The 72,089-nt window shown below is 44.7% G+C and overlaps 3 protein-coding genes across 4 annotated transcripts in view; all 3 read left to right on the top strand.

Annotated features, from left to right (window-relative positions):
• Positions 1-21,988: 21,988 nt before the first annotated feature.
• LOC129386953 (uncharacterized) lies at positions 21,989-32,623 on the top strand. Its single transcript, XM_055075483.2, has 4 exons — positions 21,989-23,152; positions 30,051-30,262; positions 30,771-30,882; positions 32,487-32,623. Exons 1-4 carry the CDS (start codon positions 22,855-22,857, stop codon positions 32,573-32,575), a joined length of 711 nt encoding a protein of 236 aa, XP_054931458.1. The 5' UTR covers positions 21,989-22,854; the 3' UTR covers positions 32,576-32,623.
• Positions 32,624-34,342: 1,719 nt separating this feature from the next.
• LOC126541446 (nose resistant to fluoxetine protein 6-like) lies at positions 34,343-57,310 on the top strand. The gene is made up of 11 exons (XM_055076233.2): positions 34,343-34,596; positions 36,098-36,277; positions 39,774-39,867; positions 41,037-41,123; positions 43,440-43,605; positions 45,348-45,430; positions 47,312-47,434; positions 50,378-50,498; positions 52,607-52,796; positions 55,161-55,303; positions 56,810-57,310. Exons 1-11 carry the CDS (start codon positions 34,506-34,508, stop codon positions 57,023-57,025), a joined length of 1,494 nt encoding a protein of 497 aa, XP_054932208.1. The 5' UTR covers positions 34,343-34,505; the 3' UTR covers positions 57,026-57,310.
• Positions 57,311-72,068: 14,758 nt separating this feature from the next.
• LOC140216753 (putative nuclease HARBI1) overlaps positions 72,069-72,089 on the top strand; it is a 3,598-nt gene continuing 3,577 nt past the window's right edge. Inside the window, exon 1 of one of the 2 annotated variants that reach the window (XM_072287266.1) lies at positions 72,069-72,089. This exon is cut by the window's right edge and continues 809 nt beyond it. The gene's annotated coding sequence lies outside the window, so the exon portion shown is untranslated. The other variant, XM_072287267.1, reaches the window with a different exon arrangement.

Genomic DNA, 72,089 nt, shown 5'->3' with positions numbered 1-72,089 from the left:
AAAAGTAGAACACAAGCAAAATAAAAAAGAATAAAAATGTGACCATGAGTGAAACTAAAGAAAATAAATGATGTGATTCTCGCGGCACCAAGCCGGAACTAAACGGAACTGCAACAGCAAAAGGAATAACAGGTATGGCAGAAATATTTTTTTACACAGAAGGCATACAAAAACACTGGTGTTACAGTAAAGTTTCACGCAGGTGCGAAAGCATGAAATGCTGGGAAATGCAGTGTGCAAGGAAATGAACTAAGTAGGAAGTGCAAAAAAAGCCGTCTGGATTAATAATGGTAGAACAAAGGATAACATCCCTTTGCGTTATATACAAATTGACATCTGCGACGTTGCAGTAAATTCGAGTACCCTCTGACCATAAATATTGCTACTAAAAGGAAGATTAAAGTTACCAAATACGACATTTTTAGTGGGGCGGGCTGATGCGCGAAGCAGAGCAACCGGAAAGGGATGGCTAAACATTACGACGTTATAGACACCCTCTGCAATCCGTAAGTCACGTAGCTGGTCAGACGGTAAAATTCCAAGCTGAGCAAACAAGAGGTTTGCTTGAAGCGGTGTAAGTAGACTGTAATTATTCTAACTGCGCGCTTTTATAATATTCTTGAGGGATCAATATACGTTTCTTAAGTGCGTCCACAAGTTTCAATACAGTATAGTAAGTGACTGTCAATTAACGTAGGATACACGGTGTGAGACATATTGTTTTCAAACGAGTTCTGTGTTCGTACCAAGACATAGCATACAGATGTTATTTTGCAGCAAACAGCATTGCTGCGTTCGTGCCAGTGCATATTCTCGTAACGCCGGCACACCAGACACGTTTGTCGTTTGCGCGACACTAAATCCTTAACACTTGTTCCCATCCTAAGTCTCTCCTACCCAAGTGCCACGCACGTTGTTCTGCCGAGATTCGACTAGCAGCCAGAATCAAATGTAACGTAATGTTTACATTATTATCAAAAACTACTGCAAGGTATCTATATGAATTATTTTGTTCCATAAAGTCATTATTAATCGATAATTGTACTTTGGCAGTACAGATATCTTTTTTTGTGGGGAATGGAAAACAACATGCTTTGTTTGTTAGCGAAACTTGTTAGCGAAAAACCTTGTTAGCAAAAAACTTGTTAGAAAAAAGCTTGTTAGCGAAAAACCATCCGGCGATTCTGTCGAGCTCAGCGTTAGCCTCTGGCTCCAATTCTGTAAGATTTTCGGCTGTTAGAACAATGCATGTATCGTCGGCGTACGTGATTTCTGCATAACGTAAGTTTAATGGTAGGTGATTTACTCTTAATGAGAAAAATAGAGGCCCTAACACGAATCCTTGCGGAACTCCTGTTACTAATGTCTTTTTTGAATACTTGAACAAATCCATTATCACTGTTCGTTCGCGTGCCTCCATGTAGCTTGAATATAGCTCAAAACCCGTACCACGAAAGCCATAGGTCTTTAATTTGCTCATTAGTATTGGACAATCCAACTTATCGAATGCCTTTCTTAGGTCTAAGAAAATTACAGCTAGAAGGTTATTCTTCTCCAATGCATGGTTAATTACCAGGGAAAGTGATAAAACTGCCTGGGATGTGGAATATTTTGTTGAAATCCATATTGTTGGAGACGTAACAAGTCATGTCTTTGAAGAAAACTTCGATAACCTTTAGTAATTATTTTCTGAAATTTATAACAATTGCACTTAGTATTGAGACAGGTAGGTAGTTAAGTGGATCCGAAGGATCTGAGTCTTTAAATACCGGAACTAGTTAGGCTGTTTTCAATTCAGCCGGATATAAGGAATTTAAGGAATGGTTAAAGAGTGCATAAAATTGGCCCCAGTACATGAAAATTCTTCTTGATCCGTCTCATTGTAATTCCCTCAAGTCCAGGAGATTTATTAACTGGAACTCTGGAAACCAGGGAGTGTAGCGAACTAATTCCAATGCCGTACAATACACACATATTGACAACTGAGACAGATAAACAAGGTCCACTGTCCGTATCTGGAAGCTGGGCTGCTAAGGATGGTCCTACGCTACTAAAGTACTACGCTACTGCGCTATTACGCTACGCTACGCTACTAAAGTCTTCTTCAATATTTTTCGGAAGGACATCTTATTTACGAGATCTACCAGTTACTTCACTCACAGTACTCTGCGTCATTTTTGTATCGCTGGCTGTTCAATTTTACACGAGTAAACTTTTTGGGGGCTTTCATCACTTAAACTGATTGGTTACGCAATTTGTTCACTGTAACAAGAATTTGTTTTCTTTATTTTGCCTAAATTTTTGATAGCAATAATCTTAATTTTTTTTTAAAGATTTATTTCGTCATCCAAGGGCAAACCGACCCGTCGTACAATCGAGGACATATCTTTTAGTGCTAACACTCGTTGCATTTTTGAGCAATGAAATCAGTTTACAAAACTGTTTCGATATTGTCGTCATATACAGCATCAAAATTTGTTAATAGAATGTTGTTGCGCAGCGTATTGCAGTCAATTTTTATTGCGATTTTGACAGTAGGACGAATGACACTGCAATTGTCATCAATGAAAAAGAAAATCAAGAAATGGTCAGAGATCGGCTGCGTCTGTGCGCCAGCCTGAATTCCTTCAGTGATGTTATTAAGCGCATGATCAAGAAGTGTAGCCGAAGAGCTAGTAACTTGTATAGGCTTGGAAAAGAAAGTTCGGAAGCTGTAAGTCTCCAGAAGATACTGGTAATCTCTGTGAATCGTGCTATAAATGTCAATGTTAATATCAGCTACAATAGCTACTAGGAGGCTGTGCATTTTCTTGGTAAATCGCAATGAAAACGCGCCAAGTGTCTCAATGTGCTCGCTTGCCCACGCGGTGTTGATAACTCAAAATACGCTCAGCAGCGTTCAATTTCAAGTTCGCCCACCCCAAAATTTCAAGTTGCCCCAGACTACAATTTCAAGTTTTCCATCCACAGATTTGGATTGTGCCAATGCCAAATTTCAAGTAGGCACACCTCCAAATTGAAATTGGCCCATCCTCACATATAAGTTCGCCCAATCCCAAATTTCAGTTGGGCCATCGCCGAGCCCCAAACATCACGTTGACCCACCCCTAAATTTCACTTCACGAACATGCAAATTTCAAGTTGGCGCACCCTCATATTTAGATTGGCGCACTGCCAAATTTAAGTTAGGCCACCCTCTAATTTCCAATTGGCCCACATCCTCAATTTAGGTTGGCCCATCCCTAAATTTCAACTTGGCCCATCCACAAATTTAAGTTGGCCGACATCCAAAATTAAAGTTGTCTCACACCCAAATTTCAGTTCACCAGGCCCAAATTTAAGTTGGCCCAGCCCGAAAGTTAGGTTGGGCCATCCTCAAATTTCCATTTGCCCACCCTCAAATTTCAAGTTGACCGAACTTCTACTACAAGCTTCCCCATGCATTTTCTTAGAATGCCGATGTATTTTAATGGGTATTCTCTATATATTTTATTTTTTTGCTTGAGCTGTTGCTTATCGTCTAAAAGCTTCAAATCAGCTACATTTACACTGTCATAAAAAATTCACCGTCTTAGCTTTGCAAATTGCGTATTTTTGTTCAGGTACAAGGGAATACACTTTCCGCGTGACGGGACTCGGGAGCTCGCCAAATAATGCCTTACGCATTAATGTTCACTAAGATTATTTCCATTAAAACCAGAACAACGCTTGACTTCCATCAACCAAGAGAACACGCAAGCTTCAGGAAGGTATATTCTATAATAATTCTCATCCATGTCCTCAATCAGCTAATTGAGAAATCTACGGAGTAGAATCAGAATCTTTATATGGCTTTCATAGACTTTGAAAATGCATTTGATTGAGCAGAGGTAGCAACAGTCATGGAGGCATTGCATAATCGAGGCGTACACGAGACATGTGAATATTTACAGCTACGTTGGTTCTTGCCAAGAAAAGGAGAAAATTAGGTTAGGTTCTTGGCCCTCCGCAACAAAATCACGGCGAACAGATGTCCTATTCTGTCGTCTCACAATAACACACACATTTGGCACCCATAATTTTATACTTACTGGAAATGAACATCCAATCTATGGTAGATGTGGTGAGAGGTTGACCGTGCTTCATGTCCTCGTGGAGTGTCGAGAGGCCAAAGCTGAGAGAAAGAAATATTTTCCTATGGCACACCGTTATTACATCCCTCTTCACCCGGTAATGTATATTTGCCAAGAACCGCTATTTAACACCAAAGCAGTCCTCGGTTTCTTAAATAATGTTACCCTACATGTTACGAGTCCATTAAACTCGTAGAGCATCCTCGTGCTGGAGGATGCCACTGCGATAACTGTTTTGCATAGCACGTGCCTCCAGGCTCTTATGTTTCAAGGGCTCTAAGGAGGCACTTTGCCCTACGTGAGATTTGCGTGCAGTTCGTCATGTCATGATACCAAGTGTTCATCGCCTTTCTATCTCTTGTTTGGTCGCCATCCCACTCGGCCTTCTGACACCTTGCTACCTTCGGTGTCGCGACATACCACGGAATATGCCCGTGACGCTGTTGAGCGGGCTCGTATGGCTGGCCAGATTGCCTGTGGTCAACTTACAGTGGCTCAGGCGTCACAAAAGTCTCGCTACGACAGTCGCCACCAGGACATTCAGTTCCCTCCCGGAAATCTTGTTCTGCTGTGGGCTCCAAGTCACAATGTCGGTGTAAATCACCCCTGATGAAGACACGCAGTCGTCATCCCAGCTACGAACTGACATCGTCCACTTAGCCCACTTAAAGCCACACTGTTCATATAGTTTGCTATTATTGTAAAGAGCGCCGGGATGGCGCTCCAGCTCCGGAGGTTATGTTCCGGTGCATTTGGACAGGACAGTGCGCGCAAGAGAAAGACGAAGAGGAAGTGGTAGACTGCCTCCTGGAGCTGGGACCTTTGTACCAGCCTGTGTGATTACCACTAACTTTTTCCCACGTAAGCAGTTGTAAATACATTGATGCATCGGGCTTCCTCTTCCTAACAATACACAGAAACAGATGAATTCGCGAGCATACAGCATTAGACAAACGCACAAGTAGAAAGAGACACGCCTTACGTAAGCGGTAAAATAACATGATAGTATCGAGAGCAGGGCTGGGCAAAGATACCTTGCAATTGTATCATGATTCGATGCAAGATACTCGGGCAGCAATTATTTTAGATACAGATACAAGCTACTATGGCAATTGACGTATTCGATACTATATTTTCCATTTCTATCGTAACATACTTCGATACATTCGCAAATTTCTCATTATAGATCTATATATTGTAGCAGCAAGCGCGTATGCACAAAAATGTTTGCTTGGATATTTCTTAACTCTGAGCAACCTCATTTCATTTGAATGAATTGACTGCTAGTATCAAAAATTTCGTCTTTGTTGCTCGAAGTATAATATTTTCATTCCCAAGCAATTTAGTTGGCTTGCTCTAGTTTCTTAACTTGAAAGCTCTCTATAGGCTACGCTGTCAGCGGTTTTTTGCTTATCGCTTTTCTAAGTGATTGGAGTCGCTGCTCCGCTTGCCGACGAGGTAGTGGGTCGCCATCTAAATTACAAGAACGCAGATAAGAAGCTTCTGCACGATGGCGCAAATACCACTGTGGGTTTTCCCCTTGTCCGTAAAAGTATATTACCATTCACGTATCTAAGCTAGTCCAAAAAATTGCTTTCGGTGCTTGCGGGCAACAATCACGCACACAAAATAGCCGTCATATGTCGAAGTTTCCTGGAAGCGGTGCCATCCACGCTTTGGTTCGCAACAGTCAAACTTACATCCACGAGATCCTTCAGATCACTGATGTGTGAAAGCCACTAGACGCAAGGCAACCCAATTCTTACATTTTTCAGACTTTGTAACAAAACACTACGCAAGAGAAACTTAGATAACGCTTCTAGAGTGGCATCACAATTTGCGCGAAAGACGTCGCACGCATTGGCGTAGGCAGCACAGTATGGAGGCTATGAGCAAGTGTCATGGCCCCGACGTGTCAGGCGTATCATGATACAGGCACAAAATACCAAAAGAGTATCTAAGACAGTATCATGGGTATTCGATACTGCCCAGCACTGACCGAGAGTTGTAATAGTGCAATCGCAAACGCGGTAAGGTGTGAAGGGCGGTTTATTGCGTAATGTATTTTTCCTTACGCGGAAACAATGCTCGTCTTTCGGGAGCAAAATTGAACTTTTTCTGCTTTTCTTCTTTGTTTACTAAGGTGCAATAAGAGCCAGCTCTTTGCACGTGTCACTTCCGCTGGGAACAGAATGCCTTGGACCAAGCAACGCATATGTTCACGCATGCTCGAAGTCACAACTTAGGCCCTATAATGAGAGGGCCCGGCCCGCTCTGTGACTTCAAGTTCGAGCCTAGCCCGAGCCCGCCGGCAAACGCTTGAGACGGCTCGGCCTGGGCCCGTGCAGTGCCCTACTCCTAATGCCCATGGCGCGTCTTCCTCGGACACGCACTATTTTGTAACGCTGGACGGAAAGCTACAAAGGCCGAGTATCTGACGTTCTAACAGCAGTTGTAACGCGGATTGCTTCTACCACGTTTTTCTTTCACCCAAGAGAGCTATGACCACAGTGGGCAGCCTTATCGATAGCTGCTCTACCACACAAAATCTAACACTCGTCGAGATGATGGTGCAGTTCTTGCTGTTGAGGAGAACATATTTGAGTGTTTGAGATAATATTTACTGCCAAGGCTAACTTTCCCTTAGTCCAGTGCCAGAAAGATAGCTCTAAAAGAGTAAATGTCTCTTGGCTATAGTAGGTGCTGCGTTATGCTACCACAAATCCTCCATTTCTTACAACCCAATGCGAACTTATTGCGCAACAGAGTATGCAGCTCAGGCTAGCTTTCCCTCATCATAAAATTTGTCGATAAAGTTCGTCGACCGACTTCGTTTTTGACGCTCCTTTCGCGTCATGAAGCCTGTACAGCTGTTGAAAACGGAACAAAACTGGGACAGCAAACGTATAACTACCGTCGAGAGCGAGATGCAAGAAGCGTCGTCGAAGCACTGTCTACCTGAAATACAACCAAGTTTTCTGGCTATATAGGCACTTTGTTGCACGGACCTTGGGCGCTCGATGATGCTACTTAGAGTTATTATTAGCAACGCTTTCGTTTTTTTTTAGTTCGCTACATGCGACGATTGTGCCCTATTCTAGAAACTATAGATGCAGACTAATTCTATAGGGAGCGATAGTAAGAAAGCGTACAGAGAGTAGTATTATGCAGAGTATAGACTATTGGTATCTCGCACCACCTTTCGATTCTGGCCGCGTTCCAAGTCGAACAAGGAAAGCCTTCAAGGGCTTGGCCCGAGGCACTGCTCTTTGGCAAGTCCCGTCCTCTGTCCACTATGCCCTTCACCCCGGCCCGTTCTCTACACCGTCCAACTGTCGTTACTTCCGAATCAAATCCCATACCCTCAATCAGATGACCTTGACTGACGAGGGTGGCACACACCGCGTGCCGCGTACGTAATCTGCGTTGTAAAGGACACTTTACGCGGTCGTTTAAATATAGACGTTGTATAATGAACTATACATACTCGCGGACAACTAACTGTGCCAATGAAGAGACTGCAACGGAGGCCAAGCACGCTCCTGAAGAGAAAGGTGCCGCATTCTCATCAGCATTGCTGTTAGCTGGAGAAGAATATGTGAAAACATTTCATTTATAACAAAACGACAAAATAGGTCACTGACTGGTAACTTTTATGACTGGTAACTAATATCTCCGCTTTCCTCTTTCTCATCGTTTGGGCAAATGCGCAACCGTCCCATGTGGAAGCTACGTTTATTCGCAGTCTGTTCTAAGAAACGAAAGCGTCTGTCGAACGAGGCCACAATACTTGACACAGTAAGGCAGGGGCAAAAGGTCTGATCCAGCTCTTAGCCTTCCTTTCATTGCCTTAGCAAATTGTACACTATCCTAGCTTAAACGCCGACCTGTTGCGCACCGTGGTCGCAGGCGACTAATTGTTGATCGCCTAACAGCTACGTAAACGCTGGCTTTTGTTTGAATCAATAAACATTATGAAGTGAAACAGCGGTTGTGTAAGACCTCTTCGTTTAAATCCTGCACACATTGTTGGGCCGTTGGATCTGTGAAAGAAACCGACGTTTGCTATGTGTTCGTCACTTGGTAGTGAACTCTCTAATTTCCACCTTACACAAACGTTTAATGTTGACTGCCTTGACTTCAGGTACGAAGTCCGTCGCAATTAGTCTCTGCTCGTAGTCGAGCCTTTCTTTTCAACTGCGCATTAACATTCCGGTTACCACTTTGGGAAACGGCGCAACTTATAGCAATGAAATCTGTTAATTTGGTGCATCTACTGTAAGCAGAATGAACTTTGTGTTACAGTGGATAATTATTTGCTTTATGACACCACTTCACTCGATGATGGACGGTAAATATGAGAATGTTTCACCAATCCGCAAGACATACAGCAAATTGACATTGCTGCGGCGCGCAAAATACAAGGTATCCTTCCTCTACACGTACAGTATAAAAAGGTGTCTTTTTTTATTAGCTGAAGCATTTGGATCAAGAAGTGAGCTCAATGTTGCGATTGTCACAAAAGTAATTTAAATATGTGCGGTGGTTCATCTCTTCAGTGATGTTGTTATTATACATTATAATTGCACAATTTTTTATATTAGAAATTAGAACTTTTTGGTGTACATCTTCCCTGCGATTTCAGATGAATGCGTTCACCCTGTTACATTTCCTGGGTTTATACGAAGTTCAAGGCAACTAGTACGCATACGCATATGCATGTTTATGTTTGTTATCTTCTTGATTTTCTCCGCGATAAAATGGTCTTATTCATTTTGTATGACTGTTTCTTTAGTGTATTCAGCCTTTTATTGGACCCTTAATTAAGCAACACACGCAAAATCCACGTCATCGCATAATTTCACTACAGACAGCTCGTCAGAAATGTCACATAAATTACACCGAAATAGTAAATACAATAACAAACGAGGGGCGCTAAATAAATATTTCTCCTGGCTCACTTCCTCTTGGCTGAGGAGCACGAAAGTTGGCGCATCCTTTTTTCCTTTTTCTGCGCAGCTTCGACCGAGTGCCACACGCTTGTGTAGTTTTTTTACATAGGTGCGGATAGTAATATTGAAGAAGTCCTCTCGTTGGCCTTGGATCCATTACTTGACTGCGGCGATGAGTATGCACCCATCAGGAAACTACCCGATTTTTCAAAAGTAAGATCATAGATGGAAAGAGGTAGCCGTCTGAGGTCCCAAAATTTGTGGAGTACGGGGTACGGTGAGTAAATTCATATCCACTGAAGCTTGCTTCCATTTGTGCAACGTGCTAATAGCTAACCGGAGAATAAATCTTGCAAGAGCAGGACGCCTTTCTACAGCACGGCTGCTGATAGAGATGGCTTCCACTAATTTCGACAGAAAGTTAGCATAATATGTCCCAGTTACATTGTTACCTTTCCGCAGGCAATCTCTTACCAACACCCCTTGCCAACCCCAAAAACTGCCGGCGTCACCTTGCTAGCTGAGGTTTCGACGCTTCTGATTTAGGGTGATGGTGATTTGCAGTGTCCTCGTTGTCTAAAAGCAGATTGTTTCTTAGCCAGAATATTAAGCTCAGGTTTTGTCCTGTGCAATCCATCCAGCAAAAAAAAAGGTTATTTTTGTCTTTAAGGCACGTGCTCAGATGTTGACGGCTGCAGTGTCTGCTCTCCTTGCGAAAACAGAAGGCAAACGAGGAAGCCAACGTGCTGACACTTTTTGCATGGGGGATTTTTCCGAATAATATTTCACCAACCACCTACACTGATATTAATATTTTTCAGCTAGTTCTCGCATTGTTATGCTGCAATGTTCTGATACTGCAGCCTCCATTTCTGTTGCTGTTCCCCGAATGAAGTCGACCGGGAATCGTGGCTTCTTCAATCGAGTTCCGTTCACATTTGAACTGCTGACACCATTACTTAATGACGTCATACAATGTAGAATATGTCCCACACACCATCGTTATTTAGTACAAAATTTGTTCAGGTGCGTTGTATTCGAGAACGAGAAGCTTGATATCAGCCTTATGCTCCTTTGGACCCACGCTCCCACCGTCCTCACACTTCAGACCTGTAAAAGTAGAATGTCTTATAAGAAAGAGCTGAATGTTTTTTTTGTCTATCGGGATACACGTATACCGCTGCTTGAAATATCTCCTATGAATGCCTATGCATAGTGGGTCAGGGAAATATTTATTCAACGACCTTCGTATGTACAGTGATGACGGGTCACAAGAGAGTACAGGAATTAAGTTCATGGAAGTACATGAATAAGTACATCATGGCAGCTAAAGTAAGGTACGAAGTGGATGTTACTGGCAAAAAAAAAGAAAAAACGGAGCCCCTCGGTTCTCTTGGTTCTTCTGGTTATAACCGGTTACTTAATATTGCTCGCATGAACACAAATCGATATTCAATTTAAGTCTGTATACAGCATGCGTGATTTTATGGGTCGGATGAATAATCACGTATTCACATATGCTTAAAGCGTACGTTCTTACATCTATGCGAAATAAAGTACACCACCAATTCATCTGTTTATCTTTAGATAGAAACAAGCTTGAAATGTGGCAGAATGCACCGGATAATCTAAAAGCTCATGATATCAGCTAATGGTGCTCTATTTTTTGTTATTCTTGCTTGCTTGCACATTGAATAAAGAAATAATAGAAGGCTTTCTTGCGATGAATATTAAATTACTGTGAAACGTCGGGGTGAACAACGTAGGCTGCGGAGATAAAGCTGGCAGCTCTCCATTAACCTATAAAGCATTCATAACACTTACTCAAGATATGCATTTGTATGGTCACAATTATTCCATATCATGTACTTCTGCTGTTCCTATATCTGTTCCATTTCCCCCTTCCCTCCCTGTGAAGATGAAACTCAAAAGTGTGCGCATAAGGCAGGCCTCTCCATCCTGCCTGCATATATAAAATCTATCCCTCTCTTACTGTGAAAACAGTCTAGATCGAGCCATCAGGCGCTAATATTGTTGTCGCAAATTACGAAAAGGCTCTAATAAACATGGATACAATGAAAAACAATGAAATGGTGAATGGCTCGTGTCACGTAAAGGCTGAGAAAATTTAGCATAAATAATGTTTAGCGGCATGAATAATAAACACTAAGAAAAAAATTCAAAAAGAAAGTTCAAACGCTGTACATAGCCGACGGGTACCCACTGGAGCTTCGACTAAGTACCCGCGGTTTGTTTTTAGAGCACACACGTGCGCTAAGTGCTCTCAGCTCCACCGTACTTGCAAATGACAGGCCGTGAGCACTGAGAATTTTCCCCAGATCATTTGTTTCACGAATGGCCAGAAATTCGGACACGACATTTTACGGCGCCTCAAGTTGGCCTCCTGGACGCACGTGTCGGTAATATTCCTTCAGGGACATTATTAGGTAAAGCGTGCGCGAGAAAGAAAAAAAAAACGGAAAGACCAATAGAACGCGGCCGGTATACAACGGAATCCTTAGCAGGCGCGGATTGCGTGCTAGGTCACGTAACCGAGGAGGTGCAGCATGCTTAGACCGCTTGGTAACGAGGCGCTTGCGTGCAATTGTGGTTTCTGTGTTTTTAGAGATGGTTCCAGCGTGCACTGGCTCCACGCGATCTCCGCATCGTCCTTCGAGTCTTGTGACCTCAAGCAGTGAGGGGCTGGCCGATGTCATTTGAAACCCATTACGTTTGCCCAAGTCGTGGTGCCTTTTTTTTCTTCAAGACCAAGAGAATGCCCCACACTCGAGACTATGTGCGGGCAGACCGAACACACATCTATAGCGTACACATATTTATACGGGGGCATAATTTTGCAGTTTACTGAATTTTTCAAGATTGCCTGTTGCAGATAACCTAGTTCTAGTCCTTCAGCTGGACTGATCAGAGAGGCGGACATTACTCGTAAGTGAAATATAAACAAACATTCACTAATTATCAAGAATTTACTAATTAGGTTCTGAAATTAATATTTTTACGGCACATATTAGTACGGCGCAATTGGGAATTGTAGCCGGTGAGGTTGAAAGTGGTATCCACTTAGAATGAATTTGCATAATGACACCAAGCAAATGACGCCATCAAATTCGCTGTAGAAATGCTCCGTTTTACCCACTTACTTTCTAAACACAAGGCTATTTTGTGCATTGAAGCATGGAAGTTACTGGAACGCCCATGTATTTCGTCCTACCTTGAGCCCTACGCTGTTTAAGGACAAGCTGATTGATATACTTGATCACCTTCCAAGCACAGTTAAGTTATCATTTTACGCGGACCACATATGTGTCTGTGCGCCTGGAGTGACACGCCTGCTACTGCGTGCAAGGCTCCAAAAAGCGGCCACTCAGACTCCTCTCTACCTCCGCAATCGAGGCCTGTCAATTTCTTCCGATAAATGTGCAATTATGGCAAATACGCGGAAGTTCATGACGCACTACAGTGTAGTTCTCAATCGGCATATGACACCATATGTCCGGTCATACATATTCTTGGTCATCGTAATTGACAAAGACATATTATGGAGGCCCCATGTATTGCAATGACATGAAAAGGTGGTTGACAGGCAACTGCCACCTTTTGGAGTTCTTTGCTGGAAAGACCTGCGAAATGTCCACAAGGGAGAGAGAACTTATTTGAAAGAAGGCAGAGAGGTCGGCTTGAACTAATGCGCTCCAGCCGGCTACTCTGCACATGGAGCGGGGCAACAGGGAAAATAAAGGTGAGATGAGGGATGATGAATTACATAGGAATAGAGATGCGCAGCAGTGAAAGTAAGTTGAAGATTCTTATGATAAATATTCAGAAATCTCATCCATGAAGCCACTACCGGGTTCCGTATATTGGCTGTAGTCACTAGTTCACGCGAACCTAGAGATAAAGGCGCTAAGACGAAATAGATGTGTGGGCCTCCCCTGCTTGAGCAGCACAAGTCCCAATCAAAACCTTTACAGCATGTAAACATTTGCGATAAGCGGCTCTAGTATCAACATCTTCAGGGCACTTTTAGCCGTCTGATTCAGGAGACCACCGCGAATCTCGCGCATTGACACTACTAGGTGCTTCAGCATTTTCTCAACGCTTTCCTTCCCATTGTGTCACCGGTTTTAGTGGCCCTGTCATTGTTGGCTTCATGGTGCAGAGGGCGACTATGGCACGCTGTCATGGACCTGGGTCTAGAGGGCAGCAAAGGCCATTCTGTGCCTATATCAGCCGATGGTGGCGAATATTTGCCGCGTGCTCTCACCGACCTCGGATTGGCAGTAGGCGCGGTTACCGTCCTCGATGCACGCACAGGCAGAGGTGGTCGTCGCGCCGGCAGACAGCTATGTAGTTCTTCTGAAATGGCTTTGAGGCGCTGTCATGAGCTTTGGTCACTTTGGCGAACAGGGGCGCCATCGGAGATATCTTGTTCGATACGCGTTCTGTTCGGTCGCTGCAACGTCACAATGTGGCAGTATGCAAAGTTTGTGACAACGGAGCGGAGAGATCAGCCACTCAGGAAGCGGTGACCTCCCCGGAAGTTTACTTCCGTCGTTTGTCGTCTGCTTGCGGACAGTACACTACAAAATGAAATGTTTCTCGTCTTCCAAATGAATGAAATCTTTATCTAAAAAAATGTATTTTTTCTTCTCAAGCCCAACCACGTTTTCCAAATAGTAGTACGTGTGACTACTGCAATTTATAACTATTAGTTTCTTTGCGTCGTCCCTAGGTGGTGTCGCGCACAGCGAGAAGAAAAAAGAAAAAGAAACGACGCGAAGAGTGGCGCACTGTTGAAGAGGCTGCGACAACATTCCAGTGGCTCGCTGGCACCGATGATGGGATCGATTTCGCTGTACAAACAACGAATTATTGGTTTCGAGAATCGAAAACGACTCCGGAATTCACTTTCTGCGATTCCTTCAAACGCGTTTCGTACCGCCACCCGCTCTCCTCTTTCCTCTAGAAACGCCAGTGCAACAACGCAAGCTCCCAACGGAAGCGCCATTTTCTCGAATTAAACTATGGATTGGATCCAAACGTGCCATGCCGCAGCCGCCGGTTGGATCCAATCCAATCCACCAGACGCGCCATAAGAAGCCGTATGATCGCTCCGAACTTCCCTGCTCCCGTCGGGTTCGGCGCCTAGCAGACGAAATGCTCGGTGAGAGGATGATTGACAGGAGCCTGTCATCATTTTGACGTCACCAAAAACGTGGCCGCGCCCCGCGGCTGGTGACGTCAGCGCGGAGTAGGCCAATCGCGCGCGCCGGTAACCGAATGAACTCGCCGAACAACCATCTCTGATCGCACCCCAGGGGCGCTATAATGTAAAGTTATTGCAAACTTTTCTATTCCATGTCTGCTATCAAACCTCCGCGATTGATCAAAAATTTTTTGGACCGCCCCCCCTTCACCTGTCTGTCACGCGTCTTCACAAAAACCGCGATACCTCCACATCTGATATAATGCCTACACGCTGATCATGCATGATTTCACCGAAAAAAGAAAAACACTTATTTCTGATTCGACGCCTTTTCACCATTAGCCCCTGGCTATTGGTCAAAAGTTTTCGGGCTGCACCCACTTCACCTGCCTGCCACGCGACGTCACAAAACCACGAAAGCTCACCGCGTCAAAGTGACGTGTACGAATTGAAGGTGCATTAATATGCCGAACAAAACTGAAATTTCTCCTGAATAGCCGCAGGCTCCCCGTTCTGAAAGGAATAAAAGAGGGCTGCCGCCGATCGCTTAGGCGCTGGCTACTCGCACCTGCCGGAGAACATGGGTTTATTTGTGTATAATAATCTTCTTGCGTGGCCGTGCAACGTACACTTTCAGCACTTTCAGCATATCTACGACCTCATTCTACCAACTCTTCTTTGCTGAGTATATGTTTTAGCGTTATTATTGAGGTTCCGTTACATGCCACCACGATTTTCGACCAGCCACCGCAAGCTAAGCAAAGGAAAGCGGACCAATCGCAGACACCAGAACCACCCTTTTCATCCATTTATCGATTTTCAGTGCACTGGCTCTGCCCCATCGAATCCCTCTCCACTTGAGCGTTCTCCTCGCCTCTCTCTTGTCAGCCAATTAGCTACGACAAGCCGCTCAGTGTAGGAAGTGTTATTCGTCTTTCAAGCAAACAAAAGTGACCTCCTATGAACGAGGAGAGCGTTTGATTGGTCTGTTCAGACAACTGTGCGGGTGACCGCCCGGTGCTTGCGTCGGCGATTACGCAAGTTTGACGTCAGGAGATTGGAATAAAAACATATTGGAATAGTTTTACGTTATATGGCCCCAGATTGAACAGCATTTTTACGTGAAAATTGGTGTCTTGTCATTTTTTCGAAAAATGCGACCTTCTTGTTTCAACTGCGGGCATTCCTTCGAAGTCGCTTCGAGGATGTCCAGAAGCGGCATGCTGCAACTATATAGGGTACTTTTTCTCAGCTTCTTGCGGTACAACTTGCCAGCATTAACCAACTCAAGTAAAACAAGCCTACGTACTATACAAAGTGTTCAGGCCGAAGCGCTCCGCATTTGTCTAGGGCTTCATCGAAGCGGTTCAATGGCAGAAACTATTTCAAACGCCACAGACCACCTCATCGAGAGTGACATCACAGTTGGAGTATTAAGACACCTTACCCACCTTCTTGCCACCATGTAGCCTCTAGCTACAGGGAGGTCCCGTGCCTCGTTCTGCCGAAGGCTATTCGCACTTGGTGAGGATATACCACCTTGCGATCCGGCTTAACACCTACCGCGAGGACTTCGACTCCTCCGTTGTGCCTCATTCAGCCAAAGATCGACCTGACAATACCTCGCGGTAAAAAAAAAAGACAGATGTGTTATCGCCGGCTCTTAAACCGCTTACCTCACTCCTATTACATATGACATATAGGGGAACCACCCACCACTATCAAGTTGCAAACGTCTCACTTAACAACGTCGACGGCATTAGAACTAGCAACACTTCGAGTCGCACTATACTTTAATAATGACGAACTAACGCACAAATAGTTCATTTTCCGCGACTCGAAGAAAGTACTACACTGTTTACTGTTAGCCTTACGGAGCGGTCCGCATGAACAGTTGGTGTTAGAAATTCCAGAGGCCATATACCACCTGACTGAGAAAGGACACGAAATAATTTTTCAGTGGCTATCAAATCACTGTGGTATTACCGGTAATGAACGTGCTGATCAAGCTGCTCGTTTAGCTCACGCAGAAGACAGCCGCCTAGCAATCTCACTGTCTAGGACAGATGCTGCAAGATGTTCTCCTGGATGTTCAGTCAAAGTGGATTCAGCCAGGAAACTCACGGGTTACAGCTCGCAAATTGCGATATGGCCCGCAAATAATTAATTGAGAAGTTAAAATGTGAATTTCTGCAAATAGTTATATGTGTGTTTCAATTTATCCTGTTAGTATTATCCACCTCTTCGAATATTCCAGCAGCACAGGGAAGTTTTAAAAATTCCGCAATACTTGGAAATTATCACTGCGTTCAAAGTGCACGTGGCGCCGAATCGTAAAAAATGCAGAACGTGTTGTTTTGTTCCTGCTTATCTCCTGCTTTTTTAATGTTTCTTTAGATTCAGCTGATTATACAGGCACGTTGTCACTCCTTAATTATTTAGGAATTTATTGTTTACAGAGAAGCCGTTATAACTAAATAGCTAACTATGTGTTCTGTTGCTCCCAAATCAATTAGGCAAACACTTTTCCGGCAGCCTCTTCTCCTGTGTTAAATGTAAAATCTGAGAAGTTCGGCCTCAGAAAGTGCCGGCTACAAAAATATTTGTTAGTAAACTAAAGTATGAAATTACAAAACTCTGACAAAAGTATTGGAACGAAACATCAAGTTACTTAAAGAGAAAGCCTGTGGTTTAATGCGGAAAAAGAAAGAGATAAAGAAAAGAGACGATAAGACTGCAAGAACAACACGAGCATGAGCAGGTTACAGAAACGGAGACCAAATTAAACATGTAGATAAACTACTATTCACAAGAAAATTATGAAGTCGCTGATCGCGACAAAATACGTAGATCAATAATAGCTAATCTGTATTTGCGGGGACACGGCCATGCTTCAAGCACTTTTTTTGCGCACAGAAAAGGATGCCTGTTAAGGTGAAAGATTTGTTTATCTTATTAGCATGCAATTCAGGCCGACACAAGGACCCGTACGGCGTTCCTCTAAGCGAATCCCCCTTCCCGCTTCCTTCTCTAACCTCTCCGGCTTTCCGACATTAAAGCTCTTTGTCTCTCTTTGCCTCCTCTCCCCATTTTGCGGGTGCGGGCTGCTGATGTCTTGCCCAGTACACAACAACTCAGACCACTCAGTACGTGTCACTGGATTCCTGGCCATGCCACGCCGGGCCTGTTTTGCGTAGGGACAACGCACCATGATATAAGTGCTCAGTACTTAACCGCGTAACATTTGCGGCAAGATATACGTCAAACTAATGATGACAATAACGATGCAGCGTGACAACACACATTGGTACACTCGCCATGGAATATGTTCTACCAGAATAAGGTTTCTATCTGGTAAAAAAAAAAACAAAAAAAAAGTCTGCCGCGAGACATAAATCCCAGTCTTTGAGGCTAAGCAAACTGAGAATCACCTGCACATCTAGTGGAGATTACAGAACAAAACTATATCGCTGAACACCCGCCCTGGTGGCTCGGTGGCAATGACGACCTGCTGCCCAGCACGAGGTCGCGGGTTCCATTCACGGCTGCGGCACGACCGCCATTTTCATGGTGGCGGAATAAAAAATAAAATAAGAATGCGCAGGCGCACTTAGATTCGGGCGCGCGTCGAAGAATGCCAGGGTGTCAAAATTATTTCGCACCCTTCCACAACAGCGCACCTAATAGCGTCGGTGTCGCTTTGGGAGGTGAACGACAACGAATCAATCAATCAAGCAAGCATCGCTGAAAACTGTCCTTAAAAGCTCAACAAGGGGATTTCGCACAGGGCTACATGGCCTCGTGACCGAGTACCCTACTTTCAACTGGCTTTCATGCATACGCCCTCGTCTGCCACAAGCTAGGCAGCTGTTACCTTCTGTGTGCACGCAACATTGTGCCTTCGGCAGTGTTCTGTGCTTATCATTTACTATTCCACAACCTCTGATGCGATTACGAGAGGTCGCGATCGTAAACTCAGCGGTGGCATTGGCGTCGGCTGGTGCTATCGAATGCCATCGCTTTTCGGAACCGCCCACCACTCCGCGAGGCAAGACCAAGGGGAAACCGAATCACGCTAATGAGAAGAATGTCCAGAAACTTCCCGGCGCACGTGTAGCCTTGAGTGAGCGTAAATAAAACAGGTCGTGGCGCAATGTCTGCGTGTCTAATATGGGGCTTGCAGACTTGCTTATGACGACGGCTTGAAGGTCGTAAACGCAACAAGCCGCTCTGTCTTGTGCAAACAAGGAAGAAAGCGCGCGGTTTTCTTTGATCAGAACCCATTCGTGAACACTTGGCTGATTATGCGTCCCGGATGCCCTTTCGGGAATATACTCAGATATCGGCACCGAACAAAAATAACTGAAAGAAAATGGCCTTGCAATTTCTAGGAGCTAATCGCGAAAGTCGACAAAATTTCGCTGTACACTTGGAAAAGAACTGTCGTTGAACTGACGACGGAGGATAGGACTGCGCTGGCGTCGCGGTGAGACATCGAGGAATTGGGGCTTCGGGGCTGAATTGCACGATGGAATGCATGGCCGCCCGCGCTCATACTTAACGGGCTCCTAGTTAGTGAACAAATGTGCATTATGACGACACTGTCGACCGCGGCACCGACCTTTGACACGACCTCCCGTAACACTGAATTATACAGGAGGTCCGTGGGTTGTACCGAAATATACAAGGCACTTTATCGCAAGCCGTTTATGTCAAACAATTTAAGCTCCCCCGGGGAAGTCAACCGATAATGCAGTCTCCAATAAAATAACGTATTTTTTTTTGCACACACAAAAACACATGCCAGTGCTTTCTTTTTTTTTTATGTCAAAGAGCGAAAAGTGGGGCAACAGCACTTTAGCCTATGAGCATTCCATCTACGTTTTGATACTTCCGTCCGGCTTTATGAGCTTTTACGGCGTGCATAAACACCGCTCTTTCGTCTTTTTACCTAAGGCGCCGTTTTATGCAGAGCGCTCTATACAACATACGGCATTCCTCGGTCATGGTCGGCTGTGGTAGCTTAGTGGTTGCGGTGTTCGGCTGCTACGCTCGTTCTCGAGGATTTCATCCCTGTCATATCGGCCGCATTTAAACGGAATCCAAATGAAGCGAACCAAAAAAAAAAAAAAAAAAAACACGTTCATGCGCTGATTGGATATCATGTGGCACGCGCAGTAGTTTCCGGGTGAGTTTTGACGAACTGCGACTCTTTAACGCGCACCTAATACACTATATTCAGATGCGCACTTAGGAATCGCAGGTCACACTTAGAAATCCGGAGAGCAGAGCGCGACGCTAGATACGCGTGCCGCAAGATACCCAATCTGCACACGTCCTTAAGCAAACTGCTCGATTGCAGACGAAGAAAGAGAGACCCATACTAGGCATAGAAGTTTGCAGGGACGACATGGCCACAATTTGTACATGACCGGGGTAGTTGGAGAAGTATGGGAGAGGCCTGTGCCCCTGCAGTGGGCGTAACCAGGCTGGATGATGACGATGACGATGATAATGATGATGATGATGATGATACTAGGCCCAGTTGAATCGAGGCCTCCCACCAGGAGTTCACTCTTAAATTTTGAGGCCAGTAACACGCAGCTACACGGAAAGAAAGAGGCGTCTCCAGTTATGTCCACTATCTCTGGCTGAGGGAGATTCTCGGCTGCGATAAAAACCCTATCCTAGCCATCAGAAGGTATAGAGGTGAATATTAGCCTAGGCACAACACCGGCGTCATTACGCGGCTTCCGCCATAGTTAAAACTACATATAGCCGCCATTCTCATAGGCAGTGGTGTACGTACTGTATATAGGCGAGACATTTTCGCAAGTAAACACATGCAGGCGTTGAAACGGATCGTTGATGGATGAACCCGCAAGGGAAACAACGCCTATGATGTAGGTTATAGTGGAGGCCTCCGGATTAAGTTTAACGACCTACAGGGCTCCTTAACGCACACCCAGCGCGCAAAACACGTGATAAAGGCATTGCACGCAATGCACGATCGTTATTCCATCCTGTCCACATCGCCATCCGCCCAATCGGACTCGCAACCTTCTGCTTGACCAGCAGCAGAACCCCATCCCCGTTATTAGATAATTAGTGTTACTAATTAAACAACTTCTCAAATTTTAAAAGCAAGAAAGGGGCTGACAGATGGAATGCCAGCCTTTCTGAGGCACTTTATCCCTGTTTACAAACTTTTTCTCAAATTTTATAGTTAGATGAAATGCGTCAATGAGAAAAATGCATAGGTATATGAAAAACTCCCGATACCGCTTTCCGTTGCTAAATACGTGCTACGTAAAAGTGTTTTACTGAGCGTGAAGGAAGCCCGCAAATACACGCACACTGCCATGCTACTGGCCGCTCGAGGCACGTTGGAGTTAGCGGAGCTCATCTTTCGGGTATCTCTATAAGCAAGACGGAAACGTAGAACCGCTGGCTCCCTGTAGTGTCTGCAACTTGTCCCAACTTACTGATGTCGTAAACATTGATATAGCTCAAGAAATGTCTACTAATCACAAAGAAGTTCTTGAGGATTTCAGCATTCGAGAGCCTTGCGTCAAGCGCTAAGCTTCTGGCAACTTTTCGTTTTCCTGAAGCCGCACATCAGAGTCCATTACAAACCACCACACAAAAAAATTGTCTTTTCCTTTACAAATACTCTTCCTAACTTCATTGACGCATGCACGAAATTTGTGCACAGGCTACGCTCGAGATTCTCGCAACCATTCGATGACACGGATTGGGCTTTCCGAGTGCTGCTGAGATCACCGTTACGAAGCTGGTCGCAGTACTCTGCTGGCATATATGTGCATCTACGAACTGCACATAGCTAGCGACGCGTCTTAGCAGTTCTTCCCTGCCGTCATTATTGCAGAATCGCGCGTCGAAATATACGTCACGTCTCTTGACATCTGCGTCACATCTTAAAGAGGAAAAAAAAAACATACTGGGGTTTGCTGAGCAAGAATCACGACTTAATTATGAAGCATGCCGTAGTAATTTGACCACTAGGCGTTGTTTAATGCTCACCTAAATTTAATAGACGAGCGTTTTTTTTTTAGTTTTGCACGCACCGAAATGTGGCGGCCGTGCACTGCCGGATTCGAACCCGCTACCTCGGGCGCAGCAGCACGGCGCCATATCCACTAAAACACCGCGACGTGTCATATACGATACATCTAACACAATTTTTGTTATCAGGAACACAGACACCGGGGAGTTATATGATTCTGCTGTTTTGTATATATAGTTGATAGGTGTGCTATTGCGTAAAAATGATAATTGACGTGATCGTGAAGCAAAAAAAAAAATGAAATGTCAGGAAATGAAGCAACAATATTATCTTGCATTATGGATCCGGCATGAACCGTTCTTATTTATGCATGTAGCGTTCGTGCAAGTGCAGTTTGATATTTGTATGCCGAATCGCTCTTTACTTACTTCGCCTAAGTGTAGTATGCATGACGTTGAAACAAGCACATATCAAAAGGAAGATTAAAGGCATACAACGAGGATAGTACAAGTTTTATTCTTTGCGACTTTTCCTTCTCGAAGAACTACAGGTGCAAAGAAAAGTGGAGTCGAAGATTCGACGTAGGCTGAGTGGGCGGAGAGGAGGTACATCCGACCGGTCAGGCAGCCAGCCATTTGCGCAAGCGGTTGGAAGGGCAGCATGAGGAAAGAAGCCCGGCACGATATATTGAATAACCATACACTTCAACGTGCACTTGCGTCGAAATATGAGCGGGAGGAGAATGCAGACATGCGGAGAGCATCGAAGATGGAGGCGAAGGGGCGGGGGGGTTAACAGAAAGTGTGGAAGGCTATCCTCCGTGTTTATATGCAGCATGTTTACTCTCTCCATCGCTCTCTCGAATATCTGCCTGTTGTGTGTGTATCGCGTATCGAGGTCTGCCGCTGCCAGTCGACCATGACGCATTGAAACCTCTCGTACTGCCGATCGGTCTGAGCGCTAGCCGACCCCGAATTGCTCCGGATTGGGTTGACAAGCGGTTCATTTTTCTTTACCGTGTGTCGCCAGGAGCTATCCCAATACCTTGTTTCTGCCGACGGACTTTTCTACTTTGTGAGAGAGAACAAAATAGTGTCGGCCTTCATCGTATTTGCTCCACGACTTTTAAGCTTCCGTTAACTCCTAGAAGAATTGGCCCGTTTCCATTGCGCATTTTTCCGTCGACGTTTGGTGAACTCTCAGAAAAAGCCTCGCTGCGGCCCTTTCTACGCTTCGTTGGCTGCGCGCGTTGCCAGTGTTGGTTCTTCTTCCCTCAGCGAAAGCGAAGCCCTTCAATGAGCCCCGAAAAGGCGCGACAGCGATTGATTGACGCGCCCGAGTTTCCTTCAAGACACGAGATGCTGAAGCAGAAACAACGACTGCTAATCGTATAGTGAGTCTCCTCAGTAGATACGAAGGCCGACGCGTCGTGAGTGACCCCGATCGCCTTAGTGAAATTGTAATAAGGCCATCGCCTATTCGTTATCTTCGCAATATACGCTATAGGCGAGAATTGATAGCAGAGTTCTTTTGAATATGAAGCTCACGCTCGCGGTCGTCTGCGTGCTACTACGCATCGCGCTTCAACGCGCGCGAGCGCAGGAAAAGGTGACAGATGCCTCCGGCGAAGACGACGGTCCTGCGGCAATCGAGAGCGCGAATGAGGAATTGGACTACATGCGACTGTTCCGAAACACCGTGGCCGGTGGCTTCGCCAACATGCCGGTGGCCCTGCGGAGGAGGCTCCTGAGCGCTGACGTCACGCCCGAGTGCAACGTGGGTCTGCTGCGTTTCATGCGAGCCATGCAGAATCTCGAGCCATGGGCCCTGAGACGTAAGTAGAGAAGGCAGTACTCTATGCTTCAGTGAATGGCACGTTGTAAAGCGTGCAAAAAAGTGGAGTTAACCAAAACGGCGTGACACAAATATAATGGCCATGTAGAGGGCAATGTAACGGGAAATGAGAGGAATGACGTTAAGGAGGTTGGAAGAAAGCGTTGAGGATTGGACGGCGAAGGGGGTGGCCGATATTTTTGTTAAGATTAGGAGAAAGAAATGTAGTTGGTTGGGTCAGATAATTGACAATGCCGATAACCAATGGTCCACTAAAACAAGGAAGCGCTGTCCAGGATGGCAGACAACTAGGTGGTTTGATGAAGCTAGAAATTTTTCTGGCATTAGAAGGCGTCAGTTGGCGCATGACAGGAATCATTTGGATATCAATTGGAGCAGCCCTCGTCCTGCTGAGAAATAAGATAGGGCAATGATGACGACTTCCTTTACACTCTAAATGCAGTAGTACTAAGGCGCATATTTTCGAACGTCATCAGCGCTATTTACCTTAAATAGTAATAACAGCCTCGCGAAACATGGATTAACAGGCTTTTGTTTTTACAATTCTGAGGGTATACGACTCATGTTATTATTTAAAGGGACATTATACGTCGTATACTCAACTTCTGCTCCTGCTGCTATTTTGTACATGCTATAACATAAAACCCTTTTTATTGTGGTTGACCTTTAAATGATGAGACTTTGTTTTGAAAATTCAAAGAAATGTGAAATCTAGTCCTTTGAATAGTGAAGCCTAAAGAAGCAGGAGCAGAATAAAAAATGAGAAGACGCTTAAGCTTCGCCTTCAAGAGTGGAACGCGATAGTGTTATCGCACCCCGTTTGCACCGCCCACTCAAAACGATCTACGCGAGCCAAACGTCGTGATCAGCACGGACCGCCGGGCCGCGACGCACCATGAAGGCGGACGGGATCATGAGGCGAGTGGCGCGCCACATGTCGGGGCAGCACCGTACATTGCGAAGAGGGGTCTTCTTTGTTTGCCGCAAAATGGCTCTGCGTGTGCGCAGAGCGCAGAAGAAATGTAGCGGAAACGTACATCGCTACTCGTGTAACTGCGACTTCTGTAATTTACATGCTCATAATTGCCGAAATACAACGCAGTACAACTTTCTATGGCACGTTTCTAAGGCAACACCGCATTCACTAGAGGCGCTTTTGTCCCGCTTTGAACTATCGAACTCACGGCTGAGTGGCAGTGTCTCCGTCTTTCTTGGTGAACTTCGGGCCCAGCGATGCGCACACCCAGAGCATATGAGGCAAAGTAGCGACCTCACCACAGGCCACGCAAGAACAATTCGGATAAATCTCGGGAGATATATTGTTAAGGGACGCCGGATAAACGAGAGTCTACGCAACTTCAGAAGTGACGCGCGAACGCAGGGCTCATTCGCATAATTTCGCGTCGACCAAGCGGCATTGCAGCAGAATACAAGTTTTTCGTTGTGCTCATAACTCGACACTTGGTGTTGCACACATAAAACTTTTTCGTTTTTGACAAGAACATTTTTTTTTTGTTATTTCAGTGCGAAGAAGTTGATCTCGAAGATCAATTGCACCAAGCACTATCATGTTTTGTAATTGTTGAGCAGGCTTTACAATATTTTCTTGGAAATAAATTTCTTTACCTGGTTGTAATGCAAAAACTTTCTTTGTTTAGGTTAGCATAAGTGTACTTCTGTCCAACGCACTTTCATACGACCGGAAACCACACGAAAAACATCACTTTATCAGACGTAGTAATAATAAAAAAATTATGTTAGCAATCAAGGCGAAAGGCCTGTGAACATCTTGTTCCGCCTAAGTTCGCCTCCCTCTCCCGACCCCTCACTTCTGCGTGTTTAACACCCCAGCTACTTATTCGGCAAGCACGCGGAAACCTCAGCTTCCCAACTTTCTTTGTTGTAGTTTTGCATACGTGTGACGAAATTACAGAACAACATATCTTGGAAACTTGGATCTAAGCAAAAGTTCTTTATTTTTGTTAAGCAATAGCACTGTGGTGACTAATGTACCTGTCCGCAACACACCTAATACCGGCCAGTGGAGCAGCAGCCAGATAGTCGCATCGGACGACCCGACGGAATTTCGATAACCATCCCTAGACAGCCAAACATTAAAAAAAAACATACTGAAACAAAGGTGCTTCGGCACAGGACGTCTAGGGGAGAAATAGGCGAAAGAGGGAAACACCGCACCGCGGCCGGGTGTCGGATGACCGCGGGTCTGGGAACGGCAGTTGTAGTAGGGACGTGTTAAGCTTCGAATAGGGAGTGCGCTAAAGCGGAGACCCCACATACGCTTGCGGACACGTGCAAGCTCGCGTCCGCAGGCCTAGCGCCTGCCGCGCCAGCCGCACCTCGCGAGCAATGGCGGTTTGCACCGCAAAAACGCGTGACAGCGCGCGCTCCCTGAGCTCTCTCACAGGCGCCTTGGCAGACGCCGCTTCGTGCTTTGTTATCGATAGTGTTTGAAAATGCTTCGATATCTATAAACGTAATTGTTATATGTTTATAGCTGTTCGATCAGCGCAAAAAGGAAAGAAGAACCACTTTCTTGCATCATATAAATCTGCTTCACTGAGAGTTGAACGTTACGCGCTGCAGCTGCGTAGTTAGGTGCGCCGACGCGCGGCAACTCAAGCGCGCGACAACAGAGAGGAGCTGTTCCCCGAGATCCCGCCGCGTTTCGACGCGTACGAGCCGTGCCCCACTGTCTGCGCATGCGTGAGTGCGTGGACGTGAGCTTGCGCGCGTCCGCAAGCGTACGTGGGGTCTGGGCTTAAGAGGTCCGCAGGAACGAAGACGGCTTGTAAGTTTGTGCGAGGCCCCGCGCCGTCATCGCCAAATCCACCGGCCGCTGCCGCCGCCAACCGAGCGCAGTGTATAACGGCTGCGGTCACGGTAACAACGCGAATGCAGCCTGAAGATCGATCACAATGTCATTGGCGCAGGCAGAAATTTATTTCAGAGGAAGGGACATGCACTTGAGCGGCAACGGAGTGGGTGAGAGGGTGAGAGGGGACACTGGGCAGCAGGCTGAATGCTAACTCCAGTTTGGGGGTGTTCGTGGTGCCAGTGGCCTTTGCGCCAACCCCCTAGCTACGACACTGAAATATATTCCGTCTATTGGGTAAGACCTGTAGTTCGAGATCCGTAATACACTGCTTTCTTTGTAACCCATATATTATAGAATCTGTGCATGGATTGCCCTCCATTGCTTATCCTCAAATGTCCATTAAGAGGAGGTGCGCTGAATATTAGCATGTTATGAATGACTGCATGTCCTAGGAATTGTGAAGTTTATTGCTGGTCCATTGGGCTTTTCATGTTTTGCACACAGTTGGTTCTAAATTGCGCTTCTTGCTTAAGCTACAAGGTGCCCAAAAGCTTTTTAAAAAATTTTTCGACTACCTACATGGTAGGGTAGAATCGAAATAAATGTGCCCCCTTCAAGGGTCCAAGGATGCCAGGCGAACAGGTGCGAGCGCTGCAGTCCGAGGAAAGAACAGCAGTCCCAGAAGGGATTTCCACGGTAGGATGAAGGCACAAGACATTTTGCTGTCTGTTAGGTTAGCCACAACTATAAGGGGTGTCATATAATTTATTTTACATTGGCTGGCTTCCTAATTGGACTGCAACAGTAGCCGACGCACAGGTAAGCCGAAGTCTATAGGGAAATGTTTCATTGGCGGCGAGGCGCGTCCTTGCACTCTGCTCGGATAAGCGCCAGACAAGGCTAGTAACCATGGCCACCTTTCTTGTACGCTCCTGCAGCGTAAAGTGACCTTTCAATACCTCATCGCGTAATCGCCCATAGGACCCGCCCTCCGTCGACGTACGACAGATTTAATTTACCCCACGCCCGACCATTCCTACTAGAACGAGTTTCTGTTACGCTACTCGAAGTGTCGACACTGCTCGAAGCCGGTCTGCAGAGTATCAAGTAGGCCAGAGGCCGGTTCTGGCCATTTACTATCGCTGTGTAGTAAATTGCGTGAAACGTTTCATAAGAGGAAGTTGTACCTCAGGAGCTCTTTCTTAAATACATGGGAACACAGCAGTTATATTGTTTAACATGCATTGCACCAACTTTGATGAGGCTTGCTGCATTGAAAAAAAAGATATGTTGTGAGGGAATATTTACTGAAAGTGGAGTAGTGAGCAGATTTCCGAATTGTGCTATGAATAATTAAAAAAGAATCGCTAAATTTAGCAGCACACCAATTTCTGTAACCAAGCGTCAACGTACGATTTATCCATTACGTAATCGGTACATATTCAGAAATTTGAAGCGTTCAAATTCATGTATGCCTCTTCGTACTGTCTACTAATTCATGAGTAGCACGTGTGTGAAAACGCTCGTAGGTACTACAACTACTTCACGTAAGCTGAAAACTGACATATAATATTTGTCCGCTAAAAATTATCTTAGAGATGAACTTTACAGACTGCGATAACTATTTTGGGTACAGGCCTTCGGTGTGTATCTGATTACTCCTTCAAATCTGTTTGTACTAATATACGGTTATTGTCGCAAAAATTTTCAAGCACTAAATCAAAATTTTCCTTTTTAAAAAGCTTTCTCCCTTAGTTATAACAAATTTCATTCAAATCAATTTAGTCGTTATCTAAGTAAGGTATTTTTGCCCAGGCGTTGCTCCCCCATAAGTCGAGACACGTATGCGAGAGTCACATCGCAGTGGACGCACTTCAGACGTCAGTGCTTGCGCGTGGAACGAGTGTTGAATACATAATTTTGTACTAGTTCCTGGATCCTCCTATTCAAGTCAACGCATAACAGTGATTCACCCGCGTGCAGTTCAGGGTTGTGAAGGCCTGCTTCGAGGAGTCGGTGAATGTTTGTCGGCTCGTATCTAGGCTACCCTCATTGCATGTCACTTGGAGTACTTGAGCTGTGACATGCTGTACATACTCATTCTTCGCACAGTTTTCTCTCGTTGCAAGGAAAATTCAGAAGTCTCGGTGGAGTCGGCCATTTGATGAAGCACTTCAAGCCTTTTGTGATCTTAAGGCTCAGTAACTAAATGAAGAATAAAAAAGATGGTGACATTTCAAACGCAGATAATTGTCGAATGTGCACAAATGTTCGCCTTGCTTCAAGAGAGAGCGAGAGAAAGAAATTCGCAGATCGAGCGCACATGTTGGAGTATATGTGAATCGAAGTTTTTGTGAAGCGGTTAATTAGACGTCATGCAACAACATACAGCGCTTACACTTGCGTTTATGTTCGTGAGATGGAAAGTGCAATGGCACGTAATATATATATATACATATATATATATATATATATATATATATATATATATATATATATATATATATATATATATATATATATATATATATATATATATATATATATATGCATTACGAAGTTTACTAGCTATACAGATAAAAAACCAATTCAGGAAGAGGTCTCATGTGGAACGTTCACGCAGAGATGTAACGAAATGAATACGGTGTGTGATGTACATAAATCATGACTGTTTCCATTGAGAAATACGACAGATGTCTAAAAACATTTAACGTTTTTTTATGCACCTTATGTCTTGTGTCCTTATGTTATAGTGCCATATAACTATTCTGGAGTATCGGCGAAAAATGTGCGCGTACCCAGTGGTACAAACTCTGTGGCACATAGCCGACTGCTCAACAAGAAGGTACTCGACTTGTATGACAATATATAAGTATGAAGGGACTTTTTTCACCGCTTCACTACGTCTGTGTGATTTAGGGATACGTATGAGCCAACAGTATGACGTACACGTTTTATGCGCTGAGGTCGGGCTTTATTTCGCAGAACCGGAGGTGCACTCACTGGCTCTACGTCGGTCAAATTTTCATGCTATATAGGCCGGAGCATACGGGGATACCAACGTGCCCAAGGGTAGAGTAACCCATAAGAAATCAAAATCATATATGCCATTGAGCATCATGCGCTCTTCCATTAGGAGGTCTGCGTGCTCCATATACGGGCACTTATCAACTAACCTAACATGTACAGGTTCAACATCAGAACATTGTTTGATTAAGAAAAACAGACGAGCGCTAACGGCATGAACCTGCACGGCCAATCGTTGAGTATGGTCGGTTTGCTTATCGAAGAAGAAAACGAAAATTGCCGACCGCACCAAACCGCGAGGAATTTCACAATCATTAGAACAGTAGAGTTCATCGATTGCTTCGCCTCGCAATAATTTACAGCGACAGCAGCATGCACTCACAGTTGAGACCACCATCTTGGTGGTGACTTTAAAGGCATTGTCACTCACCAACTCAAGGTGATCGGTCAAGAAACGGGTCAAATTTCCACTGCTTACTTACTGATCTTCAGATAGTGCGCGGGTCCGCTGCGGCAAAAATGCCTGGAATACAACGCTGAATTATTGTAAAGGAGGGGAACACTGGTGATGAAGAACGTTGCAAATGAAAAATTATTGAAAAGTCCCTGGGATGCTAGCGTCTCCCTTTTGAACCCCGGCGAGTTGTTTCGAAGGAATCGCTGGGGATCGCATAACTTCTACAATGGATTCCGTGACTGAAATACCGTCGAAAATGGGCATAAAAGTTCAAAAAAGAGGACGCTACAAAACATCCTTTACACTGAAATGTCCAGGAAGAAGCGGGACCGCGAGTCCCCCAAACGATTTGCTACGCTAGAGATCAGTAGCCAAAAAATTCTAGCTTACATCACACCTAACGCTTAAACACTGGCACTAGATACTTGTTACGGCCCTGTGAATTTTGTTTGCAGGATATAAAAACAGCAGCGTCAACCATTTCATGAAACGTTTCTTAGCTTGCATTCGTTATTATTCTTTCATTCATGTCCTCGTGCAATTTTTGTCTACTTACAGTTTTAGACGCTTCCGGGAAGTTCCCTTCAGGCCTACTGCAGGGTTCTCGCGTAGACCTCGGGGCCTTCGACGAGTGCCTCGAGACAGAGATATACGACACCTATGGGGATGTGCTCATGCGTGGCCAGTACTGCAATCTTCTGGTGTACAATGAGAATTCCACGGCAGTGGAAGGAAATATCCAGACCTTCGCAAGCGTTCTCCATCCAAAAGTAAGCGACGTTACAGTCTTTTTCCTCATTGTGCTCAGTAGTGAGATGAGATATATGCGAAGAGTGGGCGACCAATTTTTGTGCATTTTACCGAGTTTTTTCGCACACCATGCAACCTGGAGGCAGATACAAGAGAGCAAACGTGATGTACGCCGAGATATATGGCTCAAAGCAGTTTAAAAAGCACAGGTTCTTGACGCTCAGAAACATAGAAATTTTCACTCTATGTCCGAATAAACATAAGAGATTTTCCTTGCTAAAAGCTAAATGGATCTGGTTTCTCCTTAAAAAAGAAATGATCTCCTAGTGATAGGTAGATTGGCTGGTAGATTACGTGTCTGCAGGCGCATCGGAAGCGTCAGCTGCTAGTCGGAGTCTGTTGTCCTTCTACTTACGTCTTCCTAAGAAAGCTGGCATCCTGTTGCGGAAATTTAAATAAATAATATTCTCTGTCTGACGTGCTTTAGAACCCACGTATTCAGTTCATCTTTGTTTTTTTTTCTTCCAGCTCAAATACTTTAGCAGTTACTTCTCCGTCGAAGAGCTTCCCGTTATGCGCTTGGCGATTTGCTCTGTAGACGAGTGCAACCAACGAGATTTGCAAGCTTTAGTCGACGCAGGTAAGCCTTGAAGACAATTAATGTACGTAGCTGTATTGACAACCACCATGCGAACCGAACGGCCGATATTGTTTGGGAAAATTCAGTATTGAATGTTGACTGCTCCTAATCCAAGTCCTAAAAATGCGGGGTTTTTTGGTAAACATTAGGAGTTAAGCACAAAGATTGCGGAACTTTGTACCATTGTGAAGTAAGATTTAGAGCTAGACAGGGAAAGCAAGCCCGTAATAAAAAACGGATCGTCAAGGCATGCAGACTGATTAAACGTTGCATAGGTATTGGTGCTTTGCAAATATGAATAAAAAACGTAGAATTTGTTCCTGTGGGGAAATACAAAAGGAGGTGTCAGTATCAGATAATCCAGTTCGAAACATCGTCTTTTCAACCTGCGCTGGATAAGTTCAAGTGGTAGCTCAGTAGATTAAGAAGGTGGGTTTCACGCAACGCTGACATTGCGAAGGCTAGCTTGAGCGGCCGTTAGTTGGTTGCGCTCACACAGACTTGATCGGGCTCGTATGATATTTCCTGCGCTATAATTTCGTAGCAGCTGTGTGGTACTGTAAGATTGAAAGTACACTGTCGCCGTGCCTTTTCTTTCTTTCATTTCGCTCAATCTACCAACATATCAATCAGAGTACGATTCTTCTTTCAATGTCATTAGGCGGAGGCACATGTGCTTTCTCTGTTGCTTTTAACTCGCTCTCGTTTCTCTAAACGTCATCTGGCCATCTGTGCGCATAACGGTACAATGAAGATACGAGCGCTAAAGATGCATACTAAAAAGCGTTGACTAGTTTTGGCCTCTGCGAGCACTCAGAAAGAATCCTCTGGTTCGCCTGTTTGAAAACCAGCAACAAACGCTCCACTTCATGGCTCTTATGACTGGCTCCAAGTGCTTTGACCATTGTGCATAATACACACTCCGCTAGCTTAGTGGCTCTGGAGTTGCGATGCTGAGTTGGTGGTCGTGGGTGCGATCCCGGATGGGGCAGCAGCCTTTTGACGGTGGCGAAGTGAAAAAACGCTCATGTATAAATATGGGCACACTAAAGAACCCAAAGTGGTCAAAATTAATCCCGAGTCGTCCACTTGGGCGTACCGTATAATCAGATGGCGCTTTTGCCGCGTAATTCTAAATAATGTGAATAATTTCCGAAATTCACTGATTGGTGGTGATCGCTCACACCACGAAATGAGTGCCATTCAGGTATCCCAAGAAATACAAGAGGCTGCAGGTTTGTGAAGCGCCCTTTTATAAACGCCTGACTATATATAGTCACGTTTTTATATAGTTACCAGGGAACAATTGATGTGTCTGCCTTCAGATAGACAGCGTGCCCACAAATATTAGCAGCAGTATTAGTCAAGGCTACAACTTGAATAAACACTCTGGGGTACGATTACCCAAATAGAAGTGTCTCAAACAGTGCCTACGCCCACAGTGCGTCTTCTGCTCAGTGTCAAGCATTGCCACAGTAACCACAGCACGTCTCTTAGTGGATCACATGACAAAAGCTGTAGCTGTCCCTTCAGTCCCAGAAAGTTTTGTAAGAGAGCCAAGAAACTCCGTGATTATATTGTTCTTGAGTTCTTACCTTTCACAGTCAAGCCTCCGCTGGTACGCCTGGAAGTATCAAATTGCGTGTCAGCGCAAGTGGAACCATGGACAAATGCGCAAATTGGTATTATGTAAGTTCTGCTCACCATTCTTGACGCGCTGGTGATACGAACCACATGTTTACTCTACAAATATGCCGAAAGATATCGTATGCTGCCTGAATTCGTGCACGTTTGTTAGAATGGGAATCGAGAACACTATAGTTTTATTCGCTGTTCTTGTGAATTTTTGTGGTAGTTCTTAGTTTTAGAGTATCCGTTTCATGAAGTTCTTGTTTGGAAATGGTGGACCCTTCCATGAACAGGCAGTCATTGTAAACTTATGGAAGGAATTGTATCTTTGAAAACGCATTCAGCTGAAATAGTTGTGAGCCGGTTGTATGGTGGTATAAAGCCATATACAGTAAACTCTCAGTTGTACGAACGTCGGTTTATAGAATATTTCAGAATAACGAACTTTTTAAAAATCCCCGGCCGTTTTCTTATTGATCCTATGCAAAAATGTTTCAATTAAACAAATTTCGGAAGAGTCAATATTTCAGTTTAACGAACTCGTTCAGGGGACCAAGGCTTATTTTTACGATCAGAACCGATGCCCGCCCTCATCAAACCGTCGCTCCAGCGGCAGTGTAACGTCGCTGGCGCTACAGCGCCCCTGGAGCAAAGTGGTGGCCCGGAAAACGAACGGCAACAAGGCATGGCTTCCGAGATTGCCCGCACAAAACGAGCAAGCATGTAATCTCGGAGGCCACAAACAAAGTAACATCGCTGGCGCTTACAACGCCGCCAGAGCAAAGCGGCGATCTGTCACACCACAAACCACGCGGTGTGTGTTTTTTCCGACCGGCTAGTCGTGGCATGGTCGTCGTCTCTTTCTTTCAAAGAAGAGGTGAAGAAGAAGAAGAAGAGGCAACTGCCGAGCAAGTTTCAAGCCCTATAACTCTAGCTGAGGTTGTAGGGTACATTGAAAAGTTGAGAGACTTTGTGTCTCAGCAGCAAGCTGTGCCAGAAGTGTACAAATACATTGACTCTTTGGACAGTTTTGTTACTTCCGGTGCTTTAAAAGTACAAGTGCAGAAGAAGATTACAGATTTTTTTTCTAAGTGAGAAAGGCAGTATTATAACTGTTCTGAACATTGTACTTGTTGCTATGTACAAATTCCATTTCACACATTTCTAACACTATGGATGCCATGTCTCTTGCTCCATGAATTGCACTTTAAACTTTTGACTCTGTATGCCGTGTCTTATGTTTGTCCAGTAAATTTTCAGTTACGTAAAATATTTCCTTCGGTCCCATGAAGTTAACTCAAGTGAGAGTAACTGTATACGTATATTGAGGGTTCTGCGTAATAACAATGTATGGCTAAGTCCTTTCACATCATTACCTCAGGCATGTTAAACACATCTTTGTCTGAAAACGTGAAGGCGAAGGTCTCTCGTGGTATCTTTTCGCAATGCTTTATTGCCTTAAGTTTCTAGAGTTTCTAACAGTTCCCTGGGCGAAAAAAAATTCAGCATTCGGGGTCAACTCCCTTTGCAGCCCAAGCAATCTCTGAAGACACACTAAAGAGAGAACCTATTTTTTGCTCAAACAGTAAAGCTATCTTCTACAATACCAAAGGCGCCACTCTCGTCATGAGAGAAGGCTTGATATACCAGAAGACGCAATTTCTGTTATTGGGAAAGAAACTGCATGCAAAATTCAGTAGCATTTACTGTTGTCGCAGCAACCCGTGCAGGACAAGACGTATTGAAATCCCTGACGTCACTTTGACGTAAAGGCGTTAGGGCTCCGGCACAAAATTCAGACAACGAAAGCTCCGCTTCGATGGTTCTTTTTTTTTTTTGGTAATAAACTTCCTGCGATGAAATAAATAAGATTAGCATTTTTAATTACTAGTTTATCAGTACAAACTAATTACACATTCACTTTAGTGTCTTTCAGGATATACTGCGACGTACATATACACTATTTTTATTTCTATTGTTGTACGGTTTGCAGGATGTTTTTGTGCGTCCTTCTAGTCATCATTATTGCCGCTACGTTGACAGACCGTTTAATGAAGTTCAAGCCAAAACTCATGGAAAAGTACGGTACGTGTATTGCAATTGAGTACGTTTATTTGATGTTACGTGCTTCTATACTTTACAGAACTGAATATTTCCAAAAAACTATTTAATCTTCCTTTCTTCGTTTACTGTATTTTCGCACTTTCTTATGCTCCTGCATAGAAAATACACATGGCGAAAAACAGACCCTAAGCATCCTTTTTTGGTGCTTAATATTATTTAGTGCAACATATAGGCAAATAATCTGAGATTGACAAAGAAGCTCAAGAACAAGTTAAGTGCCGCGCAAAGAGTAATGGGAGGAAGAACGTTAAGCGTAGCATTAAGATACAAGAGAGCGGTGTGGGTCAATCAAACATGGAAAGTGAATATTCTAATTCACATTAAGGGGAAAAATTGGAGTTGGGCTGGCCATGTTGTGCGTAGGTTAAAAAACAGGTGGACCGTTAGGGTTACAGAATGGGGGCCACCTGTTTTTTAACCTACGCACAACATGGCCAGCCCAACTCCAATTTTTCTTTAGGGTTACAGAATGGGGGCCAAGAGAAGAGAAGCGCCGTCGATGACGGCAAAAGACAAGGTGCCGGCATGACATTAGGAAACTCGTAGGCGATACTTGGAATCAGTTGGCGCAGGACAGGGTAATTGGAGATCGCAGGGAGAGGCCTTTGTCCTACAGTGAGCATAAAATAGGCTGCAGCTGATGAACGGAGCACTTCGCGAAGAACACTATTTGGCACGAAGTAGGTTAACTGAAGTGTCGATAGACGACAATTTAAGAAAAAAAAAATGCGTTGCACGTAGGCTGATGTTCCTCCTGGCAAGTATTACTGGTTTCATTTCAATGCGCATTTAAGGTAACTAATTGTAAGTAAACTGGAATTTATTCAGCCATAGCAAACACTGACAAAGGAATCAATAACCTAATGGAATATGCAAACTACGAAACGTAAAATTGCAATATGTTCCTATATAGCCAGCAAGCAAAGAAAGAAGTACCACTAATTGACTAAATGCAAACATTGCTGGTTTCAATGTGCATAACTTAAAGATCAGCCACAAAAGGCAAAGATTACGGAATATGTGAAAAAGAAAGGACCACAGCAAAAACTCTTCTCTCTGATATCTACACCTCCATTTTATTCAGTTTTAGCTCTCACTGTGAAAAGTGGGGAGTTGTGGTGTATAGTTCAATCTCAGGAATGCTTAATTGCTTACGCTGTGAATGCGGTCAGGTGTGCTTTCGTGTGCCCTAGGCCATTCTATTCCTTTGTACCACAACATAGCAACATTCATTAATGCTAGGAAACTTGATTGTGATTCTGCTCCACTACTACATGTTCTATTAGCAAATGGTGAATTTTCATTAATATTGCAGTTGTGCGCGATAAGTTTGCGTAGGTTTTTTCATGTTCAAGCATTGCCCAGCTTTCTATCTTTCAAACGTACTGAGGTGCACACGTATTGCAGAATCAATTTCTCAACATTGACTTTTCGTAATCATTTTTTGGCACCTCCTTTCTAGGTGCGCTTGGTGATCTTGTGAAAGGTTTCTCCGCCACGTCAAACACGCGCATGTTGCTCAAAGTCGCCGAGAAGTCAAACACTGACCATAACGCCCTGCAGTTCCTGCACGGCATGAGGTTCTTCTCCATCGTCCACATAGTGTTTTGCCATTGCGGTCAAACGATGTCCGACAACTGGTGTGAGTAGATTACAAACATGCATCATTTTTTCCCCTGCTGTGCACGCTTGCATTTCGCAGCTTTCGGTTATAGTTTGGCTTAGAAATACAAAAAAGGATGTTAACTGGATGCTCAGTAGAATGCTGAAATAAGGTTTCGCACATTTGCACTTAGGAAACTACATTTGCCTTTCTTAGGGAAAAGCGGGGTAGGTTGTGAGCCAAGGAAAGACAAATATTCAGTGTTTGTGCTTCACCATTTACGCCGGGATGTTGTCGCGCATTCCATGGTATCCAGGTTCAGTATTAAACTAAATTTGCGTTCAAAGTGACGACAGTTTTTTTGTTATGCGCCAAATAGAGCGTCGAATAGTATCTTTCAAAATCTATAGCCGAAGCGGTATGTGGCGCGTGCATTCTGATACGGCATGGACACCCTTGCTTGTGTGTATGCGTTCCTTGTGTCTGCGCATCTCAGCTTATTGCAGTAAGGGTCGATTGGCCCTTACGGAATGATTATGTAGCAATGTAGGCGAAGTTTGTACTTCAAGTCACGAAGAAAAGCTGCGCACAGCTGCGCACAACTACTGATCACAATGCTAAAACACTACCAAAAATGGGGCCTAAACGATCTGCAATAATTGTGATGCACCCTACCTACGCGAACACATTCCTCATAAAAAGAGGTGGGGGTATCCTTGTGTCACCTCGTAAATCCGTTATTCACTGATATCGACATTGCAGTGCATGTCCACTCTCTTTGTGGTGGTGATTCGTGCAGAGTTAAGTAAAAAATAATGACACGTGCTGCACATCAATTCGGGTGCATTGTCGGTGGCGTGGCACCCGAGAACAGCTGTCGGCAGAAAGAACTTTCCGTTTGCGTCAAAAATTGTGGTCGCCGGAGCGTACACTACACCTGTCAAAACATCGCTCGAGCAGGAGCTGCACACAGGCCTAACACGGGAAAGGATCCCACTCGCACTTGGTGAACGTTCTCTATACCTCTGCTGTAAAGCAGGTCCGCTTGTTGGTTGTTGAAGTTCAAGCGATACGATTTCAAGTCACGTTTGTTGCTCTGCATAGTTCTTGGCACCGAACCGTAATTCACTCGCAAAGCTATCGTATATTTAGCTGAGTTCCGTTCGCCGGGAACAAGAAAGCTTCTAAACGCACATGTTTACTGCTTCAAGTAAGCACGTGCGGCAGCCATCAACTGTTGTTGGTACCACTTCCGGCTTTAATAACTTCTCAAGAAATCGATACAACCATTCAAAAAACTGTTGCAGGAAGACTTGAAGGCAATCTGCAAGGGTCCGCTAATATCATTGCGGTGATTTTAATAGCACGATGGCCATAGTTACTCACATAAATTTTGAAAAGTTTGCTTCCTTGACTTCTAACTCTTCGTGACTTCTTGCAATAGAATTGTTTGTGCAAACTTCAGCCGAAAATTTCCTGCCTGACATTTATCAGATTGCTTTAGCCTTGCTGGTAATTCTTTTCAATCCCAGTGCATAATCTTCTGCAGTAACGGAATGATTCTAAAATCTTTGTTATTACCAGCAATGGTCAAGTCAGTCCTAGTGTATATCGTCAATAATAAGCACGTTAGATTTATTTATTGCGCTGACAATTTCGCAGTAGGGTTTGTAGAATGTATAAGTTTGAAATGCTGGTGATTGCATTTGGGATCTGGCGTTTGATGGAAATGCACACGAATGAAACTTAAAGGATACCCCAGTGTGGCGTCAAGAAGGCTGTAAAAGTCATTCCGAATAAAGGGGCATGTTCTACGTAAACTATTACTAAGGCGGCTAAGGGTCACAGTCCAGAGAGCCGTCTCGTGATATCTATAGGAAGCTTGTAATACTAAGGGTCACAGTCTAGAGAGCCATCTCGGGATATCTGTAGGAAACTTCTAATACAAGCTGCTCATTTCCCTCTGCTTTGTATGCAACAGTGGCCAAAATGCGGGTCTCTCATGTATTTGCGAGCTACGCAGGCACGTTATTTAGAAACACTTTATTTCGTCACAAGGTTCTCATGTCTCGGATCATGCTTGCACGTGAGAGTTTGAAGATCTTATACTCGCTGCGAACAAATCCGCGTGACGTTGTTTTCCACCACAACTATTTACCGTGTGACGTGTCTGATAAAAAAAAAATGGGCAACCGCAAAGCTTGCCCAATAAAAAAAATGTTTCAACTAGAATGAGGCGTTTCTTCATTGATGTTTTCTTAAAGGGACACTGACAAAGAAATTTTCAATCCAACTTTTTTTTTGTTGCTTTATACGATAGCTCCTGACCCCGTAACTATGGTGTCATGGCAAAATTCCTTGAACAGGGAAAGAAATCACCAGTGGTGTCCTCCTTTAAGGCGAATGTTTCAAAATGGGCGCCAAACCAAGAAATCAATGCAGCTTTTTGGCGTAGGGCTTGCGTACAAGTTATTCTAGTGCGTCGGGAAAATCAGAGCTGCTGGTACCAAACCGCTGACGTATGCACGGGTGAACCTAGCGCAGTGGTCGGAAGCCGTACAGTGATTACGTCTCGCCGGAAGCTGTACTCATGCCACATAAGCAATTGTTTCGTCTTTCACAATACGCTTTGCCGCATTCCACACAGGGTAAGCTAAGGCCGCGATTTTGTAGTAATTCCTTGTGCTCGATTATGTGCCGCTTTTATCGTGTACTGGCGATACTGGCGTGTACTGATGCACTGGCGGCTGATATTATTGATAACGCGGGCGTAGAGTCGTTCCGACCGCTGACGTGGCGTGAGGAATACCATCGAAAAAGACAGCGCTACAACATAACGGCGCAGGTGCCCTGCTGCGGTTGTTCTCTGAACTCGTGCCTCATAAACGTTATGGGGAAATGGCAGTCGGTTCTGTTTGAACGCGCAGCGCCCTTCATGCTTCTCACCTTTACTTCTCTATCATTCCTTCCTCCAAAAAGTTCCGACGTGGCGTTCACAATGTGGCTTCCACTACAGCACCGACCCACACATCAGTGACCATCACGTGACCCCCCCCTCTCCCAACCCGGAATTGTCCTGACACACGCAGATTACTTGTAAACGAAGGAATCCTACGCCAGAGAATTTCGACGTGATCACAATAAAATACGTTATAATTTATTGCTCATTGAACGTTCGAGGAATCGAAGAGTCATATACCGCGATTATGGAGTCGGCGGCTATCTAAAAGAGCTAGAGAAGCGAGACAAACATTTTGTGCCAGTTCCCTTTTCACTCCTTAAAAAGCAATACTACGAGTGGAAAAAAATAAAACGGATTCGATTCATGTTAACGCATTCCTTAAGAGGCAAGCTGCGCAGGGCCACTTCCATTCTGCTGGAAATTCTCAAGGGAATAGATTCAAATGCCTTCTATCAGTAGGAATGTCTATGCTTCTATGCTACCATTCCCTCAGCACTGAACGTCGCCGCAAATGAATAGTGTATTGCCCTATTGCATGTAGTGGTGACGCTAAACTTTTATCTCATTTTTTAGCACGTTACCTCAATTTGCTCATCGCCTCTGACGAATGGTCATTCATGTTCATAAGCGCTGGGTTTAGCAGCGTTGGAACGTTCTTTTTCCTCAGGTAGGTGAGTCAAACCATCTAAAATTCCGAAATGTTGCTGTAGAGAAGTAATATTATTATACTGAATTACAATACAACCATGTGGGTGAGCCATTTTCTGTATGCGACGGGTTTTGTAGAGCCACATTTGTAGAGACAGAGTGAAATGGAAAATTTATTTATTTATTTCAAAATTTAAGAAATATGGGTAAAATAAAAAGCATGGGGGCCCTAATAGGTTTCTGATATATCATAAAATAAACACAGCGGTTTGTGTTCGGTTATTCAGAAGACAAATAAGTGACACGGATAATTACAAATGCACGCTTAGTGTGGTCCTCGCAGTCCTGTCTTCGTTTTTATCTCCAACCTAGTTTCGGTGTGACGTGCATGCTTCCGCGATAGCACCACCACCTCACAGCAAAAAAAAAAAAAAAAAAAAACCCTGCTATACATCTACTGCAGCTGGTATAAAGTCGCAAGAGTGGCTCTTGTGCCAATGCACGAAGATTGTAACGGAGAATCACCCCAGTAGTGATCCGCAGAGTACAGGCGTCACCCCTTCGATCGGCGGATGCGCCGATCGAAGGGGTAGAATTACATGTAGTTAGAATAACTACATGTAGAATTACATGTAGTTAGGCCGAGAGACTGCGGGAAATTCAGGCCACCAACACTACATAATTCTCGCTTTTTTGTTTGTTTCTGGCTTACCAGCCATGCTCCTACGGTATAGTTATTTGGTTCTTGATACACACAAGTTACAGATAGAGCTTAAATTATTGTTTCTGTATAGTGCATCTTTAAAGACGTGCAAGCTGCAGATAAATAAGAAAGCTGCTGCGCAAGTGACTGCAATGGTTTGTATACGCGCTGCAATGGGACATCTGAAAAAAGAGATAATGTTCCAAAGATGTGGATAAAAAGCTGTATGTATCCGCATTTGCATATTGTCTGATTGTCGGGGACAGTGGAGAATGCGGATTGCACAGCCTGTATACACATTATTGGTACCATACAGATTTCCTCTCTCTTTCTTTAAGTACGTCACAATGGGTTACAATGACCTGGGTGGGCCTGAATAAATTAACTGCAAAATAAGCAACTGGCTCTCGTTTGCGTTTATTAGTTAATGTCGAGGTTTTCATATTCTTGATTGCTGATATCGCGTTTTTCGAATTCTGTTGCAGTGGATTTTTCTTGTGCCTCACTGTCGGCAGGGAGAAGAGAGGAGGGCCCATCGTTTTCATCATAGGCGTGATACGACGACTTATCAGGTGACCTGCACAGTGGTTGGCTTTACTAGAGATAGAAAGATACTAGCAACTGTGACCATGGTGTACTGATCGAGTAGAAACAGTAACGCAGAAACCACGAATTCTTTTTAAAGTGTTTTTGCTAAGTTTGTTAGCGCCATGCTCCGCCCCGATGCTCAGCGAAAGCCGGGATGCACCTGGGCAGAACGCTTAGCTATTAGCGGGATGGAGAAACGAAAGCAACTTTGCAATCAACGATGACAGGAAAGCATGATGGCTTTTATCCAAGCAGCAGCTGCTCGCGTCACCGTGAAGTGGACGATGCTCTTGCATTGCGTGCTACAATCACAACACCGATGCTGTGCAGTGTGTTTTTCGCTTACCATTGTATCTCTTTAACGGCAGCGTTTGCGAAACACACTGTCTCCTCTGTTGATATTACACGAGGCGCTTAAAGTTCCTAAGCGTAGTTCCACATGTCATTGGCAAGGTGCCGCCAGATATGTCGCGTCAGATGAAGCTCCAAATCCAAATGCTCTAAATCCTAAGCACGCTTCTGCTTGTTTACTACTTTGGTGTTTATATCTGTCGAGTTCACAAAATAACGTAATCATGAACTGCATGTAAATAGGCATTTACAAATATTAATCGCCTGAAATAATCAATATTTTCCTCAGTACGGCCAGGCCATCTGGTTGCATTTCTGTTGTTTCTTGATAAGGGCTGTATGTGCAGTCTCCAGCACACGACATTAGTCGATCGTGAACGACAGCGCGCACACTCTCACAGTTTGGCCTTATTTTGCGCATCAAAACAAACAAGCAAAACCAGGCCACAATACGAGTATGAGTATGAGTATGCTTTGGTATGAGAGAGCACTCTCCGCCGGCACGCATGGTTCGCGGTTATCGATGGTACACGTACCTTACTTCCCCTGCGGCTCTTGTACAAAATACCATAATATCGGTACAAGAGCAGACGCCCTGAGACCAAGTGCCCATCCTGCTGAAGATAGCAGGATCCCGCTGGCGAATAGCCCCAGCGCAGAGAACAGGCCACGATGGGAGCGTCTGCTGGTCGGCGTCTGGCATGGCGGAAGGGAGCGTCCAAGTGCGGAGTTCCAGGATGGGAGAGGTTAAATGGACCAAGCAAGTCCACCAATTATAAAGGAGGTTTATTACACGACGGGCGGATGACGGGTAGAGCGCTTCACCGAGCACAGCCTCTTAGCTCGAACATCTGCGGCCTGCGATGCTATTGGCAATCCCGCTACCTACGTCCAGGTGTTCTTCGTTATAATATCAGCTTTGTCCTCGCTCCTCATCCCTTTTCATTCAACGCAAACCGTATTTGCTTGGTAAATCTCTCTCAAAAGCTGTATACAATCGCCGCCAAAGCCTTCCCCTTCCAGAATATCTTACAAAATGTTGTGGTTTGCGTTGTCATACACTCCTCTAATGTCTAAAAGGCCGCATATAACGGTCTCCTTTATGCTCTGGATACTTCAGTACACTGAGTAAGGAGAAATAAGTTATCATTCGGATGCCTGACCATTCTGAAGCCAGTCTGAAGTTCTCCCAAAATGCCATTATTTCATGCCCATGCTTGTACCTTTAATTCAATTGCCTGCGTTGCTACCCTGTATATTACCGATCTAATGGTCGACGGTCTACATGAGTTAATTCTATCTTTCTCTATCTTCTGTCTCCCGAGTATGGCGTGGTGATTTTCTCGCGATCGCTTTCGGCGCGACGGGCTTGGCAACGAAAATTTCGGTTCAAGTAGCATGACGTCATGAAGCACAGAGCGCAGGGCTGCTATCTAGGAGGCGCTGGTTTATTGCAGTGGGTAACGCATTTGACTTTTGAACCGGTGGTCGTAGGTTCGAAGCTCACTACCGCTCACGCGCTCACATTTTTCTTTGAAACTTATTGTATTTTCAACGCAAATATTCCTTTTTAGCAATTACCAAGGCGCACTTAGAACGCAGGCGATAGCTTGCGCGCACAAATAACGGGCCGATAACATAGGCTTCCGGACAGCGAGTCTGACATGCCCTCGTGGCGATGTCCTCTCCCCTCGCGGAACTCCTGGTTCTCTAACACAACAGTAGGTGTTCGCTTTCGCCCGCTCTGTTCCGTTCAGGCGCGCTCATGACGTGGCCTCACAGCCAATAGAAATTGAGGCGCGCTTATTCGCTTGTCCAAACGACAGACGCAGGCTCTCACTAAATGGACCGTTTAACGTTTTCGCATCAAAAGCGCGGTCGAAGTATGTCTACCGCTACCAATTACCTCAATACCCCCTCCCCTCTTTTCTTTGTTTCACTACCTGCAGAACTGCCATTCCACTATTCTTCATCATCATGTGCTTATACTTGATGCCACGCTTCGTTTTCGGACCGGACACCAAGGCTTTTTTCCTCAAGCTACACAAGGATGTCGCCAGTCACTGGTGGCACCTGCTTCTGATGATCAGGAATTTCGTTGAGATCAGTGCATGGGTGAGGCATGCTATGTGTTTCACTGCTTTGCTTACGAGTGCCACTTCAGTCTTGGAATCTTTGTTGCCGTTATAATGTGTGTTTCATTTATAAGAGCGCCAGGTGTACATGGGGCTGTTCATGTTAAACTGCTAAGTCGTTCACTCTAGAATTGCGCACAGGAGCCTATGTTAATTATTCCACTTGCTAGTATTATGCTCAGAAGCCTAATCAAGAATAATTACGAACGGGAAGGGGGTGTTGTATGTGGTGATGTTGCTGAAACGTTTCCCATTACCGCCGTTGCGACGGAACGATTAACCATATGTCACACAGCTACGGCAGAAGCGCAGTGTTCGCCGTAGCCGCTCTAGATGGCATCACCCTTCCATTGCAGTGAAATCGAGATATTGTCACATGGTAGTGACTGTGAAGAAAGCAGCCAAACTGAGAAAGGGGATATTAGCGTTTTATTGGGCGAACTTGTGCCCTCAAAAACAGGCTACACTCAAAGAACGGCGACAGCGGCGAACACAGTCGGCGATCGTCGAAAATCTGATCAGTGGGAGAAGCGCGTCAGCTTTTATACAGCAGTTGCCAAATGTTCAAGACTAATCGCTGGGACCCGCGTGTCTTCCACAAAGTTCTACGCCATTCGCGTCACGCGATGAAATAAGATAACACAAGGTGCGGCGACAACAGACAGTGGATAGAAGCATCGACAACATTCGAGAAAGTTGCGATACATGCAGGCGCGTCCCGCGCTGTGCGATAACATTTGTTAGGTGGTGAACCGAGGTCGCGCGATAAAGATACGCAACTGCACGTGTCACTATTTTGTCTGGCATCGTGACACACGGTACCCACTTTCACTTACGTGTGCATGAAACTAAAAAAAAAAATTAAATTATGGGGTTTTACGTGCTAAAACCACTTTCTGATTATGAGGCACGCCGTAGTGGAGGACTCCGGAAATTTCGACCACCTGGGGTTCTTTAACGTGCACCTAAATCTAAGTACACGGGTGTTTTCGCATTTCGCCCCCATCGAAATGCGGCCGACGTGGCCAGGATTTGTTTCCGCGACCTTGTGCTCAGCAGCCTAACACCATAGCCACTGAGCAACCACGGCGGGTGTGCATGAAACTGCTACAATGTTCAGAAACGCGGTATTGTGCTGAACTCATTGGATAATGCTTCTGCTCTGAGCAAGTTGCCGGCGCGTACGGACGAGCGGTAGAGCAGTAAATGCCGTGTATGCCTGGCGCTCGTATTTATGTATCACACAGTATTTATCCTGGTACCGCAAGTTAGAGTGCCAGCCCTACGATCTCTTTTTTAATGCTGAATGAAGCAACGGTCATACGTTCAGATGTATGTGAGTGAGGTTGTTATTTTCGCAGTCTCAACTCAGAACCTCTGGCCAAGAGAGCGTAAGCTGGGAGACTTTCAGGGCTGCAGACGTTATTTTGTTGACAAAAATTAGGGTGTTCTATAATGTGTATATTGTAACAAACCTAACTAAATATACAAAACATTTTTTTCCCGTTGTGAAATGGACCACATTACTGATGCATGACAATTCAGACACAGCTAGGAAGAAAGAAAATAGAATTTGTCGAGAAGAAAAGATAAAAAAATATGTTCCGCAGTTTCAGCTTTTGCATGTGCGGTACGCGCACAAGTATTAGCGTAGTAACGTTGCGAAAAATTTAGCGACTGAAGTGAATCTGCTGCAATGAACGAACTTCTTCGTGATTACAGGATATGCTTCCGCACACGTGGTATCTGTCCACGGATTTCCAGCTCTTTACCACATCTCTTGTGATACTGCTAGTTTTCAAAAGGTGAGTCATATACATGCCGACCACGAGCTGTGCCCCACTAAATAGACAGGCTGTGCTGCCAACTCTCTTTGGTAGTCAGCGCTCCTCCCACACTCATAGGAGTACTGAAAGGACATACTCTGTCTCTGAATTTATTGCATGAGATCAAGATCTTGGACGTAAGAACCATATAAAGATACTCGCAAGCCTCAAAGCGGAAGCGTAAATCACTGTAATAGCTTTTTCACAAATCAGCCTCGATTGCATCTACTAGGAGGTGCAGCTATCACAACATCGACGCAGGAGTCAGTCACTTGGAAACAGAACATCGCCGCGTTTCAGCCCTCGCTCTCTAGTGGGCCACACTGCTAGATTGAACTACGAAAAGCCCGAGCGAGATGGAGCGAATTCCAAAACGTCGGGACTTTCTGCTTCCTCGTGACAAACGTCCGAGTATGACGTCATGAGGAACGCTTCTCCTTAAAAGACGCCCCAAAAAGTGGCTCACAGAAACAAATGGTGTATAATAAATGTTGTAAGGCGCTATATTTGCCTAAAAGCCAATATTTTTTTCTGGGCTTTCAAGGTCCAAGATGTTCCTCTAACGCAAGAAAAGATTTCTACTCCAGAATGTCTCAACAGTGACAACTTATAACTCCTTTTCTTAGAAGTATCGTGCATTCCAATTGGTTGCGTTCGCTCTGCTGGAACATTCCGTCTGCCGAACGAGCGTTCTGCGCCCGTGAGTACAAGGAAAGCCTGGGCAAAGTAGTCGAACTTGCGAGAACCTGCTATTCTCCTCAAGAGAGGCCACAACACTTCCTTCTTTGTTAGGGTTAATTTGAGAATGTGGATAAATGTGAAAGAAGACACAAAAAAAATGGTAGTTGCGCTAAAAATTTTGAAGCACTCACAGCAAATAGCAAAGTGTAAAGTTTCTCCTGAAGTCCTTTGGAGGGGTGGGAGGGGAAGAGGTGTTTTAACTTACGTGGACGCGAATATACACAGATACGACATAAGCGGGTGGCGCGGAAATTTTTGGCGCCCTTAAATGCTTTGGATGGTAAAGCGTTAGATACCTTAAAATACCTGTAAAGGAATCACACAAGCACCATTGCGTTCGAGTAAAAGCGGCGTCGGTGAAATCACATCAGTTTCAGATTGTGACCACTGACACTGTTTTACAGTTTTTTATAGTCTAAGAATATTTAGTAGAAGAAGCATTCGCTGTGAGTTTCTTATGAGTTTTGTCTGCGCGCTGCAATTCTTAAAGAAATTCTAAGGAGTAAATCAGTGAGGGATATAATCTCGGTTTGAGCCACTTTGGCGGTTGAATAGCACCGCGTGTTCTCGGCATATACGGCATGGATAAAAAATGTTGCATACATATACATAAATATGTGCTAAATATCGCGGTTATGGCGGTGCTGACGCAGGCGGCAACAACTCGCCTGGAGTGTCTACATAATTGCTATCGTAATGAAATCTACGCAATCAATCAGCCATTAGAACTGAACACAAACGAACACATTTAGCACGCATTGAAATATGGTAAAATTGGTAATAACATCAACGGTGAAAAAAGACGAACTGACTATTTTATTCTAAGCAGCTCCTTCGTTGTTTGTCTTGTGTTTTTGGGAAAAGTGTTTGTTTTCTTAACACGTCGCGAACAACTAACGACCGAGAGACGACGCATGAAAAGCGTCAACAGGAGGTCTGTGTGCTTTTGTGCATATATAAAGTTGTCTTTTTTTGTGTGGACGTTATATCGGCCTCTGTTAGGAGAATTATTCTTTTACCAAAGGGCTCACTTTCATGCATAACTGTAGGAAAGAGTTCCTTATCAAGCCTCGTGCAATTTCTTTTTCTTGATACCTATGGTATAATTTCTCTGTCCAGTCGGAAAATGCTGGCCGTGGGGGCATTCATTCTGTTATCCTTCCTGGGCTGCGCCATCGGAACATGGGTAGTGGCCAGTTCTGACTTGCTGCCTTTCATGGTCTTTCCCGGGCCAGTTCTACAGTAAGTGTTGAAGAAAACAAAGTGCGCATTTGGGAAACAGAACAGCCTCAGGTCGAAAGCATGCCGTTGCCTCCTACGCACTTATAGCCACGGTTATTACGTCAGTGAGATCAAGTATTTCTTGAGTGCGTGAGTAGCGCACATTTTAGTTCATGCATGCCAAAGACGACGTACGATGCGGCTTTTTATAACCGTGGGTGAGCTTCCAAGTTTAAATTTTGAAACGATGAGAACTATCAGAGATGCACATTGCTTAGGCTGCTGCGATGGGAGTGCCTAAATTATGAAATGTTTATTGCCAACAATGAGTTGATAAAATGTAACTAGTTTGAATTCGTAACAGTTACGAAAAGGGTTGTCTACATTTACGCATTTTCGCCGTGAGTCTCTCCTGAAGGCCTTAGACAATTCCTACGTATTAGTTGACATGTTATGTATTGATATCGCCAGCACGCCTACCTCACAGAGTACAATGATTTTGAAGAGACATAGTTGAGACACTGAGTGCATTCGCAACGCAATTCCGCCTTAGCGCGAGGACAAAGGTGTGGAATGTTTCAGGGTAATACTGCAACATTAAAATGATTGGCGTTTGTTTAGACGCTTTATTCTAGAGAAGATGCAAAATAATACTGACGTGCTTATTATATCCGTACCTATATAACGGCGCAGTGGCCAATTAGAAGGCGCCGCATAGATCACCTCCATTACGTGCAGTAGAACGCGGGACAACAAAATTACACAGATATGATATTAAACGCGCCGAACAGGCGCTAGCAAACCGAAATATAAGCGACAACATTCCTAAACGTGTTTTCGGCGCTTTCCTAGTTCAGTGAAGTGTCAACACATAAAATTGTATTTACGAATTACACTTAACATAAAAGGCAGGGGACCAGTTTGTGTGGATGGTCTCAATAAAGCTTCAGGTTACAGCAAAAAAAAAAAAATACACAGGAACGAAAATTAGTATTGCACGCACCTAGGCAAGCGACTTTACTTGTGCATCGCATACAGGATGCATGTCTGATGGTTTCTTTACAAGGAGCCATCTGTAACGCTTCTGCTGTGATTGTTTATGATGGCTATGGTTGTAGCCATCGGTTTTCTTTTTCAGCGAAGCTGTATGCGGCTAGTGCGCCTGGATTATTTCGCGTCCATCGACAGAAGACTACCAACATCAGCGGCTCAAACCCCCCTAAGTTTAAAGCAAAAAAATGCTATGGCTCCTACCAGCGTCAAGCAGAGAAACCACCACTTGGAAAAGAAAATCGAACAGTGCATAGATTCTTTAGAGTCACACTTACAGCATACAGAACGGCATACGTATCAATAAAGAACAAGTTGAAAGCAAGCATCCGAAACACATATTAAATGGTAAGGTGCTCGTGATAGCTATGCAAAGCAAGTAGCATACGTTTCCAGGTAAATATTACTGTGGCGGAAGCTGCCGCGGGGACGCCAGCTGGCGACGTGGGGTTTGAGGTCCTCAGCCTTTCGTATATAAATTAACCAGCCTAGCAACTGATTTCGATATTGTTCCAGCACCGCTATGGGCGGCGGTGTGCTGTGAAAATTGGCATTGTTCCCATTCCTACCGTTACTCTATAATATCCCTACTACCATTACGCTAAAGCAATAAATCATTAGATAGCCTACATAAACAGTTCAAGCGGTTATATTCAACAGCTTCGCTGGATCCATTTTTGCAGGGCCGGGATGGCTAGCTTTCTTTTTTTTTTCATTTCCGTTTCTTTCGGAACCTTAACTTCGAGAGCTGAAAGGGGCACTAAAGACAAAAAGTTCTCTTGTGTTAGTAAAAGGTCACCTACGACACCCAAAGCTCCCCTCTCACTCCAAGCGTCTTAACGCTTGCCAAGCCAAAAAAGGTGACAGAAAACAAACAAACAAACAAACAAACAAAGAAACAAAAAGGCAGACAGGTACACAGCGTTCAAGTTCTCGTACCTGCTCGTCGAGAGGTCGTAAATTTTAACGGCATCTTCTGGGGCCAACTTAATTGTTTAGGGGCAAAATGGAGACGACGATTAACCCTAAGATGCTCACACAGTTCTACGTCCAAGAAAGCTGCAAGAAATTGTTGAAATTTATTTGTTTTCATGAGGGAGCGCACTGATTTATTCGCCATAGGTCTGTTAAACTATCTACAGCTGAAGCTTCACTCTAGCATACAAATAAAACAGTTATAGGCATTGCATCAAGTCTCCTGCGCTTAAATGAGCATCTTGAGGCACAAACTCAGCGCAGCACATGCAATACGTAGCGAATCACAGGGTTAAACGTGCCATGTTTCGGAAACTTTTACTGACCCGACGCGACAGAAAATACAAACGTATACTTTTAAGGAAAACACGGGTAAGGTGAGAGATGGAAATTCAAGACCATGAGCAAAGCGATAACAACGTAAAAGTGGGAGCCATCGTTTTAACAAGTGGACTTGACTTTTTTCGAGGGGACAGAAGATTTTTCGCCTTGAAGACAAGTACTTTTGTCGAAACGTTGACTCCCGCTTTCAGATTGTCCTAGTTTTGCTCAAAAGTATACTGTTGAACTTTGTTACGTTACGATGAGATACCGGCACAGGGTTTTGAGCACGCTAATCAAGAAATGGAACTATTCAGTTTCTTTTCTCGTAAATAAGCAATTACAGCAATATTACCGAAATAAATGCTTTAAAAGAACATTTATCAGTCTAACTTGATTGAAAGTTTCTCTTTAGTGTTCCTTTAAGGTACCGAAAGTAATACTCATGAAAACCACCTCTGTTATAGGATTTTTCAGAAGTGAATTGTGCTTTAGGATGTCAGGCGTATTGCGGCCTGCATCACTGAACAAAAAAAAAATCGGAACACTTCTTGCCTAAAGTATGACAATGCAGCTATTACCTTTGTTGCTCTTAGATATTTTGTCACTTTTTTGCAGAGTGATGTCCAAAACTGTGAACGAATACTACCTCCGGCCATACTATCACGCCGTGTGCTACTTCAGCGGGTGTTTGACATACCTTGTTATCGAAGACTTCAGGCAGCGAAAAATTAGCAAGGTAATTTATGAACCAACGAGGTCGTTCAGTTATTCATAACTCTGACATTACTCAGATACATGCAAATACAGTACGTATAGCGAAATATTACGCATAAGTAATAATAATAATATTAAAAGGCATCGTACACCTGGGCGTTTGAGTAATGAATTCAATATCGTCATGACCTGTTGCTGCTTGGGATGGCCTTACTGCCGTTACTATGTTGTGAAAAATTAAAAAGCTTGCTTAAAAACTGGTAAATATATTGACGACCAGCAAGAACCGACCAACGAGTCCAATAATGTCCGCAATCAACACGTATTTTTTCAAGGTACCTTGCTTCCATGAAATGACATATAGCGGTGAATGCCGTATAAATTTGTCATGTTAATTAACATGACAACACCATGAGTGTTCTGTGGATTGAAATCATGCCAATTCTCGGAAGTATTACAGACAGCTTTGCAGCTTTATTTACTTCAGTCTTTAAAGCTGACAGACCAACAGAAAATAAGGAAATGAAGTAGACGAGCGTGCTTTTAGCATAAGAGAAAGCTCGATGTCCTTCCATTTTCCTGTACATCCATTGCTTTTTTTAATTACCCTGAAAAGCTGATGAACGTTCGTAACATTCCACATGAAAAGCCAATGCAATAACAATGCACTGCACCGTATATGTTTTCTGTGCATGTCTCCTTTCGTTTTCTTTTTGAACACATTAACCGGCGCGGCTTCAATGTAGGAACTCGCCACCACTTCAGTTAGTACTAATGTGATGCTGGTAGTCACATTCATGCAGCACACCATATCATTAACTCGACTATCGTGATAGTACGGGCTAAATTGCTGTCAATGCCTACTCATTACCTTATAAATTTAACAAAAACCACTAAGCGGAGGACAGGCGAATTTCGTTCATTCAGCGTTGGTAAAGTAGACTTGCCTTTCAGCCGAGAGCCTCAGCACAGGAGTCCTTTTCTGAGTACATGGAACAGGTGAAATCTTTTGGTCGGCATAACCTGCACTGAATGGGAGCAGGTTTCACGCCTATAAAAGAAAAAAGTTAGAATCTAAGGACCGTCGGAAGCAGATACTTTTTTTAAGCTGCCAATTGAGACAACTGCGCCTGCTGATACATCTAGAGGGCGCAAAGCTCATGCATTATTCAGTGATCTCAAGTATATCACCAATTTCTTGGTGCCACTTTTGAAAAACACCCGTAAACCCTCTAACAACGCCACACAAGCTGTGATATACTACATTGATTTTTTTTCTTTGTGCGTCCTACAAACGCACTTAGAGAACTACGATATCTGCTGTTGGTGGTGAGTTACAGATTTGTAAATATCATCATTTTTTATTGATCTCGGTCAATCTTTGCAGAAATATGAAGCCCAAATAATTATTCTATTTGGTTGCGGTAACTACAGCAGCTCTTTCATAGGCACAAATTTCATTGAAATCACCTCAGCATGGTCGCTTTATGACAGCGTTTAAGTATTTTACATGCATTTGACTAGGAAAGGACTGGTACTAGGGATTCCTTTCCAATTTGAAAGCCTTATATTCTAACAAAATGTTGCATAATAGATAAGGGTGAAGTGATGGAACACGCGTTTGTAGAAAATGCTCCTAAAACACACTTTGACAAACACAGAGGAAATAATGTGAAAGTTAGACAAAGACACTGACGCCATACATGCTGTTTCTGATAATAAATAAACATTGAAATATGCAATTACATAGTCACCAACAGAATGCGCCGATTAACATTATATGTAAATATGCACGCTATCGTCATTTATAATTTGCGATTTTAACACGCGGTCTTGTAAATGCGGGAAAATGTAATAAGAACGCGGTGACTTAGATTCCATTGGGTCGAGAAGCGCGTGAAAGCGCGGTGGGTAATAGTGCTAGTAAGTAAGGAAGTATTTGAATTACTGTCCCTTTCAAAAATGGGGTGTCGTACGTTCGCAGTGGCCTTCTATTCGAGTTCGTGCCCAGGACGACTGCGGAGAGAATAGGCAGAAGGTTTTATTTGCTAATACTCTCATAAAGCCATGACCACTAAAAGGTTCAGTTAATGCTGTTTCACTGACTCATCAATTTTTTTTTCTTTTCAGACCGTTCAGGCGACAGGCTGGTGCGTGTATGTGAGCTGCGCCTTGCTCTGCATTTTCATGAAGCTCGCCTGGTACCGCAGCCCCGACCCCACGTCAGAGGCAGTAAAGCTGCTCGCGGCATTTTTTGATCGGATCCTGTGGTCGGTGTCCCTCATTTGGATCACATTGGCCTGCGCTTCTGGACGAGGTGGTGAGGCTGCTCGAATAGTATCTTCTTCGGTTGCTGTTCATCACCTCTAATACTTTATTGGCACAATGACGTCACAGTCATACCATCAATGAACTTATAATGTAGTATGGGTCAAAAATTTTTTTTAATATCTAGCATGAGTTCATTGGATACCCAAGCATCCCGAAATGCGCATTCATCCTGCTAAACTCCTGACTGTATAGACTAACATCCCAGAATTGAAACCTTATAAAATTACCACATGCTCCACATCCTTTAAACTGATTCAGTAATTAACGTGATTCAGTATGAGGCAGAGAACAGGTCTACTGAAGTAGGCAGCCGGCATCCGTCATATATCTTACCACATACTCCAGCACATGTCTTCTATACGTGCTTTATGTATGGGCTACACGGTTGGCCAAAGACACACTGACCTCGCGACAATATTCTGTGGCAAAAATGATCACACCTCTGTTATCCTTTCAAGAATACAGAGTCGAAGAACCTCCAATCACCGCTTCGCACGTGCACATAATAGTGACAATAGGCGTTTAGTAACGCAGAGGAAGGCACAAAATAATTACATGCAAATTTCTCGCTGTTTAATATGCTGGGCCGTTTGCTGCGTGACTTGGGCCGCAATACCTAAAGAAATTTAGTTCAGCGTTGTACTTTTTCGCGCTTCCTCAGTAGTCAAAGCAGAACACTCTGCCTTTCTGAGTACATGGATCGACCCTCCGTGAGCGGTCGATGATCTGAAAAAAAAAAAGAATGGAGAAAAATAATCATTTGATTGTATCAGTTTAGAAAAACACAGACGAGACCTTTAGAGCATCATATTTTCCATGTGATTACACTAACACTTAGTATTGCGTCAGATTCTCGAGAATGATCACTTTCAGCTATGCAGCTTGGCAACGACACCAAACGATACAATGACTCTCACGGAAGAAAGCGGAAGTGGAGCTTACACGCATAAAAAAAAATTGAATTGTCTTAGCCATGACGAGGCATTAAATTCCCCACTGACCTGTCTCGGTAATATTTTTTTCACTACTACTATAAAGTCGAGCATTTCATGTGTGCTAATTATCACAGTCAGCACAGCCACCTTCATTTAGTTCGCACGAAGGCTGGGACGTTAGCTGGCGCAGAACTGCAAGTATACTCGCACGTGGTATTTAGTTAGTACGGCACAAGCTTTGTGCTTATCGCGCATGTTCCTGGTTATGATAGATATGATAGGAGCAATTAACACAAATGCTTGAATAAGGCCAATTGGGTACTTGCGGGAATTGTTTTCTTGTCTTGAAGCTGAAGCACGTGAATGCGATGAACCGAAAACTAGAGCCGAAACAGTGGCTGTGCATACCTCTCAGCTGTTTGAATCAATCAAGCTGTCGTGTTTCACTAAAACATTCTCAATGGCGATTATTGCTGGTGAATATCTTTTAGAATAAAATGGCTGATCTGTTTCAAATTGTGGAAGTAGATACGATACCTACCTTTTTTTAACACGCAGACGGTTACTTGTGCTAGATGAGTGAGGCAAAGGCCTTAATAAGATTGCGTCCAACTTTTGCCTTGCTTTGCGAGGGGTTACTCTTGAAATTGCCGCAAGGAAATGAAACATATATTGTCGTGGGGAGGGGTTTCGTGGCATAAGATTGTGCAGTTTTATATTAAAATGGCAAAAAGGTTAAGGTGTGTATTTGTATTTCGGCGATTGCTATAATTTCTATGGTATTACCGAACGGAAATATAGGGATTACATAAGTTCTCCTTTTATCTTTATTGCGGAGTGCGCATTCTAAAGTGTGGTCGAATACATTTAAAAGCAATGAGCAGATGTTGACGCCTGTGCATTGGCATCTCGAATACCCCTGTAGCAGCGAAGGGGCCGAGTCGTAACGAAGACGTTGGACTGTTTATTATAAACAGCCATGTGGTGATAATGACTCCTGAATTTCGCTGCCACTTGCACACGTGTGCCAGTTCTTTAATGATGGCTGAGTAAGCAAGTAGACAAGTCAGTGTTTGGTTAGCCCAAACGCTAAAGGTCACCTCTCGGGAAGGCGTTGGTCCAGGATTGAAATCTCGGACAAGGTAAAATTTTTACTGATGTTTCCTTTTGAGACACCCACATGTCCTTTCTTTCTAACTTCGTGCTACGTTCGGGTGGTTGACAGTTTTAGTCAGGGCTATTTGTCAAAACGTGAATTGTGGGAAAATCAGCTAGAAACACTGATTTTGCACTGTTGTTGAGCACTGTAACACAAATTATTTATATATATATATATATATATATATATATATATATATATATATATATATATATATATATATATGCGTGTGTGTGCTGTTCTACTCACTTCATTTCAGGGCTTGTCAGCAAGTTCCTGTCGTGCAATGTATTCGTGCCGCTGAGCAAACTCTCATTTGGTGTGTACCTGATCCATGTACCTTTCATCGAACTTTACCTACATGCCTCCAGGGAGCGCATATTCTGGTCAAAATTTAATATGGTAAGTTCCTATCGCAGGTACAAAGGTGCTGCCTTGTTTGCTGTTACAAATTCCGTGCCGCACTAGTATGTGCGGGCATAATTGTCTCTTCGAGGGATATGAACCTTGGTCTGTACACTAGCCAGTAATCAGTCCTTCCTAGCATGGGACTTCAAAGCGCAGTCAAACTGACGGTGTGCTAGGCATGACATAAATCATCTGGTCAGATTTGGGCCTTTATATGTATGTGTGTGTTAGCGGATTGTTTTTTGTGCTGCGGCTGTGACTACTTGCAGTAGAACGCTTGGAAGGCGCCTTCGGGATGAAAATTTTGTACTCTAAAATGGGAATTGTGGCAGTATGAATTAATTTGTTGTAATCATGAAGTCGAGATAACCAGGGCTCAGCTTGGAAGGTGCCCACTAAGGTGACCTCCAGTATCAGATTATTCGTAATGTGATAATTTATGGAAGAAACTTGAGCATCTTTCAGGCATCGCCCTATTTCAACGTTTCTAAAGTTTGCTGAGATATATATGCATGACAGTTTGGATCAACATAAGAGGTCTTGGACTGCGGAATGGTCTACAAGCACGAAGCACAGCCCTGAAAATTTTAGCGTGTTTATTAACAATCAGTCGTGTGGTTGAGTATTGATTGACGTCAATACTTGCTTGTCTGTGCGCTCTACATCTTATTCTTCCGTTCCTTTGCTTGCTAGCTTGATATATTCATTCTTTTTGTACATATTTCGAAGTAGGTACGGGTTGTCTTCTTATATTTATCGGAATTGCCAGTATATCAACGTTTCGAATATATTTGTGATTGATTATCATTTTCTACATTCCAGTGCTTCTTTCTCGGCGTGTTGCTCTTTAGCAGTAAACTTATGAGAAGATTTTACAATTTCGGATCTGAAGAAGTGTGACGGCATTAAATGTGCCGCACTGTTCGCATGGGGCTTATTATTATTCTGTGAAGCGCATATTGTGGTATAGTAGGTTAAAAAATAACGTTTCCGATATCGAGTAATAACTAACCAAATAAACGGTAAGCTAGACCATGCGCCATGTTTAGGCACATGTTGATGCCTACATTTTGTTCCTTGAACCTGTAATATTGGAAATCTCTGATAGGATTGTCACGGGTCCTTGACGCCGAGTAATCTAGCCCATAGTACAATGCAAATTTTGCATACGAGTACCTGACAACAGAACTGCCCTAGCAGCACTCTCGACGAGGGATCAGCAGTTCCACTGGTTATTTTTATTGCGCGCAAGTAAAAATCACAATCCTGTTCCCTGTCCTACTATTTTTCACGAAATGTGCTTCAGTCAAAGTGTATCGCGGGAGCGCATGACATGCACTCTCAAGATAGTTTAATTTCCTGCGTTCTCGCACGTCTGAAGACACAAAATATCGCTTATGCACTGCGCCTTTTATTGGTTCTAGGATGCAGGAAATTTGGAGTCGTTAATATATAAGACTTCCAGGTGCGCACTTTCACGTACTGCCATTTTTTTTCCAGGTCACGCTATTATTCGCGATTCTTGCGTGGAGCTACCTGCTGGCCTACTTGACTTTCCTCGCGTGTGAAGCTCCAACAGGTGCTCTGGACAAATTCATTTTCACCAGACTTATCGGTGGAGGCGCAAATTCGAGGAAGCGGCATCCAACGCAGCAGAATGCCAGCGATGCGAAGCCCCATATAAATGTAGACGACGGTGTGTCGTCCCGATGTTAATTCGGCAGCTAGCCGCGTGCTCTGTGTGTCATCGTTCTTCCATGCGGCGTCGATTGTGGACCTTCAGAACGCTCAGCGGAAGCATCTCGTGGCGAAAACGGTGCAACGGTGGCTGTGCTATTGTGCGCAAGTGAATGCCATGAAGATATGGTGGTGTCGTTTGCATTGGTGAAAGCTGGCCGATTACAACTTTTCAGGGTTGAAAGGCCTGGAAACCAACTCTGTTCTTTATATTCACACCTACGTTAAACTCAGAAATCATCTCATTAAACAAACGCCTAACGAGTTTGAAGGAAGTCTGGTGCACCTAAGAAAGGAAGGTGGATGCTAACAACAGTACTAAGTAGGATATGCATTGAAAGGCTCACAGTTTCTACGAAAATGGTGTGGCGATTGTGCGGTGTGTGCCAGAGAACCGTGGCACCTTTATTGAAGGCCCGGATTCCTAATTTAAAACCTGTGCTCGGCGTTGCAAAGTGCAACTGACGGTGGAACGGAGACGGCCGCAATCAATTGCACAAGATATATATATATATATATATATATATATATATATATATATATATATATATATATCTTGCGGCTGGTGGATGGGAAAGGGGCGCTGCGGCAGCTCAGCTGGTCAGAACATGGCGCGCGCAATGCGAAGACATGGGAGCGTTCCCCATCTGCGGCAAGTTGTTTTTTCATCCACTTTCACTTTCGTTAAGTTATCATTTCGTTAATTTAATTAGTAAGTACAAGTAATTTCCCCTGTTTTCCTTGGTTTCCTTGTTATCTTCATAAGATATATATATATATAGGTATGGCTGAGGAAATCACGCTGGCCCCGGTAGTCAAATCAAGAAGCAGAGTACGACGTACGTTCAAGAAGCACAGTATATTTGACTGACGTTTCGGCTGGCGGACCACCCTTGACAAAGGCCGATCCACCTGCCGAAACGTCAGTAAAATGTACTGTGCTCCTTGAACGTACGTCGTTCCCTGCTTCATTTTATATATATATATATATATATATATATATATATATATATATGTTATTCTTATCTGTTGCTTAGTTACAAAGTCATGCGTGCATGATGTATGAGATATTTCTTGTGTGATATTTAAGACTAGTTTTTAAAGCAATTGATCCACAAATAAGAAACACGTATACTCTTTCCAGTTGGTGGATTTTAGCTTTTTATTAAATGCAATGAGCCTCTTTGAAATCGGTGTTCTTTATGCCGAAATAAACTATTTCTCGATTCCCATGCATTTATATCGGCTGTTTTTACAAACCACAACGTTTAACAGCGACCAGCCGTCGTTACTTTGGGGCTATGGTTTTCAACTGTTAAGCACAAGGTCACGGATTGAATACCGGCCAAGGCGGGCGCATTTAGGTGGGAGCGATATGCGAAAACATTAGTGTACTTAGATTTAGGTGTACATTAAGGAACCCCAGGTGGTCAATGCCTGATAATCAGATCCTGGTTTAGGCACGTAAAACGCCGTAATCTAATCTAATGTGAATGCTCGAAAGCGAAAAAGTACACAAAAGACGAGGAGAGAGGTGGCAAACGAACACAAGTGCTGAATCTAACGTCATGGATCAACACCAACTAGCCCGGTCACACACCTTACCGCTGTTTCTGCGAATACTCTCAGTAATATTTAAAAATGATTGGTTTGAAATAAAAGGCCGTTTCCTTCGGATACATGCCGTCAGTGGAGAGCTGCGGTCATTGCATGGTGATTGGTGGCTAATTATTAAGCATCCATCGAATAACTTCTATAATTTTTGTTTCAGCGGGCTTGTTATAATCGGAAAATTGAAGCAAACTCTCCGTACAAGCCTTATCTACTTTTGTTTCTAGAAAAAAAATGCGAGAACCCCCGGAAATGTGGCACGGACAGCTTCGGCTTTGAGAGCGCGCGAAAAAAGAAATTGGGAAGCTGCAGCGAGCGCGAAGCCGCGCGCCTTCGCGCGACGTTCTGCCTACGTCAGCCAGCAGTGGGTAGCCATGGCGCTGCGACAGCGATGAGCATGACTCCGCACCACGTTGACTTCCTGCTGCTGGGTGACGTAAGCCACAATCTCCCGGCCTTGTACGATGCTCCTGTCATACTGAAGATTTTAATGTCACTAGATTCCAATAAAATTCGGTGCAACAAGTGCCACTTAACCCTTTGTGGTGCTACACAGGAAAAAACATAACGTAATTCGACCTTGATATCAATGGCGATCATCGCAAAAAAAAGAATGGCGAGAAAAGTAGAACAAGGTATGTGTAGAGTTTGTCAAAAATCAATCTAAACATTTTAGTATAAACACTGGGTGTCACCTAACCGAAGTAAAACTCATACAAAAGTTCTAATTCAAGAATGTCTGGCCGCCATAAGCCAAGACGAAGCTTAGCCAGCTTAGTAGCCATGGTCGTTAAATTGAAGACAATGAATATTGTCACGCGGTGGTGATGATGAAGAACACAGTAGCAATACTGTGAAAGACAAAGACAAGCGGTGAAAAGTGGTCGCCCGATAAAGATAAGTACACGTGTCAATACACGTGGCTTGTTTATGTGTGCTTTCCATAGCGAGCAAAGCATGCTAACCAGAGGAAGAAGCTAGATTGTCAAATAGATGCACATTCCGTTCGAGACGCCAAAAGCACACTTGCACACAGATACCTGATTGTATACAGCATGGCTCCTCTCCTACTTGACTCATTGGCCATGCTCCTAAAGTGAGTATGGCCGACAAGTAAAGGGACGGCGGCCTGACGCCATTGAGGTGGAAGGTAAAAGCGTTTTTTGTCAGCCTGCCATACAGCCCTTTTCTCTAGTTAAATTGACAGATGCCTTAAACGAAGCAAAAAATAATTACCTTTTCAGATGAGTTCTTCTCAAATTACGAACGCTCAATGTCATATTTCACGTTGTCTCTGGGGTAGCGAGTATAGATTCGTTTCGGCGTGCGCAGCCGGGGTGAGCTTCTGAAAGTAATTTGATTGCGGAAGTCATTTTATTGGAATTGCATTGAATATCGGTGTGTCGCTAATTTAATAATGCAATTCTATATTAATGTCAATTGATTGCAATGGCATTAAAAGGTCCAGTGTGACAGAGGAATAAGACATGCAAGACTAATCATCGCGCTGTACAGAGTGCGCCAGTTGAGGTGTTTCAGGTTGGTTTCAGTTTTCTTGAATGTGATTCTTTAGTCACAGCGGCTGTGATTACCTAGGACCGTTTGGTGTCTGCATACATAGCAGCCTTTAAAATTCTAATGCGGACGCGCCGGGGTGGCTTAGCGACTATGGCGTTGCGCTGTTTAGCGCAAGTGCCCGGAATCAAATCCCGGCCACGGCCGCTGCATTTCGATGAGGGCGAAATGCAAAAACGCTCATTATTTTGGCTGTCGTCTTCAACATATGTGGCGTGTATTGGGTGCACGCTCAAGAACTTCAGGCGGTCAAAACTGTTCCACAATCTCCACTACGGCGCGCGTCATAATCGGATCGGGGTTTTGGCACGCAAAACTCTGGGATTTTTGTTTAAATTCTCATGCGGGGCTCATTCGATGTGAGGTCGCACCATCTAACATGTCTTCCAGCAGCACGATGACCACGTGCTTCATTTTCCCGTGTTAGACGCATACTTCCTTTCTCTCGACTACACCACTCTTCACGACTGCGACTTAACCATCTGCTGCTTTTCAGCCCCTCAGGCCACCGTTCAAAAATCGCGATGTTCTTGTCATTCGTAAAAAAAAAAGGTGAACTTATCTGTGAACCAGACGTCCCCTGTGGTGACCACCTATATAAAACAACAAGTATAAGAAAAATTGGAGGACGCTTAAGCTTCGCCTTCAAGAGTGGAACGCGATAGCGTTATCGCACCCCGTTCGCACCGCCTACTTAAACGGGCTACGCCAGCCAAACGTCGCGATCGGCACAGATAGCCGGGCCCCGACGCGCCATGAAGGCGGACGCGATCATGGGGCGAGTGGCGCGTCGCGTGTCGGGGCAGCGCCGTACATTGTGAGGAGGGGGTCTTCTGTGTTTGCCGCAAGATGGCTCTGCGTGTGCGCAGAGCGCAGTAGAAATGCAGCGAAAACGTACTTCGCTACTCGTGAAACTGCCACTTCTGTAAGTTACATGGTCATAATTACCGATATACACCGCAGTATAACTTTCTACGGCACGTTTCTAAGACAACACCGCATTCTCTAGACGCGATTTTGTCCCATTTTGAAGGAACGAACTCGTGGCTGATTGGTAGCGTCTCTGTCTCACACTCCGGACACCCTGGTTCGATTCCCACCAGCCCATCTTGCAAGGTGTTTTTTTATTAATGAAGTGCCTTCTGGGATTTATCGCTCACGGCCGACGCCACTGACGCCGACACCGACGCCGACGACACCGGCTTTTCTGCGACACGAGCTCCTTAACGCTGTCGCGTTAATAAAGTTGTCCGATACCCGAGCACCGACAAGATCGGAACCTGCAGCTTTAGGAAGAAACCTCAGTCCTTTCCTAGAATAAACCTCAGTTGTTAGTTTGCGCCTGTCCCGTCTTCTTCCTTGTGATCGTCTTGAAAGCGCAACCAATCTTTCCAAATATAATGAACCAACTTGCCCAACAACGCATTCTGCTAAGCTTTAGGAAGCGTTGCTAACCGCGACCATCATTACTAACCTGAGTGATGGGCCATATTTTGGGATTGCAAGGCAGCCCTGCATAGTTTAAGGACAGGTCTGCGAGAGGGTCCACACGGGCAGTTTACATTCAGTTTACCAAAGCGCTGTTGAAGATAGGCGCACCCCCAAGTTTCCGGGGTCGCCAGGAAAATTGTGGCGCAACGCGCAACGAAAGAGACAGGGAAACACTTCGCCGCCTTCGCATCGGGCCCTACACTGTCAGAGCATGGTGTTGCGCAGTAACTCTGCATATTTGGCTTGTCACGCTGTAATATCCGAAAGCTTTTTTCTCAATGTAGCGAAGGTTACGGTAGACGAACCTCGGCACAATCTGCAGATGTATTCGTACGCAATGTAGTCGGGGCGTGCTTAGCGCCGGCATCAGTTTCGATTTCCATGAACTTGCATGATCTTTACATTAGAGAAAGCAGATACAGTAAACACGGCGCAAATTTTTTAAGCTAATCAATGTTTGCTGACATGACGTGTGTGTGGAATTCAAAACATTTAGCCATGCGGCTTGATCAAGGCCGCGAAGCAGCAGTATAACCTCGGCGCAGGGGAGGAAGCACAGGTAACGCTGGCGTTGGTACAGAGGGCGCAGCATCAGTCAGCTAGCTTGCTCGTTCTTACACGTAGGCGCTTGTGATTTCAGGATGGGTTCGCCTACTTTCCGCGTAAAGGTTGCACACACATGTATAGTCTGCTTCGGGACCCATTCAATGCTGAAGCTAGTCTTCAGTCTCTCATCCCCCAGGAGAGTTGACAGGCGGGACAGCAAGCAACGGACGCTTAACGGCATATGCGGGGGAAATCTCTAAAGGCGAAAGAAAGAACTGCAATAAATCTATGTGACTGGCAGGTGATTTTTATGTATCGTTGGAAACTATGTGCGCTACGTAAAGAAAAAAAAGTTCTTTATTTTCCACGTGAGAAAGAGGAGAAGGAGGATGAAAATAAAGAGAGAAGGCAGGGACGTTAACCATAAATGTGTCTGGTTGCCTACCCTACTCTGGGGGGAGGAAAGCCGCAGCGAGCTCGCACACGCACGCACGCGGAGGGCCTTAGCAAGTCAAAGGCGTTCACATAGGCCAGTCGCCCTCAAGAAAGACAAGAGTGCCTCCATAAATGTGTGGGCCGGCGTGCGATGGGGATGGTCTTCAAGTAGCACCCGCACAGACAACGGTCGATCGTCCAGTCGTCGCAATGCGATAGATAATTTTTGTCTTTCCTATTGCGATTGATGACAATGGCACCATAAATGTTCGATGTTCTCTTCCACGCCACAGACGTCGCATGCAGCACTGTCGGTAATTCCAATCAAAGTAGTGTACGTCTTCGTGAAAGCCACTCCCAACCGCAGCCGGTATAGAAGCGATGCCTCACGTCGGTGAAGCTCTGGTGGGGGTCAGAGTTGGAGCGAAGGGTTCAGTTCGCACAACCTGGTGCGCCTTACATTTAATTGGAGTGTTCCACTCTGTTAAAGAGAGCTTGTGTGACTGGTGACGAAGCTGCCTTGCAGTGTCTGTCCTGTAAGGAGGAATGAGAGCGCTGTATTGTTCTTGATGTGACTTTCGGGCAGCTTTGTCTGCTTAATCATTTACACTGATCCCGCAACGGCCAGGTAGCCACTGGATAAATAATTTCGTGGCCTTTCTTTTTTGTGCCATGATGAAGTTTGACGTTTTCTTAAGTTAGCTGTTCGTAAGCGGCACATCTGAGAATTGACTGCATGCTCTGTAAAGCCGGTGTCGAGTCGGAAAACACGGCCCATGTACCAGCACTCTATGTGTAAACATAGTGAAGCGCACTGCGCACAGCCGTGAGTTCTGCAGCTGTGGACGTCGTGACATCTGACGTCTTCAATCACAGTGTTACTCCTCGTGTCGGTATAAACAAGCACTCCTATAACTGGTCGATATGGCCGATCTGTCAGTATAGATGTGCTCGTGGCTACTGTATTTCTCGTACAACACGAGTAAGCTCAATCGTTTTTTTTTTTTTTTTTTGCAAGCGGTGGTAGACCTGACTTCTTCTAAATTCCTAGAATTCTGATGGGTATTCAGGACGGCACAAACAACATGGAGGAGACACCGACCTGGCTGCAGCTGTGTACCCCGATGTAAGCGAGGCTCGATATGTACTCACAGTTGTGCTAAATGACGTGCGGTGTCTTTCCACGGTGAGTGCGGCCAGGTGGTGTCAAGGGGTCCGGGCAATGTGCCTGACATGCGCACGCGTTGTGTCGACGGCGATTGCTCAAGAGTATCCAATCACGATGCATGTGCCAATAGTTTCAGCTGTTGACGCACTGTGAGGTAATGCAAACGCATATCCTCAGAGCTTGGACTTGAAGGCTCTGAACTGTACGCGAATTGGTTTTTCAGGGGTTGCATACAACAGGTACGCTGTACCTGAGAAACCCAATAAACAAGACCCTGTACAGCTGTAATATGGGCTGCGTGGACACCCTCCAGACGCTTTTTCACGTGATTCGCGTGAGGAGTACAAGTCTCTGTCAATCACAGCACCTAAGAACCTGTGACTTGTCCTGGACAATATCACTTGTCTGTTGATTGATAAGCCGTACGCAGACATTGTCTTCGAGGCAAATGCCACCCCGGCACTCTTTTGCCTGGTCACCTCCAGACCATGTTCGCGATGGTAGCATGGTGTCGATGAGGCCACATTCTGAAGCCGAGCACGAAGTTGAAGCCGTGTCACCCTGTCACGACTCAGAGTCGATGCATTAGCTTCTCCTGAGTAGTGGCATAAGCAGGTGGAGTCTCGTGCCTGGCTTTCGCGAATTCCCGTGGTGAACGAGACAAAGGCCTGATGAACTCAAGCAAAGGCTGTAATTTAATGCGATTTCTCAGCAACAAACAAAGTGACGTTATTAAGTAGTGGATGTGAAAATGGTAGAGAGAAACAGTAAAGTGACAATTCCAAAGAACAGGTGTAACAACGTTGAGCAATTACGATGTGCAATCGCAACGTCAGCAATGAACATCAGTTCAAACTACGTTTCTAAACAATAATTGGGAAAGTAAATATTTAAAGTCCGCGGTTCACAGAATCAAGAGTGACATGCAGCAAACCGGGCGCGCCGACAGCCCGTCCCAACCGATGCGGCGCGTAAGTGACCCTCTTGGCGCCTCGACGTCGGCGGCTGGCGGTGTTCCGTGACGGGGCGTGATGTCGGCAGCTTATTTGCCCGGGAGTTGCCGGTGTTCGTTTATCGTCCCCGGAGCAGACTGCAGAAGTGTCGGATCGGTACGTTTTTTGTAACATTAACGAGGCGTCAGCCTTCCCCTCTTGGCGGCCAGACATGGTTCACGCACGCGCACACAATGGATCTCGCCGCAGTTCAGACACTCTGGCGGTAACCTTCACCGGCAACAAAAATACAACAATGATGATGGATATCGTTTCTTGGCGCAAGGGCCAGAAATGGCCAAAGAGCGCCATGACATTTGGTGATGAATGGCAATGAGTATCGATGAATATGGCGGCAATCGAGTGGCTGTATATTGGCCTAAAATGGTGTAAAATATGTATCTATTAAAATAATGTCAATGAAAAGTGAGTCCTATGGTTGTAAAAGTACGTTGAGATCAATAAGATACTAAAACATGTTAATTTATAGCAGCACCAGTGCCTCTGCAGAGCCCTTCAGTGCAAGGGCTGCGAGGCCTGTGCCCTAAGTGATTTCATTGCAGCTACAGCCTCTAAGCAGAGGCTGTGCTACAAATAGCCTGGCCAAATGATTGCTATGGTATTAGTTTCTTCTAAGAACTTGAGTACTGATTTAAAATTAAATAGAGGGTCATTGCCTAAAAAGAAGACTGGGTGCAGAGGTATATTATGACTCTATAAGGAAGGGAAGAACCTTTTTCTCTCCATTTCTAATAATGGGCACTGAATGAGAACATGAAGGACTGTAAGTCTACTTCCACACCTAGTGCATGTCGGAGGGTTAGTTCCAGCTAGAATATACGAGTGAGTGCTATAGGTGTGTCCAATTCTTAACCTACAGAGCAGTACTTCCTGTTGTCTCGTTGTTTTCTCGGAGATCCAGTTTCCTATTTTCGGTTTGATTAGGTGCAGTTTGTTGGATACCTGAGTGTCCCATTGCCGTTGCCAATATTTCCGTAGTTCATGCTGTAAAAATGGCTTAAGGTCTGTGTAGGGTACAGGTATATTAATGTTTGCATCACAAAAAGGTACGGATGTAGCCCTTTCGTCAGCAGCAACGTTGCCCTCTAGGCGTCTATGGCCAGGCACCCAACAAAGAACAATCCTTTGGTTAGACATGTATGCTGAACAGAGAAGGTTATACAGTTCATTAAGGATGGGGTTTTTGTGTTTTCGTAGACTTGATATGCAACTAACAACGCTTAATGAGTCTGTGAATATGACAGCGTTTGTTATACCTGTTTGTTTTATATGTTTCACAGCAGAGAGGATCGCGTATGCCTCCGCTGTGAAAATGCTGGTGTTTGGATTTAATGCACCGGACGTTGAAAATGAAGGTCCGAGCGCTGCATAAGCTACACCATGAGTAGACTTTGAAGCGTCTGTATAAAACTCTGCGCAGGAGTACTTAGCCTGGAGTTCGAGGAAGTGTGAATGTATATGCACCTCAAGCGCATGTTTTGTTATTGCGACGAAAGACATATCACATTGGATAGACTGCCATTCCCAAGGTGGTGCAAGGTTAGTGGGAGTCATTAGGACTGTTTCTCGATGTTTAATACCAGTTTCGTGAGCCAGTTGTTCTAAGCGCACAGACAGAGGAGCTCGAACAGATGGGCGGTTGTGGTGAAGTCTTGCAAAAGACAAGTCAAGTACGATTGAGTAACACGGATGTTCGTTATTCGATTGACATTTTTAAAAAGTAGGAGAAGCTTAAATACGTTCTGCGCAGATGTAACGACCATTCGTTCGCCTCCACATACAGACTTTCCACAGGACTTGTCCTAAATGCGCCTGTTGCCAGCCGTATGCCTAGATTGTGGACTGGGTCGAGGATTCTGAGGGCACTATCCGATGCGGATTGGTACACCACGGCTCCATAGTCGAGGCGTGATCGCACAAGGCTCCTATATAGGCTAAGCAAACACCTCCTGTCACTGCCCCAGTTTGTTCGAGAAAGTAGCTTCAGCAGGTTCATTGTCTTCAGGCACTTCGCTTTGAGATATTTCAAATGTGGAATGAAATTAAGTTTTGTGTCCAAGATAATACCTAAAAATTTGTGTTCAAGGCTGACCGACAGTCGTTCTCCATTAAGGTCAATAGTCGGTCCTGGTGATATGCCTCTCTTGTTTGAGAAGAGAACACGTGCTTTTTTGAGGGTTAAATTTAAAACCATTTTCTTCTGACCACTTTGAGAGTTTGTTTAGGCCGAGCTGTAGCTGTCTCTCGCAGATGCTAAGATTGCACGATCTAAAAGCTATCTGCACATCGTCCACATAAACCGAGTAAAAGAGTGTGCGAGGTATGATGGTATGTAAGGAGTTCATTTTCACAATAAAGAGTGCACAGCTCAGCACTCCACCCTGCGGTACACCTGTCTCCTGTACGAATGATCGTGAGTGCACATTGCCAACTCTAACACGAAACGTTCTGTCAGAGAGGTAGCTTTCAATAATGGTCAGCAGGTTGCCACGTATACCCATTCCAGAGAGATACCGAAGGATCCCAAAGCGCCACGTAGTGTCATACGCCTTTTCCATATCAAGGAATACAGATACGACAAGCTGTTTGTGGATAAAGGCTTCACGGATGTACATTTCCATGCGGACAAGCTGGTCTGTCGTCGACCTACCTTCCCTGAAACCACATTGGTATGGGTCTAATATTTTGTTGGTTTCAAGATAGTGGAGCAAGCGTTTATTCACCATCTTTTCAAAGAGTTTGTATAGGCAGCTTGTCAACGCTATCGGTCTATAACTATTTGCCAAAGATGGGTCCTTACCCTGTTTCAAAATGGGAATTATAATGGCCTCTTTCCAAACAGAGGGAATCTGACCGGAAGACCATATACCATTGTAAGGAGAAAGAAGGGTTTTTTGTGTTTCAGATGGCAAGTGCTTTAGCATTTCATATATTATGCGGTCAGAGCCTGGGGCAGATTTGTTGCAGCCATTTAGTGCTGCTTGAAGCTCTGCTATGCCAAATGGTCTATTATATACCTCAGATTTTGCAGTTTTTCGTACTAATGGCTGCCGTTCTATTCGTGCTTTATGTCTTTGAAATCTTTCCGAATAGTGCGACGAACTGGATATGCGTTCAAAGTGTGCGCCTAGAAAGTTCGCCTGGTCTTCCATACTATCTCCCTGTGTATTTACTAAGGGTAGCGAGTAAGGTTGTCGACCTTTTATTCTGTGCACTCTATTCCAGACCTTTGTCTCATCCGTGTAAGAGTTAATTCCTGATATATAATTTTGCCAACTCTCTCTTCTAGCTTGTCGGCGCGTTCTCCTTCCCTGAGATTTGACATGCTTGAAATTAACAAGGTTTTCTGCAGTCGGAGAATCGCGGAGCCGCCCCCATGCTTTGTTCTGCTTTTTACGCGCGTTACGACATTCCTCGTTCCACCATGGAACACGGCGCTTGTTAGATGATCCCTTTGTTTCTGGGATACATTTGGTCGCGGCATCAATCAGAAAAAAGGTAAAGTATTCAACCGCGGCTTCCAGGCTTAGAGCAGAAACGTCAGCCCACGATATGAGAGTAATTTTTCGGAACTGTTCCCAGTCGGCTGAATCAGTTTTCCACCGAGGAAACTGTGGGGGACATTCATTCGTCTTCGGTGCAGACAGTACTATCGGGAAATGGTCGCTCCCGTATGGATTTCTAATAACGTTCCATTTAAGATCAGGTAAAAGGGTGGGAGATGCAATACTGAGGTCTATAGAGGAATAGGTCTTATGTGCAGTATTATAATATGTAGGTGCCTTACTATTCAAAAGGCATGCACCAGATGAAAAGAGAAACTGTTCAATCAGTCGACCTCGCACATCGCAATGAGAGTCACCCCATAGGTTGCTGTGTGCATTAAAATCTCCTAGAACCAAATAGGGTTGGGGTAATTGATCTATTAATGCATGGAATTCATTTTTATGGAGATGATAGTGCGGGGGTATATACAGAGAGCAGACGGTAATAAGTTTGTTTAGAAGTATGGCTCGAACGGCCACTGCCTCTAGGGGCGTTTGTAGTTGTACATGTCGACACGCTATACCTTTATCGAGTATAATGGCTACGCCGCCAGATGATGCGATGGCATCATCACGATCGTTACGAAAAATAACATAATGACGAAGAAAGTCAGTGTGCTTAAATTTAAGATGGGTTTCCTGTACACACAGCACTTTTGGAGTGAGTTCGTAGAGAAGTTCTTGAACACCATCAAGGTTTCTGAGGAGACCTCTGACGTTCCACTGCATAATTAGCGTGTCCATAATGAAGTTAATTTGGTGCTGTGTGTACGGAAATAGAAGTTATGCCTTAGATTACAGAGCTCTTTCGAGGCCCTGTAATCGGGGTTTTGCCCTTTTTGAAGCGTTCGAGGGAGCCCCGCCACTCCTTATGCGTTTGGTGCGCCTTCAGGACAGGTGTAGTGTCCATTGCCTCTAGCGAGGCACCGGACACGTGCTCTTGAGAGCGTGAAGTTTTCTGAGTGAGTCCTGCCTCGGAAGGCAAGACCCTTGCGCCCACCAGCCCGGAGGTCGATGGGGCTCCCTGAGGGATTTGGCTGTGCCGGCTGTTGCCAGCGCTGGAAGGGGCCGCGGATGTTGGGGCAGCCTCGGCTGCGCCCACCTTCGGGCTCGATGGTCGCTTCTGCTGGGTTGACAGAGCAGCGCTAGCTGCAACCGTCGCGGGGGCAGATGGCGTAACTGCCGACTCACTGCTTGTGGGTCGAACAGCCGCCGGAGGCCGTTGTGACGCTGCCCCCTGACGCGCCACTTCGGCAAAGGTGGTCTTAGGAAGGTATGCAACCCACCTGCGTGCCTCTTTGTATGATATGTTTTCCTTTACTTTGATTGTGACTATTTCTTTTTCTTTCTTCCAAGACGGGCATGACCGCGAGTATGCGGCATGCTCGCCATAACAGTTCACGCAGTGTGGAGCGTTTTGGCATGTTTCAGAGGCATGGTCACGGGAACTACATTTTGCACATGTCGGCCGGTCTCGGCAATTCTGGGAACTGTGGCCGAAACGCTGGCATTTGAAGCAGCGGAGGGGATTCGGAACATACGGCCTGACTCGTAGCTTTACATAGCCGGCCTCGTGTGTCTCAGGCAGAATGCTTGAGGAGAAAGTCAGTACGAGATGCTTGGTTTTTGTTTCCTTCCCGTCACGCCTTAGCATGATTCTTTTGACATTGATCACGTTTTGCTCACTCCAGCCTTCAAGCAGTTCTACTTCTGTTAACTCCATCAAATCGTCGTCAGAAACAACACCACGACTGGTGTTCATAGTTCGGTGTGGCGTTATTGTTACTGGGATTTCCCCAAATGACTGAACTAACATTAGGAAGATTTTCAAGCTGTTTTGGATCGCGGAGTTCCAGAAGGAGATCGCCGCTAGCCATTTTCGTTGCTTTATAGCCTGCACCAAGAGTTTCAGTGAGATTCTTAGAGACTAGGAAAGGAGAAATCATTCTCATGGTCTTTTCAGGTTTGTTTGAATGAACTACATGGAATCTGGGGAAGTTTGGCAGTTTGTTTCCAAGAAATTGGAAAATATCTTCGGTGCGCCCTCGTTTCTGAGGGCGATCAGGTAGTCGGGGAAAAGAAGTGGCTATTAGTAGAATGGTGTTTTCGGCAGGGATGGCTGCCACCCACCATGGAGCCCAACCAGGGGACGACACAGGACGGAAGATATTCAGTTCTGCGCACGCCAGCGGTACAACCCCGCTATAACCGAATACATATACCCAAGACTGGATATAATGCACAAGGTTAACCCTTGCTGCCTACGAAGCCGAAAGTAACACGAAAATAAAGAGAGGACAGGAAAGATTGAAAGTGAGAGAAAGACGAAGATTGGAAGGAGAAAGAGACAGGAAAAGGCAACTACCGATTTCCCCCGGGTGGGTCAGTCCGGGGGGTGCCGTCTACGTGAAGCAGAGGCCAAAGAGGTGTGTTGCCTCCGCCGGGGGGCCTTAAAGGTCCGAACACCCAGCATCGGCTCAACCTCCAGGATCCGCCTTTCCCCGGACACGGCTAAGCCGCGCACGGCTACACGCGGGAGGGTCCAACCCTCGTGTGCTCGGGTACGTGGTGTCGCAACACACCAAACGCCTGCTGACGCAGACGCCCCTTCGGGGTACAAAAATACAACAACAAAAATATTATAATGCAATAGAGCATTCTGCAACCACAAAGCAAACTTCCTAAAAGCTTCCTTTTCGAAGAGCGACTACATATAAATAAACGAAATTACATCGTCGATTGGAAGGAAAACAGGGGACAGACCGTGTCAAGAATTAACGCGTTCTGCGCAGGCGGAAGGAGACAAAGCACACTTGGACATCGCAACACGATTGCAATCGCTGCAAAATTGGTGGTGTCTGCTGCTGGAAGAGGTGCTTCGTAGAGAATCGTGAAGAAAGTGAACGTTTAACTGCTGAAAGAACAATAAAAGCGGACGGCACCGCTGCTTCTATATCACTGTAAGAACGTTATAGAACAACGAGATGCGCATGTTGCTGCTGCGGCAGCCACGACGCACGGCCAAGCACACCCGTATAAAAAGGAGCAGCTGCTGATGCACACAAGCTACCAAAGATGGAACGACACCGATCCACATTGCAACAGCTGATCGGGCGGTAGGCTTTGCCAAATCGCTTCTTCTGAATCGCGCGAATATGTTCTATGTTGATTAATGCAAGTTGTTTCTTGCACCATTATTGAAGAGTTCGTTCGGATAAAGATATTGTCGAGTGACAACGTAAATAAAGCAATCCAGTACGCTGCGCCGCGGAAAGTTTCATACGAGGTAAGTAGTCCCATGTAACGCCACCTTATGGTCCTTCTGAAGTTTTACTTCCTTTCCCCAGATCGCCTTCTGTCTAACTCCTCAAAGTTGCCCTTGCTACAGGACAAAGAAGAAGATTGCTACCCACCACCACTAGTCCATTGATAGCGTTCGCGATAATGCACGCACCAGGAAACCGCTTTTGTATCACGCTATCTTCAGTCACGAAGCGTGCAAGTTAGCGCATCTTTATTCTGCGTGAATAGACAATAAAACGCGATATAATACCTCTATGTCGCGTTTGGTACCTGTCGCTGTTCGAACTCATCCTTTGCGCTGCTCTATAGCACTTCAGTGTTTACGCAACCCAGGGGCCGTATTCTGTAGCGGTTCC

Source organism: Dermacentor andersoni, chromosome 3 (genome assembly GCF_023375885.2).
Source record: "Dermacentor andersoni chromosome 3, qqDerAnde1_hic_scaffold, whole genome shotgun sequence".
Lineage (NCBI taxonomy): Eukaryota > Metazoa > Arthropoda > Arachnida > Ixodida > Ixodidae > Dermacentor > Dermacentor andersoni.
The sequence above is the reverse complement of the archived record's forward strand: the minus strand, read 5'-3'. Positions and strand labels throughout refer to the sequence as shown.

Bases quoted from the DNA above. Each gene is read 5' to 3' on its own strand.
- LOC126541446 (XM_055076233.2), top strand. From the start codon at position 34,506: ATGTTTTTGTGCGTCCTTCTAGTCATCATTATTGCCGCTACGTTGACA. The intron at 36,278-39,773 runs GTGAGTAGATTA...CTCATTTTTTAG, and splicing joins AACGATGTCCGACAACTGGT to CACGTTACCTCAATTTGCTC. The intron at 39,868-41,036 runs GTAGGTGAGTCA...ATTCTGTTGCAG, and splicing joins GGAACGTTCTTTTTCCTCAG to TGGATTTTTCTTGTGCCTCA.
- LOC129386953 (XM_055075483.2), top strand. From the start codon at position 22,855: ATGAAGCTCACGCTCGCGGTCGTCTGCGTGCTACTACGCATCGCGCTT. The intron at 30,263-30,770 runs GTAAGCGACGTT...TTTTTCTTCCAG, and splicing joins CAAGCGTTCTCCATCCAAAA to CTCAAATACTTTAGCAGTTA. The intron at 30,883-32,486 runs GTAAGCCTTGAA...TACCTTTCACAG, and splicing joins GCAAGCTTTAGTCGACGCAG to TCAAGCCTCCGCTGGTACGC.